We start from the raw sequence: 70930 nt of genomic DNA, 5'->3' as shown, positions 1-70930 counted from the left end.
TATGTCCTCCTCCCCTGGCTCCTCCGGTCCAACTCACTTCCTCCGCCGCCTATGCCTCCGCCTCTCCTCCTGCCTCGCCTACCTCACCCAACTCCTCCATCGGATCCTCCACACCTTTCGGGTCACCGTGAGCAGATAACGACGAGCCTCTTATGCCCTTGTATTGTGTGTGCGTAAATGTGGTTTGACAGAATAGTTTTGGCTTTTTCTAGGCTTTAAAAATTTACAGTGTTCGAATACTAGAAAAGGAGAGACGTGTATTACAAGAAGCAGAGCAAAAGAATGAAATGAATGAATTCTTCTGTATTTGTACAATTCTGATCAATGGTGTGGTTTTGGGGCGCGCCTCGACTTTAGGTTCCAGTGGGTTTCTGGGGAAGCGGGTGGGCCGTGGTCCGTGTCGTCCGGGTACCCGTACTCCGCTTGGTTGTAGAGGTGAGCGTGTGCGACCTCGGATTTTGGCGGCTCGGCCATGAAGTGGTTGATTAGGCTACCGGGAAATGGAGGGGCGCTCGGAGCCGGAGGCCACTTGTTGCTCTTGCCTGACTTACTATCTCGCTTCCTGGATGAACCGTGGAATGAGGGCGGCCCGCTTGGGGGCGGCGGCGGGGACGTGCCGGAATCGTGATTTGTTCTCTGCAAAGGTTGGTTTAGCTTGTGTTAATGTAAATCAAAATGCTGGTTTATTTTATTGAACAATTTTTCTTTTGTTGTACAAAATAGACCAAAACAACCTAAACAAGTTAATATTAATTAATGCCCATGTCCAACGGACGATGAGAGCTTCTTTGCTAACTTGTGACGTATGAACTTGGGCTGTGACAGAGCCCCTGCCCAAGCCAGCCTCCCTGATCAGGTGGGTTTGGACCGTCAAACTCTTACACCATTCACGGACTCAACGTGAAACTAATAAGTTAGAGTTGAGTGTCTAATTAAATGGGTCACGATAATATTTATATATATATACTCTTGCTCTTATATTAATGTTTTGATATGACTTAATTTGACACATAACACATGTTGTAAATCCAATACAAAATTATGAAGTACCGGGTGGAAATATCCGGAGGGGACAGGGTAAGATGAGAGAACCCACCTCATTTCCTGTCTTCTTAAACCTTCCAGTCTGAGCAGCAAATTTTTCCAGGACCTGGAGGAATGCTGTCTGCCCCAATTCTGTGCAGTTTTGCCAATAGAAAACGGCCAAATCCCAGGCTCTTGCTCTCCACTCCAGCAGCTTGTGGTCGATGTCCGGTTCGTGCTTCGCCACATATGGCCGCAACATACTATCGTACACATAGCCGGTCCCCTGCATTATGCAAAAGTTTTTTACATTCTCAGGCACAAACATGGTGCATTTGAAAGTATGAATTGGTTTGAATCTATAAAGATCTCGTTTACCTTGGTCTTTGGATACCATAAATAGATGAAAAAGGCCAGCTTCATCTCCCCATACATGGGCACCCTTCACAAAAAGATAAGCATAAGTTAATCACAAATTAATTGAAGTAAAGATGATTGAGAGTAATGTACAAAGTAGATGATCAGGAATACCATGAAATGAATATGTCCGCCACACTCTCAAGAACCGTAAGAATTGCCACAAGAATCCTGCACAATTGATGACAATGGCGAGATTCAATTTCATGTGTATTGATGAGTGATGACATGTGTAATCATTCATTCTTCAACAGCTTAAATGGTAGCCCATCAATCAAAATTTATCACATGATGCTGATGACCAACTAAATAACTTATTTCTCATAAATTCTACCCAACTCTTTCCGTGTCCTAATTTATAAGCCCATTTACAAGAGTGGATAACCAATAGCATTATTATTGAATAAACGAAAGAAACGTCAAGAAACATCTTGTCAAACACATTTCGAATTGCCGGATTCGGATCAGAGGCTGTCCGGCCTCCATCTGCTCGGACAGGTGTTCAACTGGGCCGGGTCCTACAACGAGGCTGCCCAATTGAATTGACCTATTGACAAATTATACTGTAATTTTCTGGCTTACGATGGATTGAACTCCCATCGACTCATCCAATGCCCTTTAATTTGAAATAACAAGTTAAAGAAAAAAAAAAAAAAAAAAAAAGCCTTTTCCTGGCAAAATTAAGCGAAAAGAAAAATGCTTGTTACCAATATTGACACCAAAAACGAAGTTCTTCGATGCCGACTCTGTTTTTCTCCACCGTTTTGTAACACTCAAGTGCAGGATATGCATAACCAAGAATCAGCCTGCCACCCAGAAATTAAACAAAAAAAGAATTAAAAATTCGGCTAAAATTCCAAAAACCAATTGAATAATCAATCGTAACAAGCTAGCAACAACGAAAATTGAATTTCAAGATCTGAGATGAACATCTATGAGAATATAAATCGGTGCGACATACACAAGAACTCTGGTTATGAGATCCCCCAACATTTTTATTCCGTGCACGTCAAGCACCCTCTGAAATCCTGCAATACATGCAAACCCAAGTCCCTTTATTTAGAAATTTTACTGTGCAGAGCCAAATTCATTGAAACGAGAATTCTCGAGGAACAAAAATACAAGACAGAGAAATTATTAACATCAAAGCTTGTTCAAGATTATCTGTTATTATCTAAACCAAAGGAACCGCACAAATGGACCTCTTATCCATGGCAGAAAGATTCAAAGACACCAAAGATGTCCATTTGACAGGTTCAAGGGGTCCGCTCCAATGGAAACTCTTTGTAACAGTTAAAAAACATTGTAGTAAAAACACATTAACAAGGTTTTTTAAGGATCAGATATTCCTTAGAAGGAATGGAAGTTCATACCTTTGCAAGAAGGATCTCTGATTCCTTGAAAGAAATGTGATCTTCTTGGCTTGAGAGAGAAGAAGGAGACAAACTGAAACGAAAGCTTGAATTAGCGGAAAAAGAAAGTTCCATATATATATATATATATGGTTATGCAGTTGTTAAAGGCACCGATGGTGATTTGGTTAAAGCGAAAAGATACAAATTATTGGGGAGGTTTCTTGGCTCGGACGCTTCTGCGTTATTTTACACGCAATTGCGTTGAAGGGATATTTCGGGATTCTTCAAAAACAGGTTTTTACTTGGCCCTTTTTGGCGGTTGGTTTCTGTTAACGGGTTTTGGTCATTTTACTGCAGCTTTAAGGGATACGGTGTGGGCGTCCTATTTTTAGGATGGTGTGAGCCTTGCTTTGACTTCTTCCACGTGTAAAATCTGATAGAGGCATGTGAGCTTTGCTTTGACTTCTTCCACGTGTAATACTGATATAGGCCAATAGGCGTGTCCACTTAACGTATGTGATTCTTATGAGGCGGCTGTTGACATAAACTCCACGTTGTTTTTAGCTTGATTCCATACAAATGGCTCGTAGTATTCAATAATTGGTTTTATCAAATTGATTAATCGACGTACCTCCTTACATCACTCCAACAAATCTTTTTAATCTCGGAGATTATCTTGATTTGTTGTATTAAAAAATTAATATTTATTAAATTTACACTTTCTTAGTGGCCAAGTTTTTTGAATAAGTAATTGTCTAATATATTATCAAAACCAATGTCCTGAATTTAAACCTATTTTAACACACAAGGATTTTTAGTAATTTTTTTCACTAAACACAAATCAAAATCATGGTTTTTCATAAGCGGTGTTTTTCAACTTTTGTTCAAATGATAAGGGGTAGATCAAGGATTGAAATCCACAACAATTAACTCTCGAGTCTTACCTATTCGAATAGGTAGTCAAGCAACTCAAAATTTATTTGTGCACGATATCGGCCTAAATAACTAATAATTTAGACAAACAATTACTATAAATCCTTATTTGTAGGTCAAGACTCAAACACCTATTAATTTCATGTTAAACCAAACCTATTAGTTTCATGTTTTACTTGTGTCATGGAACTTGGAGCATTTTCAGCAGAGCTTTTAAACTAACTTTTAAGTTAAATTTAGCAGTTTTGGTGCTCCAATAGACCTTCTAGAATAACAATGTTCTTAAAATTTGCTACAGTGAACTTTCATATTTGAAAATTAACTGTAACACCTTCTAAACATTTTTTATTCTTTCTTTCTCCTCTCTCCTCTTTCTATGATAAAAAATAATATTTAAATAAAGTAAATTGTAAAATAGATAGTATGCTGGAATTCATTGTGTAAAAAATAGTAGCTAAACTAAAAAAATTGATTTTAAATTATTAAAATAGTCATCAACTGCCGGAGATGCTCTAACCTCATAATTTTAACATAAAAAATAGCAATATTTTAGTATGACTTGCATAGTTGCATGCGTAAGAAGACCTCTGACTTCTTAGTTTATTTCCTCGAATCTTCCGAAATTTCAGTGATGTTAACCATCATAATTAGGTTTAAACTTAATATTTTAATGCGACTTGGTCACACACCCAGAAATTGACAAAATAAATAAATAAACGACTTGATCACACGATGAAAGACCTGGAGATGGGGTCAATGGTGAGAAATTGGGTATAGTAGAGACAACTTTGAGTTCTTTTTCTTTATGCTTTTCTGTGGGACCTTAAACAAATTTTATCAGCATGTAGAGGTGGACAGGGGTATTACTTGCCAATTAGCTTTTCGTTGACCCAGCTTTGCCTGAGCTCGCCATTGACCCAGACATACATGAACAAAATGGTGTGAACTCAAATCGATCAATTGCCACTTAACAAAAAAGAAAAATAAAATACAAATTAATAGATCAATTGCCAATAAAAGGTCCTTGCATAAGGAGAAAAAGTCTTTGCATAATTGTTGATAATGGCTCAAATTGTCAACAAGTGTGAAGATAATTGCTGAAAAATATCAATATTCAAGTTGGTGGACTCAAGTCATATTTATCTATAAGAGGATAAGGTTAGTTTTAAAAAGAGTCCAAGAACAACTTGGAATTTGATTTTTTGGAGAAAACGTGTGTGGATAAACATGTGGGTTGCAATGCTTATCTTTATCATGGAAAATACTTTGTATTCATGATAGTTTCGTTTTCCCAGTAGCAATTGGATTAAAATTGTTCTCCTATTTTTCGTGATTAGCCACTATAAAAGGACATGCAGTCCTTTGGTTAAGTGGGGATCCGAAAAAGTCAAATTGGTGAGAGTACTTTGTGACATTTACAAAGTGTAGAGAGTTTTTCTTTACTGGGTATTTGAGAGGGACAGTTGAGTGGGGTGTACAAGGGGTTAAGGGCTTGGGTTTGAGATATTAAACTTGAGCGGTTCAGGCTTGTATCATTGTACTCAATATTTCTCAATAGTAAAGAAGGAGACCGGATCACGCCCCGTGGACGTAGGCATATTGCCGAACCACGTAAACTATTTGTGTACGTGTGTGGTTGGTGTGTGTTCTCGTGTGTTTTTCTTTTCAAACTTGTCTTTCGCATAAAGGGCATGTTCCATACGAAATTATAAAGTTAAAATTTTATAATTAATTCAATTTATTAAATTGATATGTGTTCTTCTTATATTTCCTTTGGATTGAATGATGGATAAACTAAGGATAAATTAAGGATTGCATCATTTGCCTCACCCAAACAAAAGTGGCACCGATCATGCCTTCATGAACAAATTCTTAATTAATATATACTTTGTATAAACAATGAAGAGTATTGTTGGTTTATAGTTCTAAACATTTCAATTATTAAAATCGAAAGCTGAATTAATTACTAGGTAGAAGCCCGATATATGAAGGCATTAGTATTTAAGTGATATAAAAGTGAAAATAGTTTTGAAGTGTTTTGTTAATATGTTTAAGAAGTTTGAATCTCTGACTTAATTATGTTTGTTAAATTGCAATCCCAATTGAGATTATTTTATCATTATTCTTTTGTTTTTACGGCCTATTGGCATTTGTTTAAGACCATTTGCATATCGGGGTTAGCTAAAATAGATTGCTATGTAAAACTGAGATACAACTCCCCCAAAAAATTGTCCACATCCGGTTAACTATCTCCAATCTAAAACAAAGAAAAAAAAAAATTGGATAAAATATGTATAAAGTAATTTGAATGCTCTTAATTATGTGCCAAATGGGAGTGTCATGTTAGACCAACTTTAACCAACTAATAGCCCAATTGATGATTATATATATATATATATATATATATATATATTGATTGATTGGAGACAAGTTTATCCTCCTGTCCACACATTGCCAAGGTGTTGTGTGTGTCCAACAACCATATAGATTGGCATAATATTCAATCTGTCACTAAATGCAGGTGGCGTTTTAGTTGGGTTAGTTTAACTCTAGGCATGGCTAGGTCCCATCCACTTCATTGCTGTGCACCAATCTTGGCGTGAGTCATATGATATGAACCAATTAAGGTAACGAGGCATTTTCGTAGAACTTTCAAAGAGACCAACTACTTCTTTAATTGTCAGTCTTTCCAATTTCGTCGCATTCAAACTTCTAGAAGACTCTCTCCAGTCTTGCCTCTCATTTCGTGGTTACCACTTACCAAGCAAATCCCTTTAAGGAATCGAAAGCAAAAGGTGAGAAAAATCTATTTACTGAAAAGTTGGTCAAGTCACTTCTCAAAAAAAGCCCTCTACATACGGCTCTCTCGAAGTTTTGTGCTGAGGAACAAACACGGTAACATATTAATTTGACATGTCAAACAGTGTTCGGAGGGTTAGGTCAACCTTTAAACCAACCAAGTATATGGTCCATTATACTTTTCTTGTCTTCTTCATAACATCACAAAAAAAAAGTGACCTAATCCTTGATTTTATTTTGGTTGGGGCAGTTAGCTTCATGGATTTGGGTTTATCCAATATTTGATTAGTTAGTTCCTAGCCTTTTGCACCATCCACATATATTAGTCATATAATAATAATGTAATTATAATTAAAGTATAGTTATAAACCAATAATTGGACGGTCCGGGCAAATTCCATCAGCACTTACCTACGACAATTCCAAACATGCACAAATAAACCCACCATCCACACGTTCACACCTGTTTCCTTGATTTTCAATTTCCTTCAACATGCATTTTAGTATTACAGGCAGCATTATTGATTTTGATTCTTGAATAAGTATATGTCGCAAGTGGGGTGCGAAGTCTACGTTGTTGTTGATTCCCCCATAAGGCTACAAAACATAGGGGTCTTTCAATGAGCTATACAGATTGGGGGACCGATTGACCTGGCTAGTCCACACGACTCTAGCCCACAATGACAAAGTCTTATGATTTGCAATATATACAAAATTTGGTAATACATATTATACATCCACATCAATCCACACAATTATCTAATAGAAGGTTCGGCATATATTCCAACAAAAACAAAAATTCTGAAATTTTGATTCCCAAATTATTATTGGTCTCTGAATCTTAAAAAGCTCAACCTTTTGTCCCGCAACACAACAGAAAGTATCGCAAATTATTTTCAAGAAAAATATATAGGGGGTAATTACTTATCTCAAAGTCTTCGACACTTTCAATTTGTCCCTGTTATTAGCATTTTCTATTAACTTGGATAAAAACTCGACACATTACTAAAATGATCATGTGTGAGATAAAAAAGATTAAAAAAAAAAAAATAAATGTGTTTTTTTTTTTTGACATGTCTACACAAGGAAAGAGAGGGAGAGATTTGAACTAATGACTTCCGCTTCATGAGGCGTGGTCCACACCGGATTAAGCTATCCTTTGAAGACAAAAAAATAATAACAGATGTCCGTTGGAGGGAATAGGCTTAGTTTTTTCTAGAAAATAAATAAGGAAAGAAAACACGAGAAAGAAAAAAACAGAAAGTTACTGTTGGAGTTGATGGGCCCAGTGGATTGTGCAACTAGCAATCAAGCAGGCCCGCTCATTGAAGTGGTCTGCTCTTCGGCCCACTTAATTTATAATATCCTATTTCAGTTATAAAAAAAAAAAAAGGAAAAAGAAAAGAAAAAAAGAAGGGGGGAAGAGATAAAGAGAAATGCTACTTCGGCCCACTGCTCGACCCGTGTGTCTCTCTTCACTCTCCTTCCACGCCACGTAGTCTCTGTATTCTGTGTACTTCAAATTTTCATAAATCCAAAGCAAATTAGTAATGTTAGCCTGCTCCTTGCAAATTTCTCAGGTCGATGCGTATGTATAATTTGCTTAGCATATAATGCTTCAGGAGGAGCTATAGATCAAAGTGCGCAAGCAAAGATATGGCTCGAGACGAATTAGATTCTTCGAGAACAAAGAGGCGTGCTGGTTTTCGATTATGCACTGTGTCAAGGTACATATCAGCTTCCGTTGCTGTCTATGCAGGTTAATGGTAAAAAAAATTTAATGATGTTTTGCTTAGTCTTTTCTACTATCATTTTTGGTTAGTTACACGACTGAATTGCTGGAGATTCGTGCCGATGATCCTAAAATGAATGTTTTGTTCATCCCTGGAAATCCAGGCAAGTTTGGTTTCATTTTTGTGTGTTGTACGTATTTTCTTTGTGGTTGTTGTTGAATTAATTTTGAGAAGGATTTTTTAATGTAGGTGTTGTTACATTTTATAAGGATTTCGTGGAATCACTGTACGATTTTCTCGGAGGAAATGCATCTATAACAGGCAAGACATGGCTGCTTCTTGTTCATGTTAATTTTCTACCTTTGAGCTGTGATCTATGAGCTAATTGATTGCACATTTTTGTGATAATCACCAGCTATCGGGCACATATCACACACGAAAAAGGTACTTTACACTTGGCTAATATAAAATTAAGCAATTGGCAGTTTTGATTCTTTGCATAATTGTTATTGTTTCTGAACCCTTCATTGTGCTGTATTTAGAACTACACCATTCTGTTTATTGGATCCCAGCCTCGAGAAAGGAGGCTCATGTAGTGTAAACGTCCGTAATGAACACAAATTTTGAAAAGTGAAGCTTGACTAGTGCCTGAATATTTTGTAAAGGTCTTCCCTAATTCAACCAGCAATGTGCTCTTTGTTTGGTGTTGAGAAAACTGGTCATATATCATTTAGCAGGTACATTATGAATATGAATTACGAGATATGATGCTAATCTGTGTAACTGACCCCGAATATGCTAATTGAGCTAATTGTGGAATATTGGTGTTCAGCAGTATATGACTAATATTCGTTTGGTTCTATAATTGAGAAGACTGGAGGATATAGTTCATGCAGGGAAGTGGAAGCGTATTGTGCCATTCACTTGACTCTTAGCGGTGTTTGGTGCTCAACTTAATCTATCAACTTAATATTTAATAATAGATTCCACACCTTACTGCTTTTAGAAATTGTTACAATTAGAATGTTAAAATTCTTCATTTCTCCTATAAATATGCAAAATTTCGTATTCTTATGCTGATCTCCTTATGTCTTGCATTGTTCTGTCTTTCTTTTGTTGATGCGACTCATGGTTTCATTTATTTATTTTTAATTTTTTTTTTCTATTCTACTCATGGTTTTGTTAATACAGTGATACACTGTTCTCTAAAGATAGTAAAGAATACATCATTTATCACCATTCTTGATATCAGATATCATAGCGTAAGGGCTTAAAGCATACAGTAACGGGTGGTATCCATGGAGTTAGGAATTAAGTAATGTCTCAAGGTAGTGGTTAACCTTCTGAACTACAGTTTTTTGATAGCCATCCTGGAAGCTTGTGAGTGTAGAATTGATACCAGTCACATGATTGAGTAGAAATGCCTCTGTGCCTAGAAATAAGCACTCCTTTATCTCATGGAATGCATAGGAAGTATTGACATGATAATTAAAATTTCAAAGAATATATTATTCTTGAAATGAATTCTCTCTCTCTCTCTTTCTCTCTCTCACACACACACACATACAATAATATTAAGAAGTTGGTTTCTATGGTTATGTTTAGCTTTGTTCTGAATATTCTCTAGGAATCTAAAGCAATAGATGGCCTTTGGAGTTTGGGAGCTAAAACCAACTCAAGCTATCTTTGAACTTCTTGCTATGGGTGGCAAACATTGGAGTCAAGCTGTGGCCTAGCTTGTCTCCCTCACGATTTTGATTTGTTGAGACCATAGCCAACCACATATGTTTCTATATGCTTTTGAATGTAAAAGCCAATAAAGACTGTAGTACTAAATTCTCTTTAACATTAAGTTTCTTAGAAAGATTGAGCCAAAGGAACCAGTTAATCATGGAAGTTTCTTTCTTTGACTCCTACTTATATTATATGTGTGGTAAATGATGCTTGGAAATGGATGTCCTCCTTTCTGTGTGAGTATCTCTAAGTTCTTCCCCTTCTTTTCCTTTTTGCCTTCTTTTCCTTTGTTTTTACACACACACACACACTCACACACATATTCACTAACTCTTAGAATGGGCATGATTATGATATGAAATTCTCTTCTTGCTAGAACTGGGAGCGTGGAAGGTTATTCTCATTAGAAGAACAAATTGATCATAAGGTAACTTTCTTACTCACTTTGTTTGAGCATATTGTTCACCTGGAAACCGTGTTCTGTCAGGATTGTGAATTTACAAACAAAGTGAATTGGGTACCATACAGAAGTAATCAGATTGAAGTCATTGCTCTTATGAAATCCTTGGAAACTTGTTAATTGATCTGTGTGAGTTTTAACAATGCACTCTTTTGGTAAGATAATTTAGACATGTTCCAAGTTACTGAATTTTCTCCAGGAAATTTAATCAAGTCAAATGGGTCTCTTGTACTGCCAAGATTTTTTTTTTCTTATAGGACTCCAACTTTGACTTCCAGATTTGATCTTTATTTTCCCTTTATTAACTGGTAAGAAGTTTTTAGTTATTGCATCTAACTACAATTTGCTTACAATCTCATGCTTTTGCAGATGGATTTCATCAAGCAGGAACTAGAAAATACTGAAGTTCCTATATTACTGGTAATTTCATTTTATAGTTGCAATGTTTTATTCTTTCACTATGATGCTGGCCTTCTGGAAGTTCCTTGTTGTGGAAAAGGCATAAAAATGAAATTTTCATTCACTATCACGTTAAAATCATAGATTGAAGTGTTGGTTTTTATCAACTATGAATTCTAGTTTGAATGCTGATGACCAGTGCCATAGGATTAACTTCTTGGTTCTTAATAACCGGACAGAATTCTTACTTTAGCCCATCAGCTACAAAATTGGCATCCATGTTCTTGGTTCTTAATAACCAGACAGAATTCTTACTTTAGCCCATCAGGTACAAAATTGGCATCCATGTTCTCCTTTAGTAAGTGGTAGGGCACTAGGGGAAAAAAGAAGGAAAATTGAGTACAAAACACTTGGATGCTTATATCTGAAGCTGTTTCAGAAAACTGGAAGTTTGACACTTTTCGAAACTGTTGTCTAGCCTCTAGCCACAGTTGTGTATGCATGCCAGTCTGCCATTCAAATGGATTAGTGTATACTTGTCAATCTTCAATTCATATATAACTTTCTTTTGGGGTGCATAAGCACATCTGAGAATTGATATTTTGCTAATGTGGAAGTCAAAAAGCAATCAACTGTAAGGTGGTTTCAACAATATCTTCCCAGCCTCCTGTGCGGGAGATTTATCTCTAAAGTTTTCATAGGCTAGGAATTATTATTTCTTAATTGATTTAACATGTACTGTGTTTCCAAATTTTCAATGAGTTTCTCATTATTCTGTTCTTCATACTGCATTTCTCTTGTTAAAGAAGAGTTTTAGACATTGATAAAAAATGCTTTTAAATAACAATATTATTGCATGTCTTTGTTGGGTGATTGGGTAGTGGGAAATAGTCATAAATTCCAGTTTTGAACTATAGTTATTTGCTTAGATATGTTGCTTTGTGCCCATTGGTTGTTTTCAGTCAGTGCTCTCTTTTATTGCTGTAATCCTTTAATTAGCTCCTTTGGATTAGAGCAAAGTCATTAAATCGTTTGTACTATTTGCTGTGATCCCATGAAAGAACGTAATATAGTGGAAGTTGATTTCTGGTTTCTGCCCTGAAATTCTTAGTGGCTGACATTTAATTTCTCTGTGAAGGTTGGGCACTCTATTGGTTCATATATTGCTCTTGATATGTTTAGGAGGTCCTCAGAGAAGGTGATGACAACTTAAGTTTGAAACTTGATTTGTTTGGTATCATCATGCTACCTCCTCATGTTCTTCTCACTTTAAGGAGCCTTTTTGTTGACATTTTGACTGGTTTTATAGGTGGCATATTGCATTGGACTATACCCCTTTTTGGCACTAAACCCACAATCCAGGGAGCAGTCTATTATTGGGAAGATCATAGCGTAAAATTCTTTCTTTGTTATTAGTAACATCATTCCCCATCCCCTTACTTTACATTCTACGTGTGAGGACGCTAGGGGTGTTAATGGACTGGTGGCCAACCAGGCAGCCCAGTGCAGCCTGAAAGTATTTGGACTAGGGCCAAGGGTATATGATACATGTTTATCAGTTGGGTCATAAAAACACACTGCGTAATGACCTAATGAGTATGAATTTTGGCCTCTGCTTGTTTGTAATGCATATCAATTGGTTCTGTTAAACCTTTGACAGCCTAACATGAAAGCACTTTTATGGATTAATGATACTTGTTCTGGTTTCAGGTCACAAAGTTTAAGCGCTGCACTTAGTCTCATTGTGGCATCATTGGGATTTTTACCAATCAGGGCTTTGAGGTTTATTTTGACTAACTCTCTCGGGAAGTCATGGTCAACTGTGGCAGTTGAGGCTGCTTGCTCACACTTGGTGCAGGTGAATTTTTATACGTGATAGAAGCATGCCAGTTGGCTTCATAGTTTGCAAATGAAATTTCCAGAAAATATTAAAAACCAATTTGAGCGTTCAGTATTTCTTATGGTTGATCTATTTCAGTACTGATGGTGTCCTGTTAAGTGGACATTCTACTAGCATTTCTGGGAAATGACTTAGGCTCCTTTAGAAATAATAAGTTGTCTGGATATGTTTTTCATGTGTGCATCACAGTGGGTGACTCAATTAGTTGAGATTAAAGCTTAGGTTTTATTTGTCTGTGGGTGTGTATGCGACTTAAATCTCTTAATTAACTTCCAAGCTCTTTTATTTGCAGTATCATACTATGCGGAATGTACTCTTTATGGCAATGACAGAGTTCAAAAAGGTAACAGATTTTCTTTTCAAGAAAATATATATTGTGGAAATTTGTCATAATTCTTCTCAGAGGTCACAATTACAGCAGTCAAACATTTTAATGTAAGGAATTCATTTCTACTTTTCTTCCATTAAATTTGTCACCCTTTTCCCCAAAATCTGCGAATTCGCCTATTCTGGTAGTAATTATATAATAGCAGTTTTAACTTCTGTTTCAGGTATACTTCAAAATTTCGTTACCCCTGCAAAAACAGTATATACACTTTGAGAATTATGTTTCTCTATGTAGCAAGTGCACCCTTTAAGTAGTTAATAACCTCTTCCATACTTGGTTGCCCAATTTCAGAACATATATGTTTTAAGACTCGAAAGAAGGAAGAATATGAATTTCCTTTCCTATTACTTAAATTGGCTGTATTTGCATTTGAGTGTTTATGTTTCCCTGATGGTGGTGGACTATATTACCTGTGTTATAATTTTTGTAATTTGTTTCTTACAAGAAATTCAATTAATGAAGATGCATATATTGCTTCTTACTCCAATAAAAGACTTTGATTGCAGCATTCTTCATATGAGAGTACTAAACTATATTCACAAATTTGTGCTGACTAAATGCATTTTATGGTAGCTTACAGAAACACCGGATTGGGCATTTGTAAGAGAAAAGCAGGAGAAACTTGCATTTTTGTTTGGTGTTGATGATCACTGGGGTCCACTTCAAATGTTTGAAGAGGTGTGTGAAGGATGCTTATGTGTTTGTTTATGTGTATGCATGTTGTAGGGGTTTTTTCTTTTTCTGAAAACCTCAGAAGGGATATTTTGTTTAAGTATGTGCATTGTGTGCATGGGACAACCACATGTTTGAGTTTGTATCTTGGAATGTATGCTTAACCATGGCCCTCTATATGTGGCCTCCCGCCTCCCCATCTTTTCTTCCTCATACCCCTCAAGTTTGTATGAGTGTATATGATAATTAAACAAGTGGCGCATTCTAGTTTCTTAGAAACTCAAGGAATAAAGCTACTGTGTTCTTTGTTTGCTGTTTATTATTACCTCAATGACATAGATTCATGAGGTTAATGGTGATAAGCTGTACATGACAATAATTTCCATCTGAGAATAGCGATGGCTATTTGTGTCAGACAAATGAATGCTTGAGTAGTTATGCGATGGTGCTCTCAAGTAGACACAAAATATGATGGGAATCCTTAATAAAATAGGATGGTTGATTATGATTAATTGCAGCTGATATTACGCATCTGGAAAGAGTGAAATGATGTTAATGTAGAATTCCACAGCAATACTTGTGGTGATGATTATAACTGCTTTAGTGACAAGTATGATCATTGTCAATCTGTTTGATGATGTTTAGCTTGTTTAGAGATTATATATATATTCCTCTACTTTTTCCCCTTAGCTTTGGTATTCTTCAATTTGACTGTCTGTGGTTATCTTACTCCTATCTTTTGCACTCACAGATTTCCGAGCATGTCCCAGGCATTGCTCTATCAATTGAAAGGGTCCATAGTCATGCTTTCGCTTGCACCGAGGCTGGTTCATCATGTGTTGCGAAGCATATAGCAAGCTTGATCGACAATCGATTATTGAGTTCAAGGCAGTAAGGTCAGATTCCTTTCTTGCTTCCTTTTTATATTGTGGTTGTTCTGCTCATTATATAGGGAGGAGGATTGTACAATAAATGGTATTGACTATCCCATTATGTTTAAATAGCAATTGGTATGATTTAAAATTTATTTTTGTAGCATTGTAACAACTTTATTTATTTTCTTAACCATCTTTAAAAGATAACCTAAATTTACTTTTGAATAGTTGGTAAAGCAGTGACATTTACTACCATTTACTGAACACAAACAAAGTCTCCACAAGCATGCTTTCTGTAAAAATAGCTACATCTGTTTCATATGTCTAGCTAGCAAGGCAACATCTAAGGTCCAAGTACAGCCTTTTCATTTTCCTTTTGTTTCCCCTTTTTGGGCCAATCAGAACAAGGATCTTAGTGCCGTGGAATCAATTCAAAAACCGGACTGAAAGTTAAATTGTAACCATGAGTTTATTGTCATATTATGAAACTAAGAACTTTTCCAACGGACATAAATTTCTTATAAACTGGATTAGATGAATTCTTTTAATCCGGTCTCTAAAAGTATCCTGTGTTTGACAACATGCGAGAAGCAAATGTCATATGTTTTTTTTATTAATGCTTCCCAACCCACCCTAGCCCTAAACCCTGTTGACTTTAACAGGGTTTCCTAATTGTGATTGAATTAATGGATGTAAATGAGCTATTCATGCCCAGAAACATTTATTTCGTGTAGCTGAGCTGCTCATGGCAGAAACATTAATTTCACAGCCCGTAGAATAGAGAAATCATTGTCCGTCTGCAGCCATCTGTCATGTATGGTGAAACCCCATGCCCTCTGTTACGTGTATACTGCTGTTGGTACTGATGACGATCTTGTTTCGTATCTATGCAACTCTTTTTCAGTATATGCATTATGGAGTCATAGCTCATCATTTATCCTATTGCAGATAATGCCGTTTTATTTTTGGTCCATAAAACAGCTTTTTTCTTGGCCGGGTTTGAAAAGAGAAATAGATTGTTGAGTGTTGAGTGTTGAGTTCGTTGTACTGGTGGCAGACAATCATATCAGTGTATTTCTTTGTCAGTATTATTATTATTAATTGTTGTTTTTATTGATGAGATCAGCAATAATGTTGATGCCCTCATACAGAACCATTCTACTCATTGTATTATATACTTTAGACAGGAAAATCCAAAACTGCCTGCATACCTACGAGATCATCGACAGAAGATTGGCTTCCTTTGTTTGAATTGCCCCGTGACCAGCAATCTTAGTTAACGGCTCCATCTTATATTATACTAATATAACGTAAGTTTCCTGCTACAAGACCAACATCACGGACGACATAATGCCTAAATGGAATATTAAAGGCATGAACATTATCAATATGATATGTTTACTTGGAATGTGGGTGCTACTTTTTTCCTCATGTAACTTGCAGAGATGAACATTCACAATGGATTCTCAACATTTCTATCAAAAATAGTTAAGAAAAGCTATTTTATTCTATTTTAGTTAATGACTTTTCAAATGTATTCTACATCATAGAAAGAGAAAGATGGAGAGAAATGAATAAAGAAAGAAAGAGAGGGAGAGAGAAAATCATAAAAAAGTTTATGCATTCATATGGTTTGGAGAACCAGATGTAAATGTTTTTTAGAGGTTTAGTTAGTCATTTCACATAAAAATTAAAAATGCATAAAGCATTATGGATGCTCTAGTGTTAGATTCAGTTTTATCTTAATGCAAATTCCAAATTACTATTCAAACACGTTCAACTTTTTTAAAGAAAAAAAAAAGGGCTTGTTCTTTGCTCTCCAAGAAGAGGAGTTATACAAGTCATGGAAGCCTTGACCAATTAAGAAATGGGCACAGTAGCACCTAGCGGGCAAGATAAATAAATTATTAATAAGTTTTGTTTCATGCTTATTCCTTCCCCTTTTATTTTTGTTTGACTCCATAATTCACCGGTAAGGTTTTCTGCTAAATTAGGTTAGATCTTAGTTTATTAAGTTTACATTTGTCATCAGAACAAGTGACTTATTATATGCATTAATGGCAGATGTCATATACTTTATTAATTTTATTAAAAATGTAAAAAAAATGTGAGAATCAGATGCTCTAACTATAGAAGAATTTCTCCTCTCTCTTGTGCGGACATGTCAAAAAAAAAAAAAAAAACTGTAGAAGAATTCAGTTTGAAAATAAAGTTTGTTCATAATTTACAACTACAAAATGTGGTAACCAATGACAATAAAGGAATGATTAGGACCCTAACTTGTTCCATAGAAATAATTTGGTTGCGTAGAGCTCATCATAAGGTGACTGAATTTTCTATTCTTTGTGGGAATGATCAAACTCCACCACACTCCTTAGCCACCCGAATTAAGACTTAGAGCTTGTTTGAGAGTGCATTTGAGAAGCATAAAAATGCGTTTAATACTCAAAAAACATGTTTGAAGAAGTATTCGTTTGGTAAAAAAAATTAAAAGCGCTTTTAATTGTTCAAATAACTTAAAAATTGTCAAAACACACTTTTAGCAAAAGCTTAAAAATAAAACTTTTAACAAAAAAACATTTTTCGACTTAAAAGTTCTAATTCTCAAACGCAGTTCTAATCAGACTCTTAAGATAGAGAAGCTTACATTTTGCTGGCCTTAAATTTTGGGGAAAGGAGACATCAAGGATAAACTCATTTCATATAATATAAAGCCCATGGTCCACGTTGTGCACAAACTAAGATAGCAATTGTTGTCATAATGTCTTGTCGGTAGTTTTTGTTTGTAATTTCAAAACTTGCAATCGAAAAATACAATGTTTAAAAATGTAGTTAAATATTGGAAAAATTTCACTTTGACCCTCTAAACTTCTAATCAATTTTATAAATTTCCATGAACTTTCAAATATCTCATTTTGGACTCATGAACTTTTAATTACTCTCAATGTGGACTCTCCGTCAGATTTTAAACGTTATATGACGTTTATACGCCTAACTTTTGTATAAAATTTTAACTTCCAAAAGTTTTTTTATTTTAAAAAAAATAAAAATCAAGGACATTTTGGTCTTTTTTTGTATTTTTAACGGCTAAAATTAACATAAGGGTTCTAATTGAGAGTAATTGAAAGTTCAAGGGTCAAAAATGAAAGATTTGAAAGTTCATGGAATTGGTAAAATCGGGTGGAAGTTTAGGAGGCCAAAGTGAAGTTTCTCTTTAAATATTTGATAAAATTACAATTTAACCTTTAAAATGATGATTTATTATTTAAAATTATGTATTTTTAAAAATACACCTCTTCTTAGAATTTTAAAAATTTTAAAATTGTGTAGAATTCCGAGCTTCTGTTCATTCGGTACATCAAAGGTGTAATTGACAAAACATTTGCCAATGACTCAGATAGCTCCTCTCTTTGGATGATTTTCAAAGGGTTTTTATTTTTTATTTTTTATTTTTTTGAATAAGATTTCAAAGTTATTGAACTGCCCGCTAAAAAATAGTATTTCTTATTGAAGCAGTGATCTGGGACGTCCACCTATCATCTTCACCTAAAATGAGTCCTATCCACGCATGTCACAAGTACTTAAGCTAACCCTATGGTTATTCAAGCGGTAAACCAGAGTTGAATAAATAATAATAATAATAAAAAGAAAAGAAAAAAGCGGTAAGCGAGAGTTTTCTTTGTATAATGAACTTGAATATAGGCACATAGAATTTTCATATTATAAAAATAAAATAAAAAATGTTTGAACTACTACAATTTTTATTATTATCTTCTTAAAATTATAAGCAGCATACTTTTAATAATGAAAAAAAAATTAAAGAAAACTAGTTTGAATAATGAAGACTCTTAATACTTTTAATAATGTTCTCAAGAGGTAGCTCAATTAGCTGTGATCACGCCTAATGAAGTGAAAGTTACTAATTTGAATTTTTTTTCATCTCTTATACGGACATGTAAAAAAAAAAGATAATTAAATAACAAAATTTAAAAGATAAATTTAATTATTTAGTAATTAATGTTATAAGTTTCAAATAAATTTCTAAAATTATTTTTATATTTTTAAGAGTTATGTATGATGCAAGTCCATAGAAAAGGATCTAACCTTTTGGCATCAGATAAGTGTGGCTTTAATTATTATTATTATTATTTTTTTTAATTTTGGATCCCCAAATCATTCTTCTCACTGTCACGCCAGTTACCTAATTCTATAATCTATATTATTTCTTACGTCTTCTTAATCACATATGACAAACTTATGATTTAACTTAGAACCAAATACCGTAAGGTTTATTTAATTAGGAAAGACCACCACCACCACTCTGAATCTCACACTAACATATGACAGCCAATCAACCATATAACCTAAATACATTTCTGATGTACATCTGTGGTTGTGATCGCGCTGTCATTAGCAAAATCTAACAGCCCCGTTATCGAATCATTTTGGGGCCCTTCCGAGCTCACATGCAGACAATTTATAGAACCCCTTCCACTGCCTCATCCCACACACCCTGTGTAAAAACCTGTGTTTCTCTTTCTATCTCTCTGCAATGGCGACAAGCAGAAGAAAGATCATTCGAAGCGCAGTTTCAGTCGACATAGGCTGCAGCTGCAGAAAACCAAAGCTCTTCAACATATTCAATCCAAAAGCAAAGCTGAAAAGCCCCACAAGCCAAAGGCACAAACGCTCCCTCTCTTCTTCAAGCTTATGGGAGAAAGAGAACACCACCACCACCAGCACAAGCACCACCACCGCCAACACGTTCTCTCCATGCATTGAATATTCGGGATATTCAGACACCGAGAGCGATATGAAGGGGGGCTCGAGGGCTGTTGTGAGAGGCTTCGGGAGGATGGACGGAGAGAGTATTGCGGTGGAGAAAGATTCCGACGACCCCTATTTGGATTTCCGGCAGTCAATGCTCCAGATGATATTGGAGAATGAGATATACTCCAAGGACGATCTCCGGGAGCTTCTCAACTGTTTTCTGCAACTCAACTCACCCTACCACCATGGAATCATTGTCAGAGCTTTCACTGAGATATGGAACGGGGTGTTTTCTGTGAGGTCCAGCTCGCCTAAGCTAAATTTTGGGTTCAAGTCACGTGACTTCTAGCTCTAGGCTATATGCACGTGCTATTACAAGTCACGTGACTTCTATGGCTAATGGATGATGCAATCTCTTGTAATGTGGATGTATCATGTATTTGCAGAATGTATAAAAACCAGAAGGATGGTCATGGGAGTCTAATAAATGGCAGAAATTGCAGAACTTCTCCTTCTTCTTTTTTTTCTTTTTTTTCTTTTTTCTCTTCTGTTTAGTATTTTCTTTTTAAGTAGAATTTGCTTGTTGTCTTGATGTCTTTTTTGGGTGCTCCCCATTGCAAATTTTTTTGGTCATTGAACCAAATTGGCATTGCAGAGCATCCACTGTTATGGAGCCTAATTCTAACTTCAATGGGGTCTCTAAGAGGTGAGAGGAGAATCAAAACTCTTCACCAGGTTTCAAGAGGTGAGAGGAGAATCAGTGGTGGGAAAAGATAGGCATTGGGAATTGAAGTATAATAATTAGATTGATGTAAGTGGTGTGGGACAGTTGTTTAAACCAGAGAATAGAAGAAATTTTCTGTCTGACTTGTGCATTTTCCAATGCTCTCATTAACCCTTTGCTCCTCACTCTGCCATTACACCTTGCAAGTTGCTATTTCATAATTTTTTACAAAAATAATAATAAAGGATTTTGATTCATATAATAAAAAAAATAGGGGAAAATTCTTGTGATTATTGATTAATTTAAAATTTTGAATGAGGTCAACAAGGGTAGTCAATAGTCATATATATATATATATATGGAGCAGGGAAAACAAGAAGCAACCATTACTCTTGTAATAAACCATAGTGGAAAACAGAGGGGCCCTTCATCGAAAACAAGAAGCAACCATTACTCTTGTTATAAAGATTGTGACCGAATACAAGCCAGGCTGCAATTATGACCAACTCAGTCTCCTTTAATCCTTGCTTGGAAATACAACAAAATGTTTTTCATTTCTTTCAAAGGGCAACAAATAAATGCTTTTAACTTTACAGGTGATTGCAGAGATGTGTCCTCATGCCGGATATTTTTCAGATGTACCAGCAAGCAAGCCAATAGACTGTGTATCTTTGTCAACTTGTCAAATCAAAAATCTGAGTTTCACAAGTGAAACACACCAATGGCCATCTTTATCTACAACCTTGTTGCCTTTTCGACGGTAGTGGGAGACATCTTTCTTCTTTTTAGTAGGCCAGCAGAAAAGATAAATAACATGATCCTGTTGTCTTAAACTCAAAGTCTAAGTTGGTATTCAGGCTTATCACATAGACAGGGGCCTGCATAAAAGTGAAGTCTATAAAGGAGTTATCAAAATGAATAAGTATAGTCCAATCAGACGTGAGAGAAATTTAGTCGGTAAATATAAAAAAGTTGATATGAGATTCGAGAATTACTACATATTTTAAATTTTATTTTTAAATGTTGATTTTTAAATGATATGTTATCATTTTATGTGATTTATTATTTTGAAAAGTGTATTATCAACTGGAATGGTGACACATCATTTGAGAACCAACTTTTGAAAAGAAAATTTATAATGTTTAGCATTTTTCATGAGATTCCCAATAAATGGTGGTTTATTTGCCTTAATGTAGGGACGGATTTAGGGGGGACCAGTGGTGGCCCTGGTCCCCTCCCAAATTACAAGGAAAAAAACTGTTAAGGCAAAATAATAATAATAATAATAAATAATTTAGGGTAAAAAATAATAATTTAAGGTATTTTTTGTCAATTAGTCCCTCCCAAAAAAAATTTTGGTCATTGGTGCCCCCAAACTCAAAGCTGGCTCTGTCCTTGCCTACGTGTTCGGACAAATGGGTCTCAAAAAACTCTCAGATTTATTGGATATCCTAATCCAAATTCTTGCCCCACTTTCTATAAGATCAAACCCAATCATCCCTGGAGAGAAAACAAAAAGAAACCAGAGTGAAAGTGAAATGAAAATATGTTATTATTAAAGTATTAATTAAATGATTAAATTTATTATGTTTATATGCTTCAGTTTTTAGTATACGTGATGACTCAATACACTAAAGTCTTGAATTTGAACTTTGACTCCATAATTTATATAGAGTATCTTGAATTTGTGAAAGTATTATTAGGTAAGAAATGCTAGGTATTATATCACATTCTACTTTTATCGCATTGAGCTAATATGACCATACCCGTAACTTTTTTTTTAATTTTTCTTTTTCTATTTATAACAATGATGAATTTAAAAATTATTAGATACTGCCGCAGCAGCTCAATATTTCAATAGGATAAGACTCACTTGCTTTGACGAAGATGAGAAGATTCTAGATTCAAAATATCGAACTTTAAAGTGGTAAAATTCAGTGAATGGAAATTTCCAGATGCGAGGGGCCTGGAGTAATCTTTGTTTTCTTGCCCAATAAAGCAAAACATGTTGATTTGAAATAGCAAGTATGAGACTTTGAGAAGGAAAAAAAGAAAAGAAAGACAGTGACAATAACACATGAGGAGGGAAACAAAATACAAGCTAAAATCAGACAAGTCGTCTATCCACAATGAGGGCAAGAAATCCCATTGCTTCAATCTTGTCCCTCAATGACATGCCTCTGAAGCAGCCTCCCCATGAAAGATGTTTGCTTTTTGAAACATAGATAGGTGTTGAGAGCTTCTTTAACGAACGCTGGGTTCCAACACAGTGACTCTTGCAACCTAGGGACCCAGCAAAGCTTTCAGTTTAAGGCTTTAAACCCCAGGATATGGGTCCTCCAGGCTCAGACCAGGATTTTATTAGTTTAGCAGCCAGTGTAAGCTCTATAAATATAGCATTTTGTATTGTAAACAATATCAAGCAATAAGAGTATAATATAGACCTTTGGATTTTATCTGTGTAAACAATTTGATTATTCTTCTATAAGGCAAAACCCTACTTAGGTATATGACCGAATAATCCAAAATTTATTTAGGCGGATAAACCTCGTATTATTTCTCTTATATTTGCTGCTTGTCCAAATTACAGACAATCTAAAAGGCAATAATATTGTTGAGGATTTGTCCCAGTTTGACGTAGGTAAGATCTTTTAGAATTCCTAAGTTATTTTAACAAGTTAAATTCCTTAAATCCCAACTATATTTTTTAAATTAAATGGTTGCTAATTTGCAATATTACCATTTATTACTTTCAATTCAGTCAATTATTAATATTTAATTATCATCTCAATATTTACTTTTTTTTTTGGTATTTTAAAAGTAATAGATATTGAAACAGTACAAAACAATCATTTTATTCAAATGAGTAATGCCACTTTTCACACTCGTTAATCTTGTTGGCTAAGTTTTGAGTCGTAGCTAATGATCAAACTTCTTATAGTATTTTATTGTATATAAATGGTTCTTGATACACCTCGGTTTCAGCCATTGAGCTTGGACAAGAAGGCCGTCCCAAAAGATGACTAGCTTGGGCCTAGGTGAGCTTAGCTTATCAACCCATCTCAAATATCTCCCGCCAATTCACCCCGGCATGCCTCTAAAGTTTTTTTTTTTTTTTTTTCTTTTATCGGTGTTTGTAGGTACCTTTAGCGGCGGAAGTAGTTGTGCAAATTTTGGCTTAATTAGTTCTCGACAATTACAATACAAAATGTAATTATGGAAATAAAAAAGGTTTTACTTTCTAAACTTGAGATTAAAAAAAAAAAAAAAACATCATAATCATGTTCTCTTGATCTTCAAGACAATCTTGAATACACATCCCTTCCTTTTTTTTTTTTTTTTTTTTTTTAGGGGAAGATGGCATCCCTTCTTTGTTCTGCAGCAGTGTTTTAGGCTTGATGGGCTACATCCTCCTGACTGATTCAGCACCAGGCCCATGTCTAAAGTTACAAACTGATCTGGATAGGCTTTTAACCACCGCAGCTTCTTTTCAAGGAATAGTTCAATTGATTGTGAACCACGCCTAATAAAGTGGATGTCACTAGTTCAAATTATTTCTTTCCCTTCCCTTCCTTTGTGTGGACATGTAAAAAAAATAAAAATAAAACCTACCACAACTCCTTATTCAATTTAACGGCATATTTTTATATATGTCGTCAACCACAAAACGACATCATGTCTGATTCCTTTCTACCATTAAACCTCTCAATTTATCAAATAATTTATAATGTTGAAATTGATGCTCCCTCCACTGAGATAATTATCAATCTACGTAACATACCTAAAAAAAACAAATACAACTCTTATTTACAATTAATAGAATGGATTAAAAACTAAACTTTAAAAATGAAAAAGTTCTGTCCCGATGAGGTAGGTCAGTCAGCTGTGGATTATGCTTCATAAAGCGAAAGTCATTAGTTCGAATCCCTCCCTTCTCTTGTGTAGACAAGTTAAAAAAAAAATAAAAAAAAATAAAAAATAAAAAAAAATGAAAAAGTTCTGGAACTTGCCGCTTCAATTCAAAAGATCGAAGACAAAGTTTTCATGACATGCCATCTCGACTCGACCGTTGCATATTTATAGCAGCATTCAATGCATCAAGTTTTGGAGGGAGAATGTTGTCCTACTTTCTGTCTCTAATTCTGTAGTTTATTTCTTTCTTTCTTTTTTTTTCTTTTTTTATTTTTATTTTATTTTTATTTTATTTTATTTTTTAATAAATTAATGTAACAATAGGTAATTTTAGCGAATAATCCTATGAACCGGACAAGCATGCGCTTTTCATTCACTTAAAAGTTGACGTGGTGTGCCTAACCCAAAAAATGAATTTTCATTCACCAAATGTTATGATGGACCACGACACATCAATTTTGATAAACGAAAAGTAAATACTTGTCAAGTATATAATATTATTCAATTTTAACTTATGTTTTAGCCCAAACAGTGCACACGGTATTATATTATTTAAATGACCCGACATCATAAATACTATAAAATTTATAAAATTTTATCTTAACTTTGAACACCAGAGACTCGCAACGAAAGATTTGTATTCTCTATAAGCATTTATCCTAAGAAAATGTAAAAAAGTTCTTATAAAACTTATCCATCAAACAAGTGGGTGGCTGGCCAAAACTTCTTTGAAATAAAAACTCTGGAATTTGAACAAGAAGATCGGTAAAAATCTCTAAGGACAGATGGGTCGAAAAAACAAGAGTGTATTGGGGGATGGGCGCATACGTTTAGCCAATACAGAGGCATTTAATGCGGAGCCACACAAGGCTACAAGTTGCAATGGGACAACACCAACTTCTATACTGTTTGGCCATTACTTTCCTGGAAATTAATTTTCTAGGAAAATGTGGGTCTCATTGTTAAGTCATTATCTCACTAATTACCATGCTTACATTCAATGTCATCTATGAAATACGTACTCGTATTGGTTTCCTACAAACTTCATTTTGACAAGTAAACGCCTGCAGAGTGTTTGTTTGTTTGTCTGGAAATATAAAATGATCAGATGCGGCTCTTCCATTGAAATAGAGTGAACTAGAAAACACTGATTACAATATATGATATATCATAACCGTCAATCTTGTTGACTTCCACTTACCATGATAGCAGACAGTAGATCAATGACCATTTTTCTTCAGATCTTCAATTCCAATAAGTGTTTAGTAGGACTTTATGGTGAGTTTTGTTTGCAAGTTTTTCTTTTCTTTGCTTTCTATTTTTTATATTTATGAAATTTATTTCATTTTTTATTATATATGATGTCATTTTAACCCTCATCTACAGCGATTAAATTGGAACTAAAGCGATTAAATTGACAATTAATCTAAACTTGAAGGGCTAAAATGCAGTTTGGCCTTAAAAGTTTGTGTTTTTTTTTTGTTTTTTGGAAGCATAAATGGAGTTTTAATTCTACCATTTTTTAGGGTGATTATGTCGGATTGAGATTCTCTAGAATTTTCTTTAAATTTGGGATTCTCAAATTCATAAATCTCATCTCATTTAAGCGTTTAAAATAAGCTATATTTCAGCATTTAATGAGAAAATTTAATGACGAAGAATTTAATAAGACATGTTTCTTCATTAAATGCTAAAACATGGCTTATTTTAAACATTAGTTTAGATGAGATAAACGGCTGAGATTTATAAATTTAAGAATTTCAAATTTAAAAGAAATTTTAGAGGATTTCAATTCACTTGTATCACAATATAGTAAAAGTAACCAGAAGCATTGATGGTGATAATAAATAAATAAAAAATGACACCTCGAAATGGGAGTTCCATTAATTTGGTTGATAATCTATTCAACTAATCACATAAAAATAAGCAAAATCAATCCATTGGTTAATGTGAGGTGGAGTATAAAAAAATCTGTGGCACAAGGTTTAGAAGCTTCGCCGCTGGGAAGAATCTGGGCTCAGAGATTGAAGAGGCATCTATGCTGAAAACAAGTCTTGAACGTGGAGCTTTGACAATTACTTTGTTCTAAATTATATCATATTGTTTAAACAATTTGCTTCATGTTATGGTAATTGATGCAACCGTTCATCGTGAGAGGAGGTTGTTCAACTTCAAATTTTGAGCCTACTAATTAACCTATATTGACTTCTTAATATATTGATATTAATCCGATCAATCAATCCAGTAGAATAAGATTAATAGAAGATTAAGAATTTTATTATATATCTTACCTAGAAAATATAGAAAATCAGAATATGCATGTAAGACAATACCTTATTGATCATGCATAACTCAAATTACAATTAATTCTAATCCATTGGGCATCTAACAATTCAAATTTTGTTTTATTTCATCTAATGATATATATTGTGCATGCACATGGTGATATGTCATTTAAAATTTAAATAATGTAGCAATATATTCATCATGTGAGTATATACATTATTAAAACTGTAAAATTTTTTAAATAGTTTATTTTCATTTCAAATAAAATAGAAAGGACTTGATCCACACTATAAACACAGATCATATATGATGCATGTTATTGTTTCATGAAAAATATTATGGTTATTTCATTTCTTTTGTATACTTATTTGGAATTTAGTTAGTCAACAATTTATAGAAGTATATGAATAAATATTTTCTTAATCTTTGGATCCAAACATACTTTTATCTAATGAATTAAATTAAAATCACTAGATTTTTTTAAAGAGTATATGAAGGAATCCTAGAAAGATATTAAAATTCATTAAATGGAATTTAATTTGACAGTACTAAGTCTATCCAATAATGGATTTCAGTCAGTTTTAAATGGGATAAATTAAATAGAAGTACTAAAAGTCTTACTAGAATTGACAAGGGATTTAAATGCATGCATAAATCAGTAATTCAGTAATTTCACAAGGACTGGGAGGATCATTCTATTCTCTCTCTCTCTCTCTATATATATACACATATATTTTCGTAAGATTACATAATATGTTTAATTTATTGGAAGGACACATTAATTAGTATTTACTGAATTTTAAAAGGCATATAAACATGTTAATTTGGAGGCTTTTATGGGCCATGTGGCTTCCCCACTCTGTTTATCGAAGAGATACACATCTCTTTGAGTGTCTTTCACGGGGGAATTAACTTTTGTTTGGAGTCTCATCAATCGGGTAGGTGTTATATGGGAATAGCATCCTCATTATTTTAAGTAAAATGTAAAATGGAGATAAATTATTTCATTATTAAAACTTTATTTTATAAATCTAATTGTGTACACGATGCTGAATTAATGCTCACCCTTTTTGACTTTCTTTTTTCTCTTTTTTTTTTTAAAAAGAGAGATATTAAATAATAATAAAATAGTTGATATATATATATATATATAAGAGGTATATATGCAAGTAACATTTTCAAAAATTAATTAATTATTCTTTCCTTAATTTGTGTGTTTTAAGTAATTTTTCATTAAAAAAAAAAAAAAAAAAAAGTAACTAACACGCATATGCTTGAAGGCACTAAAAAACGCGACACATTAACTAATGTAAAATGAGTCTGATGAATTATCGATGCAAAGAGTAACGTTCGTTCTCTAATTTTATCACTTCTGCATAGTCAGCCCCTAAATAAAATAAACCTAGTACCCTATGATATATATTTTGTCATTTGACAAGTTTGAAACTGATCAAAATTGTCACTCTAAGGTGTGTCTAAATCTTACTAATTAATTAGTAGTCATCAAAGACATATGCAGTCACATCCATTTCAACCAAAGAAAGAAAGAAAAAAAAATGTACAAATTAATGATCATCAGGGGAAGATATTTTATATTGTGGCAGCAATCTGGTTGAAGGTCAAACATCATCAGTTTTGTCTTTCAACAATATTACATCCGCACCATCCACTAGATTTCTAGGTTGTGACATTCTCTCCTCACCTCACCCTCACCTCACCCACTCTAAGAATATATGTCCTAGATCCTCTTGTTGTTTTCTTTCTTGCATTGAGGTGATATAAGGTACCCTACGTGAAAAAAGAAAAAAAAAAAAGAAAAATGAAACTTTTAAATTGTTTTCTGTGAAAATCTTGTAGCCAATCAGAAATTAGCTGAATGATAGGTGAGGGTTTGCAATATTATTCCAGCTAAAACTTGCATCGATTTGACTGTCAAAAAAGCAAACGGATTTCTACTGCATGTTAATATTAATTGTTCATGTTATCGTTACGTAAATAGAGACAATATTTTTCAACGCGAAGATAAAAATATTTTTCTCAATTTCTGGGGGTGATAATGTTGCAGCCTGCCACATGCAGGCTGCAAGAATATGAGTGTTGGACCACGCCAAAAACTCTGCCCTGGAATTGTACCTATCATATGATAATGACTAACTTGTTTAAATTGAACGGCCCTGATTGATCCCAGTTACAATACAAATGCCGTGTGGAACATATCCAATATTTATAGATATTACTCCAACACAATTAAAATTCTATCTTCGTCTCTACTGGAACCCATGTACATGATGATGTTATTTATAACGGAAGGAATGCCGTTTAAGCAATCTCATTTTCAAATGTATTTTTATATCAAGAAATACTTATAATTTGTCTTATATATGCAATGATATGGATTACTTGCTCTGAAAAAGATTTCCCAAAATAGTAGTTGGAATTCCCATGTCTCATTACCTTTCTCTTTTACAGTTCTACGCAATCGCCCGTTGCCCTCATTATACACCACCTGCATTCTCTCCACACGTGTATACTTTGTACACAGAGATAATAATAATAATAATAATAATTGCTTCAATATGAAAAAAAAAAAAAAAAAAGCTCCACTATAATTTACCAAAACTACCGGCGTATACATATATTTCCATTAAATCAAACATTTTCTTCGATCTCCTCGTCACCTTCTGATAATGAAGATAAACAACGAGGATCGCCATCTTCCTCATCATCTTCTATTAAGGATATGCAAGGAGTAGAAGAAGAAAATGAACAAGTATACAAAGATAATGGAGAAGAAGGAGAATGAGAAGAAGAAGAAGAAGAAGAAGAAGAAGAAGCAAATGCAAGAGCAACTAACAAATCAACGAAAGCTCCAACAATATACCCATGATTGCTCTTTCCATTTACCCTCAAATACCAGCACAAAAGCTCTTCAAAAGCATCCCAGTCTTTCACTCCATGAGCCTCCACCATCTCCTCCATGGACTTGCGGAAATCCACGTAAGGGTCTTGGGACTCCATTGACAAAACCACGCTCTCCTTGAAAGGAAACCCACCTTCCTTCGCCTCTTCCAATATCGAGCTCGTCTCTCCCGGCTTGAAAAACAGCCTCTCTGTCTCCGACCGCAGCCCACGAATCAACGTCTCCACCGGATCCACGCGGGAGTATTCCGAGGTTGTCGAGAAGCTGGCCGACTCGGACGAGTTGGTGAAAAACGACTCGGTCGTCGTCTCCACCACGTGATCATTAACGGCGGGATCCAAGTAGATGGAGTTGATGGTCTTGTAAATGTCGCTGGGGGTCCGGAAGGAGAGGGTTCTGGGTTGCTTACAAGAAGGCCAAGGCCACGAAGAAGAGCTTGCCTCTGTGTTTTTGAAAATGAAGGGGAGTTTCATTTTCTTTCCCATCTCTGGTTTTTCTTGTCTGCGATGAGCTTTGGAGGTTTGAGATGTGAGATGTTTATGTGGCATTAATGGGAGAGTCAGAGAGGGTTGACAGAGAGAGAGAGATTGGCAACTCGCAAGTGGGGGGAGTTGGAATAAAGGAAAGGAAAAGGGGGAGGGGCTGGAGGGGTCTTTTTCTGTGTGTGTCTTAAATTATTAGCCGTGGAAGTAAATGGCCTCCATCAGCTCAGCTGACTGCTGAGCCCATTCAATAATATATAGACTTAAGAGTGCTTTGTTTTAAGTGTTTTTTTTTTTTTTTAATTAGTATGTTACCAATTAATATGATGTCCTTTCAAGAATCGGAAATTTTAGACAACATGTGATTCTGTTTTTATAAACATGATGTTCATGTTTATTTTTTAAAAAAAATTGGAAACGAAAAATAGTTTGAGAAAATATATTTCTTGATGTTCTCTTGAAAACATCAAAACAAACCGTTTTTAATTAAGGATAAGTGAGTACACTACACTATTTTTTTTATTTTTTATATATATATATTTAAAAACAGAACATTATTTTTAAAAATAAGAACCAAGGGCGGCTAGGACAAAACTTTTTTTTTTTTTTTGTCCAAACTCTTCAATCCAGATAAATTGACATTAGTTTAATTTTAGAACACAATGTTTATGTACATTTGTAAAAACATTTGCGAAAATCACTTGCCCTATTAATCATATGAAAAAATTGTATACGCTAAGAACATATATATCAATCTAATCGAGTTTGTAGGAAAATTATATAGTTTTTATTGTAAACGCTATTAGCAGAGCAATCAAAAAAATAAATTATATAGATAAAACTTCATAAGAGTTTTAAGCTAGCTAGCAATTTAAGAAGTACAAAGTTCTCTTTTAAATTAAGCGGTTGAAATTTCTTCTAATGCAATATATAAAATTGACATGTGTTGATCTGAGAAAGTAGGTACGTGTTTGTTTAGATGCTAGACCATCCATTTACTAGCCAGTCGTCCGTGGGTAATAATTTTCTAAATACATCTATCCAACTTAAGAAAATTTTATTTTAAATTTATAGAGAAGCTTGCAGATTTCCATCAAAATTGATTTATATTTTGATAGACATGTTAAGCAGTAAGTTAATAGGAAATGTCAACTTAAGGTGGGGGTACAATATACTTCCTGCTTAGTAGTATATCAGAATAATGAACAGCCGGTTTTAATTGTATTGCCATTAAGCCCAATTCAAATTGTATATATAATAAAATAGAAAGAAAAAAAATTGTATATATAATTGGATTATGATTTTGGTGGGGCCGGGCACAATTTGGGGTACGGGCATTAGATTGGATCAGTTTAACGTGTAACATGTTTAATGGCCTAACTTTCTGCATTTCATCGGCTCTAAAACTTTTGACGTGTTGATCTTCAAATTTAATGCTGTTCAACCATAATCTTTTATAGCTAAATAAAGGTAGAGACTGATGGCTCTTCTGGCAGTCAAAGCAAAATGAATTCACTTGATGAAGAGAGCAAATTTGGAGGGGGAAGAAGTGAAATTCAAAAAAAGATGATGATAAACATATGGCCAATGGGGGCACAGTGGGATGAAAATCTTATGGAAGTATCTTTATAAGACGTTAACTCTCTGTCACGTGCCTACCAATGCATGCCAGAGTGAAGATTGAGACACCTGTAAGACTCATTTATTTCATCTCCAATTCATGGGTTGGAGGGATATTCTGTAGCATGAGGAAGAGAGAGAACTCATCCTCACCTTCAATGGCTTGTTCCTTGTTTCCAAAACCTCCAATACTAGGTCACCCTAGCTCCATCAGTTCAATCTTGTCTTTTGAACACTGACCTCCAATGCAACTTTCAGTTAATCCTAGGGTTGTAATCAAATGATCATGTCATTCATTCAGGAATCAGGGAGGCCTATATGGATTATAATGAGACTCGTAACGGGATCTGTTGAGATTAGAATACGTGTTCCTTTTGTTTTGCTATGAAATGCATGTTTCAATCCCAACGGGTGGTTGGAACTTGATGCAAGCGAAATCTTAGTTTTTTATTTATTTTTATTGTTTAAGTACTTTCATTCATTCAAAAGAAATTACAACGAAAATTAAAAACAGAAAGCAAATAAAGGCTAAACTAAAAAACCAAATTAAAACAAATCACTAACACCTCAGTGAACTAGAAGGAGATCAGAAAGGTAAAAGTTACTAGCCAATGAAGGCCGCGTTGCTCTATGATGAATAAAACCATTTGAAGTAAGAATACCCCTATAAGCTTAAATCTAGACAAGTTTCCAAAGAAACAGCGAAGATTAAGAAAAAGAACAATAGAAAAAGTAAAATCTTAGCTAGTATATGACAAATTCGGATAGAGATTCTCAGCAATTTTGTTGTCAAGATTGTTAGCAATATGGGGAATATGCATATTGCTCGAAATTTGGCTCCAAAAAATTTAAGGGACCATATTGTTCATGATTTGTAGGTGGTCCCTTAGGCATATGACATACATACAAACTTGTAAGATAGAAATTTCAGCCTTATAACAAGATGAACTTCAACAATTTTAGGAAGAAGTTTCAGTTGCATTCACAACCAGAGGGCTACACAACAAAGCAGAGTAGGGTGTTTATGCCCCACCATTGCAAACAGTATAATTTGGTGGTGATGGCATTGTTTATGGATACCAATATCTGGTCAAAATACACAACCAGCACAAAAGGGACTAACAAGCTGAAAATTTATGAGCCAAGATTTCCATTTTTCTTTTCCTGGTCTCTTTCTTTATTTGAAGGGGTCCTGTGTAGGGCATCTTCTGTGGGGGTGTAAATTTTCTGTGGAGGTGGGCTACCCTATCCATTATTCGTGTTTTCTGGGGGACCATTTATTTTTAGATTGCCCTTGGAGGATTTAATTGCCATTTGAAACATTATTTGATTCCCTTACTGTTGTTATTTGTCTGGAAATGAATATGAATCTCTGGGGTTTGGACATTGAGAATCTATGAAACTCAACTATTAATTTGATTCGTGCCCTAGAACTACCAGCAAGAGATATTCATTTTGTCTTGTTTAGAATAAAGAGAGCTAAATTAATATAAATAATATATCTTTATCTTTGTTTTTTTTCATTGATTTTCACGAGTAGCTCATGGGGGATTAATTGCTCAACCAAATGATTAGATCTACTATATCAAAAAGAGTAGACACTCATGACTCAACACATAGTTTTTTAATTGAGTATTATTCATTATACGATTCCATGATGAGAAAAAATGTAGCATAATTAAGTGATACATCCACAAGTTGTTGGAATTGCTTAAACAACCCTTTATAGCTTCTCTTGGTCTCATGTAATATGTACAGCATGCGCAACGCTTTTCTTTGTTTCAGGTTTCTCGACCCTTCTCTACATCTTCTCTCTCCTTTGCCTTCCCATTAGCCTCTCCATAGATGGTGCCCCTTTCTGGAAATAGGAACTGTTAAATCCAAACCCAATGTCTCCTAAACGTCAATAGCATAGCATCTCTTCACTGAACGTGGAAGTGGAGCTCCTCTTAAGCAATTTCGGTCCAATTGATTTCAATGCAATCTTTTCTACTGTAGCTATTAAGTCGTCGCAATAATATCTTCAAGCAATCAATTTTCTAGACTATCTCAGAAGCTGCCGCTTTAAAAGCCTCTATTTTTTTGGCCTAATGCAAAGAAACCATTGAATCATACCATATATTTTACCCATTTCTATATATATATTTTTTCCTTTATGTTTTTTATTGTACTGTTTTGATTGTTCTGTGGTATTTGTTAGGGTCTGCACTCCCTCCATGTGTACCTTTCCGTTTTTACTAATGCTATGCAATCTTGCTTAAGGAAAAAAAAAAAAAAGGTTATCCATACCATATGTTAGAGGAAAGGTTATTTCATGTTGAGAAAAAAATCCCTTTTGTTACCTATTAGATTTGGGGAGACAGGAGGGGAATGGAGTAGTTAAATAGAATTACTCTTCAAGTATACTTATGATCTTGGGGATTTAAGCTTTGAAATCTTTAGGTAGTTTTTTTTGTTAGAATTTAAATTTCTTTTCAAGTATGTGGTCATTGCCAATTTGACATCTTTCCTTCTAATTTCATCAATTAAATCTTGATTTTTGGTTTGTGTGTTTTGATATGTCAAGAGTTAACAGGTTCCAGTGCTCTAAAGAGGTTAGTATGTGTGTGTTGAAAAGCAACAGGCTTCAGTGCTCTAAGGAATTTGACGTTAAAAGCAAACACATATCTCTCGAATATGGATTGTCATTAATTCGATCAAAGCCACAAATAAATAATTGCCTAAAAGAATTGGAAAAAGAAAAAAAAGAAAAAAAGAGGTCTATACATATTTTTAACTGCAAATTCAAAATCATGGGCATGAGCCTCTGATAACATAATCCACCAAATGATTGACAGCAGACACCAAACTTCTGCATAACGTAATCCACATAAAATGTGCAAGGAAGACTCTGAAACCACCATTTCTTCTTCTTTTTTAAAGAAAAAGAAAGGAAAGAAAAGGTCTCACACCCAGATTTGGTTGTTTCTTAAAATTTTGATTTCTGCCTTTTGCTTTCTGTACTAAGAACAACAACATTAACAAACAATTCAAAACATATAACACCCTAAAAACACACTTTGTCACATAAGACCATTATTTTAAACCAAAAACAAAATTAAAAAAAAATAAAATAAAAAATCCCAAAACACATCATAATTCTGCAGGCTCCAGTTTGCAGCCAAAACGAATGTAGAAAGGGCTGTTTGTTTCAGACAGCAAATATAAAACACAAGCATTAGAGCCAGTCACAAAACAGTGATTGGTAAAAGAATAAAAATATAGCCATCCGATGTGTAATTAGAATGACCTAAACCATGAAGATGGGCTGGGGAGTCCCATAATGTCTGCAAGATGAAATTTCCTCTTTTAGAAAGGAAAGCAGCCTAGTTATTTGCCAACCCAAGCACCCACAACAAGGTACCCCAATATCCAATGCAAAGGTTAGAATCTCACATAAACTAAAGCAGCATATAGAAATTTAACTTTGATTACACAGGTTAGAGACTCCAGCCCCTTCTACCCCATTTGGCCAAGCAACCAGAGACAAAGTCATCAATCACTCATAGATGTACAAAAAACTAGACCAAATGTATCCATGTCTATCATGTCCAATTCTACTTAACAACATAGAGGTTCAAGGCAGGTATTAAAGATCCTATATAAATGTTGACACACAGATGTGTAAACCAAAGCATGTCACACCCACTATACATTTGTCACTTATTTAAGTCAAGAAGAAAAGTTATAAATTTTCTTTTAATAAGTATGATCAGAGAGTATTCATCGTGATTAGGGAATCTTAGAGATTATTTATTATGACTAGAGAGTATTGTTTCAGCTACTTTCTGCTCACAAAAACAGCAGCTCTGAAGTAACTAATATTGTATGAAAAGAAATTACTCGTTATAAGGATTATCACATGTAAAGTTTCATCTCACTTCATCTACAATAGCACCATGTCATAACCAAAATCAAGGCCTATACTTTTCCAAAGCAACTTCTTAAAGTAGTTTCACATACAATAAGTTAAGAAGATGCGTCTGAACTAAAGAAAGTAAAGAACATGAATTTTTACTTTTTGGAGCCTTTGTTAGCTTCTTAACTTCATAAATGATCAAAGAACGTCACTGTTGATGACAAAAGTTTCCTGGAAATTGTGATATATTTTCAGTTGGATACACGTAACAACTCTTCTTTATAAACATAAAGGCATTTCATGTTTGACTTTAAATTTATACGCTTAACTATTGGCCGCCCATTTTATGTTACACATGGCAAAAGTTTCAAAATTTTTTACACCTAGTTAAATATATTTAAATTAATCTTGCAGATATTGCCTACTTTGGCACCATTAATATACTTAAAAATAGTGAATGGCGAAATCTACACGTGTTAATTAATGAAATAGGCTTACATATTTGCCTAAACACTGCAAACCCAAGCAAAATACTACTTGTGACCGAATCCCATACCTCTCCTTGAGTTAAACGAAAAAGAGGGTGCCTAACATATAAAAGCATTTCATGATTTCATGACACCATTAAAATAAGTACATATGAAAAATCTATTCTCGCAAATGACAGTCCAAAAGGATATTTAACCAAAATGACCAAGTCTCCAGTATAAGAACCTTTTTTTCTCTCTAAATAAAAATGGAGTATTGGAACAATTTTGCTACTTGTTTAAGGGCTGATTGCAGTTTCTTTTTCCTATTTCTTGATATCTTAGAGAAGGTAAATGCAGAGCTGCTATCGACAATTTTGTATTTTACAAAGAGAAATTCTATTTGACACACCCGTATCCCACTCCCTTTCTATTGAGCTGAAGTGGCAGTGTCTATTTTCAATTTTTTTTAAAAAAAAATGGCTGAAGTGGTAGGGAAAATTGACACTGCCACATAAGCTCAGTGGTATGGGGATATGACAAATAGCACAGCCCACCTACAAACTATGATCTTGACCGATAATAGACAAACATTGCGAAAAGTTTCTCAAGTGCTAACAAATTACAGTCCCCTAAATCCTTTCTCTGCCTAGGAATTTACAAGAACCATGATAAGATGAGAAACTCTTGACAAAACCAAAAGACAGTGAACTAAGGATACTTACAACACTAAAAAGTTAAGACTCTGATTTAGAGCAAATCTTGATTCAATCATGGTATCACAACAAGAACTAAAACAAAGTCAAGAATTTGTGCCAACTATCTAAGTTTATATGAATCCAAAATAATGTGAAGCACTTCAAAGTGATCTCTACAGCTAACTTGCCCCTACAATAAGTATTGGCATGTCACAAAACCATATAAGGAGCCAAATCAGCCAATGGACCTGCCTTCTATCTACATAAGCCATGCAAAACTACTGTTAATGCCAGTAAGTGATGAATACAATTATTAAAATATCTCCATATGAAATTTATAATCTTAGAATAAGTGTTACATAAATAATTGCTCAGTAAGTGATGGTTCCCTTTCTTCAGCAATATGTGTCGAAGACTCACAGGCTGCATATGCAAAAATATGACTTTTTTACCAGGCTGCATATGCAAAAATATGACTTTTTCTACCAGATGACAGCTATAAAAAAATGTTTAAGCTTCTCATACCATCGTAGAAAGCGTATTTGCCAGTTACCAGAGTTAAATGTTCATTACTTACCTGTCTAAAACCACCCACATGCCTTAGTAAGGCCAACTTGTCATACTGCCATCACCTGATTTTCCTGTATAGTAATAACCATTGTGGAGGCATCACCTGATTTTCCTGAAGCCAATCATCATGCAGTCTGTATGTGCTACATAGATCATGATAAACGGTTCACAGGTGGCAACTCGAGAATGGCCCTTATGTGCTCCATTTGAAGCAAAAGAAGAAAGCAACAGTTGCCTGAGCATAGATCCCGCAACTTGCATAAGGACCATCTCTTAGGAAAAACACCCAACTTGCATAGATCCCAGAGATGCCATAAGCCATGGAAATCAAATTATATAAATTATATTCTTTGTTCATCACAATAAGATTCCCATCTTTAAAAAAAATGTAAGGCACACAGTCATCCCTGAAGAGAAACGATAAAGTGGTTAATGCTAAACCACCCTTTTCAATAAGATCAACAACCATCAAGATATTATTCAAACCCACCACAGAAGGAAAACCTCTGTGACAGACTACAAGGACCCATGATAAAATCCAGCCTTCATCAGCTGCTGCTTCTTTATTTGGGGTTTTGGTGGGGAAGGGGGAAAGCTGTAGGGCTATAGCTACCCCCATTGTATCCTGCATTTATTTCCTTGGGACAAGACTTGCATTAGGATAAAGAATTGGTAAAAGAAAAAAAAAAAAAAAAAAATTGAAGTTTGAAGCTGGTCAAGTGAAGAGGCATTCATGCTGGGAATTCTTGCAAACGATACATCTAATGAACTTTCAACCATGAAAAGAGTTGATTCCTTGTGGTTTTCAATTGGATGCAATAAACTTTTTCTTCAGCCAAAATTTCAGATTAGCTACAAACTAAGCCCCTTAGGATTGATTTGCATATTTAGTTTTCTTACATATCAAATTCCGATGTCCCTTTTTGTCACTTTTATCTGATTCTTCCTTCTCTTCCAAAATACTAATGATTTCAGAATTTGAAAGGCTCACAATCAAATTACAATAGACTCTGAGAGGCATCTCCAAATTCAAATTTTCTTATGAGAGGAATTTGGCCAGTGAAATAATGTAGGGCCAAATGTTGGGACAATGTGCACTGTGGTAGAGTTCCTCTTGGCTTCGTCTTCCAGAATTTATACAAAATTGCGACACAAGAAGTGTTTCCAGATATCCACATAAGGTAGTGACTTACTTTAGTGTCCTTTCAGAAAAACCTCTGGGACATGGAAGTGGAATGCTCAAAAATCTATTTGATCGCTTTTATTATTACAGGCACACCACACTTATTATGGAAGGGTTCATTCCTGAACAAATTAGTCAGTAATCTCCCCTCCCCCTTTTTAAAAATGGCACTTGGCAGTAATTATTGAAACCATAAACTAAATATAATAGACAATAAGAACTTATCAATCCTAAACAATGAATATCTGCAAAGGGGAGCTTAATAACCTTTTCTCTTCATCTATTTAGACAAGAATCTTAATTATAGTTTGAATATTTTCAGTTTTGATCCACATAAGTTCTTCAATCCTTCCAAAAGGAATATTTCAAACAATCTGTGGTTAAAACTTACTTCATTAACCAAAGTTTCTAATCATAAAGCAACATCAACCCCAGAAAATGTAAACCATATTAATGCAAAGAGAAAATCAATCTAAAGATCTTATACACCCTTGAAATCCTCTGCCACAGTCAAATTATTATCCATGACAACTTATAAGAAATTCACAACCGCATTCCAGTTGACCCTTCCTTTCCAACAAGCCAGAAGATCCACTACATGTTTAGGCATAAGCTACTCTCCTCCAAACATCTTAAAGACCATATTCCACAAATCTCTCATGACAGTACAATGAAAGAGATGACCCAAAATTTCCGCACCCTTTTTACACATACAACACAAAGAGATTATCCAAAATGATAAGTTTACTAAGGAAGATGTCCAAGTGACAGGAAAAAAAACCATCCTCAAAAGGAGCCTTAATCCTCCAAATGCTCTTTCAAGGGAACATGGAGTCAACATTGGGAATGAGAACTTTGTAAAAAGTTTTTACCTCAAAAGATTGTCTTTTCGAATGAATCCAACATAACTTCTCCTCGCCTCCTGGACCCACCCTAATGGAATACAAAACATTAAAAGAAGAGGAAATAGAATCCACCTCTCAATCATGCACAAATCTGATAAAATTAAAGTCCCAATGTAGCAATCATAGTACAACCACCGGAGCATCCCTATTCCTTGCAAGGAAAAATACCTTTGGAAAAGTATCCTTCAAAAAATGATCTCCACACTAAACGTCATGCCAAAACCTGGTTCGAGAACCATCACCGTAACAAAACTAGAGAAGGCATCCCAACCCCTCCTAATATATTTCCAAAGACTCACCTCATAAGGCCCAACAACAACGTTCATACACCAACCCCCCGCCAAACTATCATACTTTTTATCCACTACTTGACAGGTTGACACCAAAAAGCCTCTTTGTCCACAGCAAACCTCCATATACACTTGCCCAATAGAGCTTGATTGAAAGTAACCAAACTCTTGATCCCCGACCCTCTAAGATGAAGAGAAGTGCAATCCTTCTTCCAATTAACTAGATGGGATTTAGACTCGTTATCCAAACAACCTTTTACAAGAAATTCTTCTACAAGAGGGCTAGAAAAGGGAGTAGGAGCCTAAACCTGGTCAACCAAATGTAGTAAACAGTACGTTCTTTCTTCTTCTTCTTCTCATCTTCAGTGATCTCCTTTCCTTCGGCTGGGCTGCACTGGATCAGAGAAGTGTGGGTGGGGCCTCCCCCCAGGTTGAAAAGCATGCTCTCAATCAATGTTACTCGACCACCCTTAATTGCCTCTACAATACTATTTGACACTGTCTTCGACTTTTGTTCAAATACCTTAACCATAATTGACCCCAACTCCACCTACCATCGGAAGCTGACCCACACATGCTAGAACTGATTTGGTGACACGTCAACGCTCGGAAACGGGGAATATTCCACAACCATAGAAAACAAAGTCTTTTGCAAGATTTCCATTTTCTCCGTAAAGAAAATGTTCCATAACTCAAGGTCTATAATTCCACATCCTCCCCATCTCCAGCTTCAAATTCCCCTCTTTAGGAAAATTCTTCAATATTTTCTCCAAGTTTCTTGAAGTCTTCACAATGTACAAACACTCAAGTCTCGATCCAAGCCATTTATTCGTCATTCTCAAACATCTCCCAAAAGCCCAACTCTTTTGACTTCCAAGCTTCGCATTCACAATATCCATATCCCAATTCTCTCAGCTTACAGATTATGATCTTCTAAATTTTTTGATAGATTCTTTAAATCCGAATTATTATTCTTAATTGAATAGTTCAGATTTTGTCAGCTCAACAATCAACTTACGATATCCTCTAAAAGTAAATTCTACCTTTGAAGCTTTGGACTTCTAAAATTTGAAATAACAGATTTTATGAATTTGTTCTTAGACTCCTAGTTATTATTTTTAATTGAATGATTCATATCTGATTATACTTCAATTATTGAAAAATGTTAAATGTTGAAACTGCAAAAGCTGAACCATTTAAAATCCAAACGATGTCTACAAGACTCAAGTCCTATTTTTCATTAACTTAAAATTTGAAAAAGAAAAAAGAAAAAAAATTAGATAGCCAAATAAAGAATATGGATTAAGAGAAATGTGCATAGATTTTACTTTTTATTTTCAACTAGAAATCTACAAGTAATAGATTCCATCAAATATCAGATACATCTAATCCATATAAAACGCCAGCGTACTTTTCAATTGGATTGCTCTTGCCAAAGTACTCCTTGCTGATCTTCTGGAACGCGTGCAGTGTTAGCAGGCTATCCGACCCCGCCTGGTGGCTCTTTCCGATGACCCGGACCACACTGAGCTCCTGGGAAACCCGGTCCAACCCACCATAGAGGCTCGCGCAGAACCGCATCAGGTGCTTCACGTCGAAAACCCTAGACCCGAAGAACACCCTCACAAGCTCCAGAAACTCGATCAAATCGTCCGGCAAGACCCGCTGAGTCAGTATCTTCACTAGGTAGCCGAAATCGTACGCGCTGTGGAACGTGACCCACGTCACCAAGTCGTTGCACACGAGCCCCGAAGACATCATAATCTCGGAGAACCGAACCGAGTCGATCCCGAACTCCCGGTGCTTCTCGAAGTCGATGCCCTGACGCCTCAGCAGCTCGACCGAGTCGTGCGCGTGGGGGTCACGCGCCACATCGAAGTCCCGGAAGTTGAACTCCCATATGTACAGGTTTTTGGTGCCAAGATCCGGGAGGTTTCCCTCCTCGTCCGAGAGAGTGAGCCCGATCTGGATCAGATTCAGGCGGTCCACATTGGCCTTGAGGACCAGATAATGCCGGTCAGGCTGTCGAAGCTGGATGCCAAAGTGGTCGGCGTTCGGTCGGACCACAACGCCGGGGAACTCCGTGTCCATTGAGATGCACGGGTACAAATCTATCACAGATTGGATCAACGCCAACTCATAGTCCAAGTTTTTCGACCATACCGATCGTATTACCACCTCTCGATGAGACGGATGCCCTGGTTCCGATTCACTGATTGTTTCGGATCCCATGATCAGATCGGATCGTCGTCTTTGCTAAAACTGAATCTCAAACCCAAGACGAAGAAGAATAATAAGAAGAAGGAAGAGTTTTCTTGGATTAATTGTAGTTCTCACGACGCTGCGTCTAGGGTTTGATGGAGGACAAAAAATAGGAACAATTAGTACTTTTATAGGGGAAAGAAAACGCAGAGAAAGATTCCATATTTGCTTCAAAGACGGTTCGTTAAAAAAATATAATTGCTTGACATTTTAATAAAGTAATTATTGTCTCAATAATTAATTAAAAGTTTCCTGTTGGAGGGTGTTTTCCATGTAAATTATGTAAATAAATTTTGGACCGATCCAAATCCAAAAAGGGCAACAATTTTGGGTCGGCGAGTTATGACTTTTGACCTTCCTGCTATTCACACAAATACAAGGAAGGCAATGAAAGCAAGATGAGTCGGCAACAACGTGAAGACCGTGTGAATTGAGTTAAATGGGCAATGTCATTGTGAGCTGTTAATGACTCATTGATTTTGGTGCAACGAATAAGGGGAGAGGGGGGACGTGCAAAATCCGCCCCAAGCAACGACGCAAGTTCGGTCACTCACGCTTGTCTTTTAGCCTGTCGCTTTCAAGTTCATTCCTCTTTGTTTTTTTTTTTTTTTTTTACAAGTTCCATGTTTGGATTATTAGTAATTTACTGTTTACAAACTAACAATTGTGATGGTAAATGCGATAGAGCTTTTATAACTCCGAACCCACCGGCCCAAATAAGTATATAAACGGTTCAAAACCTATTCAAACATATAAATTTTATAAAAATTCTCACATATTTGCTGTCAAAATTGTTGAAAGTCTCTATCAAGTTTGTCTGTTGTTAGGAAGTTAGGAACCCATGTTTTGAATTTCTAGGGTAATGATATAAAAAGAAGATTAAATTACTCGAATTTATGATATGTATCGTATTCGATCAACTACAGAGTCAACAACCTGCCATTCGTTCATGTGGCTGTCGCTACTCGCCATTTAATCCTATAACAATTGAACCACGCACGGCACCGCAATTGGGTGGATATAAAACTCTCTCTCTCTCTCTCTCAGCTTCACGTCATTTTTTGGTTAAAAGCAGATTTAATTCGAATATGATTAACGTAAGCCCAAGCAACAACTTCTCTGTTGGTTTGTAATAACCTGAGCTCGATTAATTAGGGGACCCCGGATGCTTTAGGATCCAGCGTTAAAAGCATCTCATGCCATTCGAGTGTAGAATTTGCAGCATAAGTTGAGTGATTTTCACGGTATTTTCATGTAATGTGATTTTCACTCGCCTTTCCTTGCAACTGAGAAAAGCAAAAACAGTGCAGTGATGAAATAAGATGACAAGTTCAGAACAATAATGAGGCTGGAAGGAACTGAGATAACACTTGAGGAGGGGGGGCTTTTGATACTTGACACACATATAAATCCCATTAACAAACAGCATCTTTAAACAGAGTTAAAGAAAATAAGATGACAAAACAACAATGAGGCCCTGCAGACTATAGGAGAAACTTTCCAGGGCATTCTCACTTCAAAAGGATCAACAAAGCATTACACACTATATATTGCATATCGCATATTGCATATGCAATATGATCCATGATATCTATAACATCTTCAAAGCTAGAAGTAGGTGCCTTCTGGAGGCTGGACAAGCTTCCTATTGAGTGGGGCCGCCATCTCCTTTTTCAGCTGAGTCAGTATATCCTCCATGGTGTACTCTCGCTGCCAATTCGCAAGAAGTCCAAACTTCTTTGGTTCCACCTGTCCCAGTTCAACTATCTTATCATAAAACTGCATAAAGACTAGTTTTCTTTGTAGAAATAGAATGGTGATTGAATGACAGAACATGTGACCAAGAACCAATTATACTAACATAGGAAAAATATACCTACTTGACTCTCACCATTTATTCTACCATATATAGATCTATCTTCACTTCTCAACCAATGAAAAGTGGAAACAAAAATGCTAAGAGCTGAAAATCATACATTGCAGTCATGCCAATAGTCTTCAGACCAAATGGCCTTTTCTGTCCCCATAAATGAGGGTAAGGTCATGAATTCAATCCTGTGGGTTGGTGAGTAGTGTTTACATAGCTCCCAAGGAAAGGAAATAACTAATTGCAGCAGATATAGAACGCACAGCAGCATAGGAAGATCAGTTAAAGCATGTAATGAAATTATAACGTACCACTCCAGTTTCATGGTTCACACAAGTCATATTGATCCGTGAATGAAACCGAACACTTGGGGGCTTCTCTGGGTAATCCTTGTCACAAAACAACTTCAACTGATAGATGCGACCTTCATGCACGGTCTGGCCAATAAAGAGAGAGGTTATTGCACAAGCAAGAAACCCATATCAGGGGAAAACACTAAAAACAAACACAAAATTTTAGTACGTCTTAAAATATTAAGATTGACCATATGTCCACCATGCATGGGTATGTAAATCTAGTAGAGGCATCAATATTAAAGAAAGAACAATTTTTGAGTTCTAACCAAAACATCTTCACTGAGAAGCTTCCTTTCAGCATAAGTATAGCTATTTATGATATCCAAGTCACTTTAGACGTGCTGCAGCATGTGTGTGTATTCACGTCCACCTCAAAGACCTAACCCTATAGCTAGGCTTTGACATGCCACCTAATCAGCCAAAAGAAGCTAAAAACTCAAATCTCTAGACTCCACAAAGATAAAGGCAGCAGGATACCACCAAAGCAATTGCTTCAGAAAGCATTTCAAGTTGCAAGGAAACAGATAAGATTTTATTAGTCAAGGTCTCTTATCCAGCCCTGCTCTTATAGGTCAAAACCAAGGACTAATTTATGCGCATCAAGCGTAAGGTTCCATCTCCATATAATTCAGATAATGTTCTTGTGTTCATGTTCAAACAACTGTAAATGTTTCATCTGCTGGAATAGTTTAGGCACAGATACAGACACAGAGACACACATATATAACATCAAAGGGGAGAGGAAACAAACGGCAATTACATTGTGAGGCCCAATTATGGTTCCGGTCCAAGAGCGCATGTAGATGTCGTCTCCATCATCCATTCCATAGCTGACGGTTCCATCTCCAATGCCTTTTTCTCCACGTTCAAGTTCCTCCAACAATCTGAAGTTCCGAGGGACTGCACGGAAACTCATACAATCAAAAGCCAAAACAGTTGTAAAGTTGACATTAGTAAATTAGGAATACCCGAACATGACTATATATCAAAAGGCCTACAACCGCAACTTCAGATAATTAGTGGCCTACAAACTCAACTTTGGAGAATTAGTGGTTTAAATACAGATTTCAGAGTATTGAACTCTTCAATGGTTTTTCTTATGACAATGAAAATGTCTCCTAAACTCAGACTGCAATGTCAAACTAATTACAGCTTCTTTGAACATATTTATTTTTCTATAGGGTAACTTTACATATTTCTTTTTAAATTTGTATTGGATTCTGGCATATTGCAGTCTGAGCCAAAACCATGCCCATTTTTAAAAACACACATCCAAGCATTATGTATAAGATTGCTTCCCACGCTTCTGTAGATTTGAATTCATAGGTATGAGCAAACTTCAAACTTTTGTTTTCAATGTTCTCAGAGTATTCTGAATTGGTTCATCTCTATCTTTCAACTAAACCATCCCCAGCATGTCTTCTATACGTACAAATGTACTTGCAGTGTTCATATATTGGACAGAAAAACCTTGGATTTCAAATTTTATACCATAAAGGACTTCTTAGCTACTGATTTGTTTAATGAACAATGTATCTGATTGACTACGTGCTTGCAATTCCATTAATCACCAAACTGCAGATACTGATAATAATGGTACATGTAAAATATTTTTATGTTAAAAATGACTTTGGTCAAATAAACCATCTTTAAGAGAAATGATCGTGCACTCAGTATCCAATAGGAAAAGGGAAGATTCAAAGAGACAGAGACAGAGACCGACTCCACCAAGCACAGGTAATTTTCACAACTGACTCCACCAAGCACAGGTAATTTGTAATTGTCCCATCAAGGAGGAACAATTACAAATTCTTGTCTTGTGAAAGACGAACAAAATTCATCCAGTGGCTATTTCAGTTAAGTATGCTTACCCTCATGGTAGCTGCTCAAACTCCAAAACAGACAGCCTAGGGAACGTTTAATATTTAAGCCTCTAATTATTTTACTAGCGATGATAAAAAGCTCAATATAGCATTAACATATAAACAACAAGCTACCATACATCTTCATCTTGAGATTAGATCATTGCTAAGCAATTCACAGAAATTTTCATTTGCTTCCCAACCAAATTCAAGAAAAAGAAAAAACAAGATATATGAAAGAACCACAGAGTTAATGTCAGGGACAAAGAAACCTTCATGTTCATGCAATAGGTGCAACATCCAACGGGGTAAAAATGATAATGCCATGAGTTTTGCATGCATAAACAACTTTGATCATATGGTTTTAGTAACCTTTGAACTGCTCATCAAACATAAAAAAAGGAAAAACATACTAGGAAAAATCCCAGTAGACCCTTGCATGATTGGTAATAGACACTTCAAAGTTATTATTGAGTCCATAGGAGACAAAACAATAAAGGAGCAAACACGAATAAAGCCCATAACGTAGTTTCATTATGTTAGAACTTCAGCTCACTTCCCATAACTCCACTCGTGCAAAGCACATCAAAACAAGCACCGTTCCTAAACCAAATAGATGCCACAACAAATTAGCCAAAACCAAACCTACATCAGAACATGAAATCAAGAAATAAAGTTGCAATTACACAATAATTCAGAACTAGCTCGGAATTAATCACAAATACAATAACACGGCACAAGAAATCTAGACAAACTTGAACATAAATAAACCAACCCAAAAACAGATTGACGCAAAAATCAATATCTATCCAAACAAAAGAACAACAAAGAGACATTAAAGTAGCAATTCCTCGAAAAAAAAAAAACCATCATGCAAGGGAGACGAGTCAAACATAAAAAGCAACCCACAAAGCCATGTGACTAATCTAAGCAAATCCATCAAAAATTATCTAGCAGAAAATGCATAAGCAACAAAAATCCATCAAACCCAGGAGCGGATTTGTAGATATATGGAAAAAAATAACAGGATCAAAGAAGACTATGGATGAAAAGGTAAAGGGCCAGGGGCTCACCCACGACACTGGATCCTCCTGAGCCAAGCGTCATGGATGACTTGCTGATGGATAATCTCCGGTTGGTGTGCTGGGATCTGATCGAAGTAGAGGGGTTTATAGAGAGGGAGGGAGAGGGGGAGGAGTCAGAGGGAGAGAGAGAATCTGAAGAAAAGGGCAGGTGACTGGGGCAAAGGTGGGGGAATAAAGAGGCCAAAAATTGAGACTAATGACTTATGGGGATAGATAGGTTATAGGGAGAGTTGGGTGATGGGTAGGATTTTTTGGGAATAAAGTGGAATGTGTTTTATTTGCCATTGCTGAAAAACTTATCCACTGCTATAGTGTGTGGGTGGGTTGATTGGCCCATTGTTTTACTTGGCCCATGGTAATTTTAACAGCTTTTGAAAAATAAAAATAAAATAAAAGTGAAAATGGAAAATGGAAAATGGGCTTCTTTTATTATTAATATGTTTTGGAATATATTTTTTATTTTTTATTTAAAAACAAAATGCTTTGTTTGAAAGGGCTTAATAGGATAGTGGAGCATCCTCAAGTAAGCCTCGACCACCCTCTATGTGACAAATGAGAGTGGTTGACTATCTCCTAAACTAATCTATTGGATCATCCCCAATATAAACATTTGAGTGTGACTATACTACCCTTGTGAACTATAGACTGGTTTGGCTACTTCTATTAGTTGATTTTAGGAATGGTCGAACCACTTTTAATGGCTTAACCACCCATATAAATTGGCCTCAAAAATTGGTAAATCAATCCCAAATGCCTTTAGGATGGTCAACCCCCTACCAAAAGGGGTAATTGGCCAACCCCCAATGACCTATGTTGGTGTTTCCCTCCCAATTTTTATTTATTATTATTATTATTATCTTTTTAGGGTAAAATTGTGACTTCATAAGGGCTCTAAGGGAAAAATAATCAAAATTTGTACGGAATTATTATTTTTGTTATTGAGGCATACCGCATATATTTATAAGGATATATTTGTTACAATATCAAACCACATTGACCAGTTTAGCAATTTCCCCCACTAAGAAACAAAATTTCCCATTTTAGTCCATAAATACCCAAATGTACAACAAAAGGATATGAATGCATAATGATAAAACAGATTGCAAAGGGGTAACATTTAGGGAAAATAGTATAGATCAGGTAAGTTTACAAAGATTTTAAATATAAGGCCTCTTATCATTTTCTCACATAACTTGGAGGAAGAGTCGTATAAAAGGCCATCGAGTTCAAACAAATTATCTATAGAGGGAAAGCAATTAATGAATGAAAGATAAATTTGGATTGAGATGAACGAAAATTGTAGAGGAAATTGTCCTATGTATACTAAAAATGTGACTGTTGGAGAATATAGCCGATGAAAAATATGACACTCGGAGAAGAAAGAACATGACCACTAGGCAAGTAACCGCTTTAAAAATATGGGTTCCGTTTGGTAAACTACTATAAAAGTCTTATTTACTTCTCAAACTGAAAACTCTTATCAAAACTAGCTAACTAAACTAATTTTCAACGTGACCCCATTTCTAACATATATTTCAAAACAAAACTACAAAATTATTCTCAAAACCTAAAGCACGTCTAGCATATTTACATTTTAGAAAATAATGATAAACAAAAATCCCCAATGGTGGCTACTAGCCAGATCTAGTGGCCCATGGTAGCCTTCGCTAAGCTCCGGCAGCCTATCGGCCACTATTAAGGCCATTAGAGTGGTGGCGACACAACCATTGTTGTGCTACAATTTTTGTTATATTTTGTTAAATTTATAAAAATATTTATCAATTTTTAATTTTAATAAAACACTTTCAAAATTTTGTGAAAGTGATTTTTATCTTTTCTCAAAAGTGTCATTAACTTTTACTTTTTTTTTTTTAAGACTCTTTTAAACTCAAAATCCAAAACCCTTCTATTGAAAGAACCAAAAACTTTTTTATTGATTAAAGTTCACGTTTCATCCTGACTTTAGAATCTTGCTTTAACTTGAATGAAACATCTTAAAAATTCAAAAAGTTATATTCTCAAAACTAAACAAAATAGGAAACGGAACTCATACAAACCCTAGAGAAACTTCATAAAAGATATTCAAAGAAGTGTTATTTGAGATACTCCAACAGCAACGATCCAAGTCTTTTTGTTAATTGGAACACTGAAATTATTATTTCTGATATACAGTTTGCAGTTGCTCTCCTTTTTAGATCGAAAAGCTTTGAAATATTCTAGATGTGTTAATGTCTGTGCACAACTTGTAGCTAGATGAGCCGATTCCTACATTGTATTTGGAAGCATTCTCACATCTTCTTCTTTTATTTTCTCTTTCATTTTTAGGAGCGGCAAAGATCCTCCTTTACACTTTTCCTTTCTCCCATTTCCATGTTTGAATTAAAAATAAAAAATAAAAACAAACAAAATTCATTTCTAGCTAAATTCTACCACTCGAAACTCGAACATTTTTTTCCTTCCAAAAAAACTAATTTTAACGTTATAAAAAAATCAATAAGGTTATTAAAAATTATTGACATTTTCAAACTTTGTTTTGTTTTTTTTTTTTTTTTTTTTGGCTAAAGATTGTGTTTCAAACCATATACGTGAAATGCGTTCCGACACATATTCTTATATTTGTAATGAATTATTGGGACACGAACTTTTGTTGCATATTTCAGTAATATTGTAATTGTAGTTTCTCGTCAGCCATGTCTATTTGTGATATATATATATATTTTTTTTTTCATATGACAAAAATATTATCAAGCAACGCAAAATATTAATAAAAACAAATTCTACATTGTTTTTAACAAATTTCAAATCTTATTGATAAAAATTAATGATCAATGACCAACAAAAGTGAGAACTTGCTTTCTGATTACAATATCATAAATACAGTGTAAACCAAGAACAATTGTGCTTGCATCCATTCTTACATGAACAATGTTGGGAAGAAAATATTTACTAGTGACCCCATTTTATTTTACACTTATTAACAAACATGCCACCATCTACTCACATAATGATACATGTATACATCTCACTTTTAAATAAAAAAAGTAAGGAGAAGAGTCTCTCTCCCTCACACGTGCTCTCTCTCTCTCCCGAGGCTCTACCCTTCCTCAACACAAGACCTCTCCACCAAAAAACTCTACAGAGAACCACGTCTCTCTCCCACCTATTTCCTGCATATTTCACTCAACACACACTGATTTATGGATAATTAGAAGCTAATTTTTATTATATTTTCTTATCCACAAATAAAAATGTTAATTTAAGCATCGGAAAATCTTTAGCCTTAACCGAAGATCCTCTGACCTTGTTTTTATTTTGCAGGAACCTCATTGAAAATCACTGAATATCAAATTCTTGGACCTGAAAAACGCACCAACAAACAATTAATACTCAAGACAAATTTTACAATTTATATTACTTAAACTCCCAACACACATTAATAAACATACTATATGTTTTTTATATAGAAAAAAAAAAAGAAAAAAAAGACAAAGACAAAGACAAAGACAAATAGATATCACTATATTTTTTAAATTAAAAAAAGAATACCAAAGTTAGACAATGATGTAATGCTTTAGAATCTTGTGAAGGGGCATCCACTATATTTTCTTGTTTTTCCTTTAAAAGTTGGAGCACCGTAAGCGATGGTGACCAATTGGGTAAAGCTTCAGTATATCCTCCGCAGGTCGTTTCCACTATCCAAGCCAGTCAAGCCAGCCAGCGTCTGCCACGTCCCAAACTAGCTTCACCACTAAGATTACTTCATGATGTAAAATCAGGTGCGCTCAGGCCCAGAGTCAGGGAAAAATGATACGGCGATCTCGGCCAAAATCAACGCAAGACTGTGTTTCTATTTGTTGATACCTGTGGTCCGAACACCACTGGATCATCTCTCCGCTCTTCAATCTTCATGACCAACGCTTACGGGTCGAGTCAAGGAGGAAAGCCGGAGGGTCCAGAAAGAAGTGAGTAAAGAAGCGCACCGGGGTGAGACCTCAGAAGCTTGAGAACAAATCTTTTGCAGAGCTCTATAACTCGGTATTATTGCATTTCTCAAGAACCCTAATATAAATTCCATGTTTTTGTGTTCCATTAGGGTTTTAGGTTAGAGCAACGAAGCTAAAGTCAGTGCACAGTTTGTGTCCGTTCGGTGATTGTTCTGGTTATTACTTTTTGCACGCAAGGTGTTTGACGGAATTCATCTGTGTGCAGGACATTTTAAATCTGTTTCGTTGCTTAGAAATCCAAGGAAACGGTGAGAATAGAAAATGGGTTTTTAATTCTTTTGCTCTAATGTTTGTTGCTTAGTGACTGTGATGACAGCTCAGTGTTTTTATTGTTTCTGTATTGTTTTGTGCACCTTGCTCCCCCAATCTTGAATGCCTTGATTTGATTGTGCTCGGGAATCAGGTTTCGTCTTGTGTGAATTGTATGTACGTGAAGCTTTCTGGACCACTATGCCAATACAACACAGCTTTATTGGTTTGCATACCCATAGAAATAAGCAACCGATTAATGTGCTTTGGTGTTTATTGCAAACTAAGTTTTATTTGAGGTTATGGGTTCACGTTTCTTGGCAGAAAATAAAATCAACCAATAGGCTATACTAGTGTTTGGTTGAGGATGTATTATGATTGATGTTCGTGTGTTGTATGATTAAAGTTTGAGAGTAATATGAAATGAATGTAGGTGAATAGCTAACATGTTATATATACTTGAAACTGGCTTCTAAGAAAAGAAAAATGAAGAAGGCCACCTCCTCCTTTTGGAGGAATGTGGAATTTGTCAGCAATCAACTATCAAGTTTATTGTGCCATGAAGAAGTTCTATCCTTATACCAAAAACATTGTTTTTTCTTTTTTTTTTTTTTAAAAAAAAGTTATTAATGGGTGAGCATGATTGGTTTCTCTTTCCTGTGGAAAAGTGACATTTTCTTTTTGGCCAGATGTCTTTGTATATTGGTAATCTATCAGCTCGAACTCGAAGAGATGAACTTGAATATTTTTTCAGAAGGTTTGGGCACTGTAATGTACAGCTTAAAAAAGATGGATATGGGTTCGTAGTATTTGACTACCCTCAGGATGCAGAGAAAGCTTTGAGAGCACTACAGGGCAGGAACATCTGTGGAGAGCCATTGACTCTTACATGGTCTAATAAACAGCCCCAACCTTTTCGAAAATTTGCAAGAGGTGCTAGATCCTATGAGCCGCTGCATGGAAGGAATGCTGTGAGAGGAGGAGATTATGCTAGTAGAAAAATGGGTTCAAATGGTTGGAGGGATTACGGAATGGGTATTAAACAACCAGATAGTGATGGTAGAAGGCCTAATTCTGCTGACATGCTTGATGATGAGCCAGGCTACCATCAAGACAACCTAAAAGATAATGTTGAGGAAGAACTTCAAGGTTTGCATGATGAAGGTCGCAGTGTTGTAGCCAACTTGGACAACGATAGATGGGTTGGGCAAGTTCTTGAGCGCTCATATGATAAGGGGGTTGAAAATGGAATAGAATTTGACCGTTATGAACCTTACAAGAGTTACGATGAAAAAGGTGAAAATGAAAACCAAAGGATGGGCTATACAGGTCGTTCTCCTGCCACAAGTTCTCAAGAGAATCTAGGGAGAGAGCAGATTGACGCTGCAGCTCTGAACTGTTCTAATGATTCTAAACCTCTGCAAACTTGCTTCAGTTGCGGGGCTTCTGGCCACAAAAACCGTAATTGTCCCAGAAAACATGCTTCGCAGAGAACATCCACTAAGTTTGATCTTAGGCAGGACTATGATATTGATAAAAATGGTAGAGGCAAAGGAGAGGTCAGTAGATTTGGATCCAAATCCTGGGGAAAACTGCGGTCACACAGGGATACTATGTCTGTAAGGCAACACAGAGATGATAGGTGGGCATCTGGTTCTAGAAACCATCGGAGGGTGATAAATAGTATAACACAGGAAACTGATAGGGACAGGAGAAAGGACTATGGAGGAAAGAAGAGGCGGGAAATAGGAAGTCCTACACGCAGTACCACAAAGAAAGCGAGGAAGTCAACTGCATCGCCAGACCATTCTGATAATGCTGCATGCAGGTCACGCCCTACTTTCCAATCCTCAAAGACTCTGCCAAAGTCCAGTAGATCGAGATCCCCATTTTCCAGAGCACATTCCTTGTCTTCTAATTTAAGGTCCAGTTCAAAATCACACTATTCTGGGTCCAGAAGTTATAAGTCTAGGTCAAGGTTGAGCTCACCCGCGTCTTTGTCTGTGTCTGTATCACTTGGTCGGCCTTTACCATCCTCTCCAAATAAGGTGCAGTTGAATCTAAAAGGCTCCTTGTATAATGCTACTGCTCCTGAATCCAAGGACATTCTAGTTGAACAGGTAGAGCCAGTAGACAGTGATAAAAGGTTGGAGAAGGCTAAACTTGAAAATACAATGATGGTTGTCAATAATGAATATGTACTGTCATCCTCTAAAGTTGAAGATGACATGGAAAAGGACCAGCCTCCGGTGAGGGAGGACAATGGCAACCATATTGCATCTGGGTCATTATATGAAGTAGAAAATCCAAGCACACTCCTGTCAGAGAAAGGCACTCTTACTGCTGGGAATTCATCTTCTGAGATGTTCGGAGAGATGATGGAATTTCAAAATTCTGGCACATTGGAGATCGAACATATGCAGGCATCAATCAAGAAGCCAGATTCAGAGGCACTTGCCAATTCCCAGACTGGCCATTCAACAAGCATGTCCTTAGAAGAGATGTACAGGGTTCTGAAGCATTATGGCCTTGAACTCTCAGAAGAAAATGAAAGACATCTATCTGTTGAGGCATACTTTGGTTCTGCTCGCTTATGGCCTTGGGAGATCATCTACTACAGGAGGCAGAAAAAGGGCCCTATTTCCCTTGAGAACTATGACAGGCGGGTTGTTCAGAATGAAGAGTTTGGTATGGTCGATAAGTATATCAGGAGCAGTAGTGGATGGGGAGAAATGGATAAAGAAAACTCTTGAAAGGTTTTGTCTGTAGATGTGCTGACATATTTTTTGTCCTCATAGACCCCGAGATCTATCTTCATTTTAATACTAGTATTTTCGGTTTCACATGCAATATTTCTAGCAGATATCTCAAGTAGAAGTTTTAAAGAGGTAAATTTGCAGAACATGTTCCATATGATTATAGTTGTAGCGTCCTATATTGATGTTCGAAATCATATTAATTTGATGTAGTTTTCTTCTTCAAATGATGTGTATCATGCTGGTTGTATGTTGGATTTTGAGTAGTTGTACAAAATTGTGGAGTGACAAAAAATTGGGAAATTTTTTAGTCCTGATTTTTTGAGGCTTTGAGCAAAGCTTCATAGCAGTTCATGTAAATGTTATTATGCACTCTTGTTCTTTTACCGCATACATACAATATGCATGTATTAGCAGTACTTTCAGTCTTGTTAATGTCGTTTATGCATTTGATATTTTTTCCAAAAATAAAAAAGTTCCAAGATATGCCTGCATTTTGGTGTAAACAACCCCAAACCCCACCCCCCCACCCCCCCCCCCCCAAATAAAAAGAAAGACGTGTTTGGTGGTTGGATCTCATTGCATATTATTTGTTTGCTGTGAGTAATTTGGCTGCAAGAACATGTACCTTAGTGGTTGATAGCATTTTTCATAGATTAAAACTGTTGACTTTGAACCTATTTATGCTTTGTGGAACTTCTTGGTGAAACAATATATTTATGGATAAAGGTCTTGCAGTTGCATCCATTTCTGATATAGTATGTCATGATGTGCTTCTGAGGTGTCATGCTGCATTTGTGTGTCATACATTTAACAATATTTGCATGTTTCTCTGCTATTGTGATTGATGAATTTGTCTCAACATTTACAAATTTGTAGGAAATGCTGGTTTTCCTCCGTTTATAGTAAGCAAGACTTGATTTTCTGTTTCTATGACTGTTAGAAATTATGAGTGATTGGCATTACCCTTTAGCTTTCCCCGTTGCTCTTTGTATAGAATTAAAAATCTTGCCTACTCTAATGCAAGAATGGCATGAGATCCTTAGGAGTGACACTCCTGTCATACAAATGTATTTGTGCCAATCAGCATGTTATAACATCTATTATCTCATTCGATGTATGTGTGTGTACAAGAATGCTCTGGTGTGGAATTTTTGTTTACTGAAGCATGAAACTCATTAGGGGTATATACATCCAAAAACGTAATTCTAGTAATTTATTGTGGGCTTGAAGTCAATATCTTTCTATTGTGAGAAAGAGAGAGAGGAGAAAGAGAGGGACAAAGAGGGACCTTTGTCACAATTGATTGGTGAATGCACTAATTATGTATCCAAAGACAACTTGGAGTTATCATGTACTTTGGTTTGGAGATTGATCGTACATGACAACTCAATATTTGGCATAAGCTATTTCAAGTATAGCATGTAATAGAATAGCAATTACATCACAATTAATCGGTGCATGACACGCAGTGGGGATTGGGTTTGGAGACCTCAATTTTTTCGTCAATGATGAAGCTAATCCATCATAGATGTCTATTTTTTCTTTATTATTATATTTATTTTCATCTAGATAGTAGGGTCTAGTTCTGGAACATAGATTAAAGGCTTGCATATGCTTGCCTTATACTTTCTCTCTTTTGGTAGTGATTAACCTGATTGTTGTCTTCAACACGGACATATGGTGTCAGACACTGCAACTCCCAAAATCTAGATTTGGGTGACGTGATTGTATGTGTCTTGGAAATCTATTAGATTTGGGTGACGTGATTGACAAGACTGTTGTCTTTCAACATGGACATGTGGTGCCAGATGCTGTGGCTCGAAAGGGATTTGTCACATCCCAAAGTCATCGTATGTAACATTTATGTTGTTTATATTTGCATCAACGGTGACAGTTGGCATTACTTTAGCATCCCTTAGGATATATTCTATTGAGTTTTTACATTTCCTAGTAAGCGTGTCGTGCGCAAATGATGCCCTTAAATATTGTTTATTAAATTTGTGGAAGAGATGCTGTGATTCTCGTTATTCTGTGAGTTGGATAATTTTCATTGGATGCAAATGCTACGCAACTAGTACTTTTACTTTTAGATTTAATTTTTCCTGCGTTGCATCTTTTGCTATTTGAATCCAAATATGCATGGTAAACATGGGCATCTGCTATGCAACTAGATGCACATTGGACTTGAGTCTCTAACTTTCCACTTGGGCTGTTCTTAGGATCTGTGCTCATCATCTTCGAAAGAAGAGAGTTGATCATGTGGTCAGTGGCCTCTCATATCTGATAATTCTGGTTGGAACCCAGAGACAGAATCTTGAGCAGAAACAGTTGTAGTCTGGTCAAATAAGTAGTTTTATACTTGGAAGCAAAATTATGAGCTGCACTTGGATTACTTCAACTCAACCTTTCAGCCTCAATTTAGGGGCGCTTTACACTTTCAATGAGATTGGTTTATTACTTTCAGTCTCAATCTACATCTTCAAATCTGAAAAAAAGATAACTAAGCACAAATAAAGGGCAATAAGAACCCTGGTCCAGTGGATTGAATAGTCAATCAACTGACACATGCACACACAGACATAGGCCATGTTTGTTTTGCATTTTTGTATTATGTCTTTTATTTTTTGTTCTCAAAACAAATACATTAACAAACAACTCAAAACACAAAACACTTTTATAATATGTCATCTTCTCTTCTTGTTGGAATATTTTGGCAAAACAAGTGCATAACTTTTGTAGAGTTAAGAGTTAACTTATTATATAAAATATTTTTTAAATATTTAAAAAAATAGAGGAGGGGTGACTGTGTGGCCACTCGGCTGACATTTTTTTTTTCCAAGTAGGGCACTACATCTGTTTCGGTTTTTCAAAATAAACATTTTTCTCAAATGTTGACCCACTACCTATAGTTTTGCCAGCTTCACATGGTCTGTGTGCCTTGGTTTTGTATAATCTTAAGATGAGCATGGATCAATTTCAATTGTACTTGTTTTGTTATAGTATATTGGTTGAAGTATGTGAACTGTTCTGTGACTGAAGGGATGGAATTTTGTAAAACCCTTTTAGTAATAACAGGTAGTATTTGTAAACCACTTCCTTCCTGAATCCCCAAAACAAGGAAGGAAGAAAAAAAAAAAAAAAAAAAAAAAAACTTGAGTGTTATTATTCTATATTAATCTTTAGGTCTCCTTTATTTTGAAGAATGAATTCTTAATCTCTTCTTAGAGCTTTCCAATTAGGACTGTTGCATCCGCAGCAAGCAAGTTTTGTGAGAAAGTTGAGAAACATTTTTTGTTTGAATATTTGCAGCCTTAAGATTGGAAAAATGATCAAAAGGGTTTCTTTTGTTTGGCTGTTTGTGTCGGATTCTTTCACAATAATGAAGGTTTAGAAGTTCTATCATTGTTCGATAGTTTAGTATTTAGCATAACATGGATGCCGAAAATTGGGGTGCAAAATCACTGACAGTAAATTTGCTTACAAAATCTTCCTCTTTTTTCTCCCTTCCCCCATGGTTTTTTTTTTTTTTTGGTATAAATCAACCTGAGTGAAATATTGATCCCTAGAGTAGGTGCTTGGAGTCAAAACGGGAGTTGTCATGTACTGTTCATGTCATCACATGCAGGATTTATGTCATTTAACCCTATGCAATTAATGGAGAAGCTCCCTTATAATGCAAGTCTTTGAAATTTCGGCTGTTCATTTGTTGATATGTCTTTTGTTGTGATATCCTCAAGCAGCAAATGATGTTTGTTTTTGTCTTCTTGCTATCTGTTCATTTACTCAAATTAATGAGAATAAGGTGAGACTTGTTTCCAGTTGCACCCTTGCAGGTATGCTGAAGGATGATTTCTCATTATTTATTAATTTTATTTTTATGTAATGAGAATGCTAACAACCACCTGATAAGATTTTTATTCTCAACCCTCAAAACTTCCATTGATCTATAGTTACAGGTCATTTTCTTGTTGGTGTTGCTGTTGCACCGTAGTTGTTTAAGTTTCCATGCTTCTGTTGGTCAGTTAAGCATTCAACTTAAAGGTCAGTTCAAGGTTTCATATAAGGTATGCCTTCTGCTCATTGCTTTAGAAGAACGTAATATTAGTTTCCAATACCTTATCCTTCAGCACTTATATCCTAACATCATGGACTGTATGTAAGAACCTATAATGAAAAGTTCATTGGCCACCTGACTTTTAGCCTCAAAAACTGAAAGTTGCTCCCCAAGTTTTTTACTGCAGATGAGGACTATCATTAATTATACGAGAAGTGGCCAATGGTGGTTCTCAGTAAATGTGAGAAAGTTCATATGAGGCTTACTTATCTAACCAGTTTGGTTTGTTGCCAAAGACTTGTTTAGGTAAGTGGCCTTATAAGAGCTCTCTCACATTTATTGTCCAAATTGCTAGTAATTTAAACAACAAAATTATTAGGGATCTCTATTAGTTAGCTCGTTCTATTGTTTGATCACTCTGCTTAACTCAAAGCCCGAAACATCTGTCTCTCACTATTATTTTCCTTGATATTTGTTAAGCATGTTTCAGTGATAGACGAAAGCATTTATAGAACAGTCTAATAAGCTATACCAAAAAAAAAAAAAAAAAAACATATAGAGTTGGCTAAGGCCACCGTTTAGATTTCCTAGGCTTTTTAATGTGAACAAATATATTAATTGCATACAGCTGAGAGAGAGAGAGAGGTGCATGTGTTTGGGTTAAGGGAAGGGGCGTTGGAAAAACAGAAAGTACTAAAGAGTGAAGCTGTATTGAATGGGGAGAACATGGAAGAGAGTAAGAGGATGCTCAACAGAAAATATAGCATTTAGTGTAAAGGAAGGCAGCCAAGGAATGAAGGAAGAGATGATCAAAAAGAGGGGAGGAAGGTGGAATTAAATTTGTATTTATCATCTGACGTTGTATCCTCATTATTCTCAACCGACTCAATTACTCATGCATTTATGTGTTTTTAATGGTCTTTCAATCTAATATAGAACCCTCCCTCCCCCCCTCTCCCTTTTTTTTCAATGCTCGAACTACCCCAACCCAACTCTCTCTCCCCTTTTAACTTAATTTACCTACTTGCCCTTCTCTTCTTCCTTCATAAGTTGCTTTCACCAATCTACAACATTCACTTTTTTGACCCACATATTTATGTTTTTAATGTTTTCATGTTTATATGTAGAAGTTTATTAGCTGCCGAGACCGTTGAGTTTGGGCAAAATTTTGCCTGCATCTTTGATTTGACCAACCAACAAAATAAGAACTACGACTTACGAAACGGACGTCACTAGTTTGAATTCTCTTTCCCTTTCCCCCTTTCCTTGTGTAGACATGTCAAAAACAAAAAACAAAATAAGAAAGCAGTTTTAAGCAAGACTTTGTCTTTCTGAGGAAGACCAAATCATGTCAATAACAATCTAACAAAATCCTCTTTATATCAAATCGCTGTTGATATGTGCCGTTGGATCTTCGCTTGGGCCGATAATTGGGTAATTTGATTGGGCCAACAGATGACCCCAGGGGGCAACTGCCCTAAGTATCTGGGTTGGAGCCAATCACGACTCGGTGGGCCCCAAAGTCATGGTTGTAACTACTTTGAACCTTTGAGGTGCCAGGAAATCTACTGCGTGGCACAGAGTTTAATTACCCGTCTGTTTCTCAGGCAGACTTGAAGATCTTTCACTTTCACTTTCACTTTCACTTTAACTTTAACTGGCCAGCAAGTTTTTATGTAGCATTTTGTCGATTGTGTGACAAAAAAACATAGCACAAAGGTATATAATATAGGGTGGGGGAGAAATGGGGAAATGAAAAAGGCAAAAGAAAATATTACCTACTATTTTGATAAAGAAAAATTTGGGCAGTTACAGTTAAACCCAGAGAGAAAAAGACACAACCCTATCATGATTCATGCCCCTACTACTATGCCCAGATTGCCCATTATCCTATTTATCTATGACTAGCAAAAAAAGGTAGTGCTATTGGCGCTCCACTTTTGAGCCAGAGCTCTCCATGTCCATGTCCATGTCCATGTCCATCTCCCCACCCTATTTTTTTATTTTTTTTATTTTTTGGGTGCTAAAAATGGACCGAAAATAACGCTGCCTGCCCTGCCCCGAAAGAAAAAAGAGAAACAAGAAGGATAAAAATAGAAAGGCTAAAAGTCCTAGTCACCAGCACAGCAGCAGAAGTTTATAAAAAGGGCATACTCTAACTCTTCCTTGTCTTGGTGGCGGGAGTAGCGGTGTCATGAAGAAAGTCAAGCAAAACAGTGCTCTTGCATTTGGGGCATTTGGGGTCGTCCTCTGAGAGCATGACGTACATGAGGCAGCGCGGACACCCCACAAGCACCATGGACGTCGCCTCAGGGCTGTTGGGGTATCGGAGAGGATCGTCCTGGTTGATCTCCGATGACACGCACGAGCTTTGTGGGGATGTTGGCGACACCGTGGCCGAGCGGCTTGGCGACTCCACTCGCGGGTTTGCCCTCGGCGGCGAAAGGTTCAACTTCAATTCCAGCTTTGGGCCGCTTCCACTCCGGCGACTCATCTTTGCCGTTTACTTTTTGCACCCTGCCAAAAGAAACATCATGAGAAAAAAACAAAAAACTGAATTCTATGTAATTGAATTCTACAAGGTGTTGATGTTACAAAAGGAGGCCACATAGCATACCTTAAGAAACAAACTAAGGGCTCTGCCAATTTCAGTGAAGGGAGTCAGAGGATAGATTGATATATAGAGAAAGAGAGAGAGAGGAATAAGAGTGACCGGAGAGCGGCTAGATATGAAACAGAGCTAGCTCCGGCACCATGAACATGGTCTGTGTAGGTGGTATGGAGCTCCAGGGGTCCTTATATATAAGGGAAATGAAGGGGGAGAGCGATGGGTTATCTTTAAAGCTTAATTTAATTGTGGGAGAGAGGTGGAGGGTATAGGTAGAGAGAGAGGAGAGAGAATGAGAGTGATGGAATTGAATTGAAGTGTTGGGTAGAAGAAGAGTGTAAATTTAGGCCAGGAAATGTATTAATGGCTGGAAAAAATCCCAAGAAGCATGCAGGAAGAGGGAAATTGCAGTAAATATTGCAATTACAAAATGCAGCAAAGCTTTCCTTCATTCATTGCTTAGGGTAGTCGGTGTTTTAAGACTTGTGTGAGAGAGAGAGAGAGAGCAATGGTTATGGCGCACAGGTAATAACCAATGGCTTTTAAAGCTAAACCCTTATTTAAAATCCCAACCCCACCTACAAATTCAATGGACGATTACAAAATACCAAAACGCCATGGAAATTGAATTCTATCTGCTAAATAAATATATCCCACCTCATCAACAAAATTCTATATCCACCAAAATTCAATGGAAAATGAAGTCCATCAGCTACTTCTAATTAATCCAATTTTTCTAGGTTTTATTTAATTTATTTAGTGAATACCCTGAAATTACATAGAAAAACCCAACAAAACAAATTAAATATTTTAATTTCCAGAGGGAGAAATAGAATTGCCAGATAGATCGAGTTTCTTTCTTTTTGTTTTTCTGGCCGAGGGAATATTATCCTTAAAACAACATATATGGCTTAATGATTCTTTGGAGGGAAAGAGCCTCTGTCTTTAAACTAATATTATTTTCGGATCCGGGTTGTTCTTTATATATTATTCACCTCCCCCACTGTTGTCAGAATTTATTATTTTCATTGTGAATAATAAATCATTCCTATATATTTATTAATTTGCTTTCAAATTTTTGACCTAACACATATTGTATATATATATATTCCATTTATTTATTTATTTATTTTTCTGAGCCATTTACTGATTTATTGGTTTACTTTAATGGTGATATCCATCGTACAATATGTGTTAGGATATATCAAATTTATTCACCCCCTTGTACTTCAAACAACTCAACCGTTAAAACTTAAAACTCGAACCTCTTCGTTTCTGGTCGGATTAGGACCTGTAGGCTTTGGGTTTCTTTCATATTATATGAGAATGAATGGCTTCTTGTACCTTGCAACCAAAATGGTTTTATTATTTTAGCCTTTTAGGTACTTCTAACAATTAACCTCCCTTCCCACATTTAATTTCATACTTTTTTTAGATGGCTTTTAATTTATTATTGGATTAAAATTTAATAATATCGTTTTTTTTTTTTTAAAGAACAAATATTAATTTAATATATTAAATTAAAAGAATTTATTTCTACCCCCATTTGAATTAATTAAAGCTTTGTTAGGTTGAAATGAGAGACTATAAATCAAGTCACCTGACCTCCCCATCTGGCTTTTGAATTGTGAACAGAGAGCCAAGTAATGGACGCATTAATTTATGATAAAAGCAAAAGTAAAATAGGTTGCGTCCAATCAAAACTTCTCCACATTATATTTAAATCCTATTTATTTGCATGTAAAATTAACCATATATATATATAATGGTAGCCACCTAAACTGGTTCTAGTTGGGCAATAAATAGATAAAAAAATAATTCAGTCTATTAAAATATGTGATTTTTGTTTAGAGTTTTTAATAAGATTAACACCTCATTTGTTCTTAGAAAAAAAAAAAAAAAAGTCAGTTCATTATTTTGAAAAATGATCGAAATTAATAATATGTATTTTATGATTTGAATTTTAAAAAAAAGTTAATATTAATTTTATATATATCATTAAATACACTAAATTTAAATCCTAACTAATTTTATAAATTTAATTATTTTATTTAAAATTGAGATGATTTTATTGGGTTGGGTTGAGGGGAGAAGCGGTCAACCCTTGAATTCTACGATCGAGTTTGGTATAATCCCATTTGCAGGGTCGTTTTCTGGTTATGATGCTTTTATACGCAAATGAAATTAATTCAGTCATTGTTGAACACTTGACTTATTAATTCCTACGTGTCGTCTGTGCTAACTGCGACTGTTCATGATACGGCATACGAGTTTTCTGAATATTACAAGAACAGATAACAAGTACGTACGTTAAAGTTGAGAATAAAATTGCTAATTAACTTTTTGTTTGTTTTTTTTTTTTTTTCTTCTCAACTTAGTTTACCCTAGTAAAATTTCTCTTTCCAAATAGCATATCCAAATAATAATAATAATAATCATAAATGCTTTACAAAAATTTGAAAGATATGCGTTTTGTGTTATTTTCTTATATATTTTTTGTTTTGTTTTTTTTTTTAAAAAAATTCATTGTTAAATTTGTGAGACCTATATATAAGATGACGAAATCAAACATTTTTCAAAAAATTAAACATCAAAATTTGACAAATTAATTTAATTTTTTAGATATTACATAAATTACCATGTCAATTTATAAAAACTTATAGTAAAAATGTAATATTCCTGTAGCATAACGGTGGGTCTATTTTTCTTAGACAAATCAAACAACTCAACAGGCCATAAATATTGCAAGTATTTGAGTTCACCTTGTTCAATGGTCTTGACTTGAACTATTTGAACGTGTGTATGAGTGAAAGGTCAAACCTAACTTTGATTTGTATTTAAGTTTACGGTCATGTAAAATACTATTAACCTTATTTAAGTTGTGTCGTGATATTGATATAAGATTATATAGGATAACAACTCAACTCATTTAATTAAACGAATCAAACTATTCAACTTTAACCTGTTAATTATTTTACAAATACCCATTATTTTATGTTGAATTTGTTTCAAGTTTACGAGTCGTGTAAAAAATTGTCCCTCCCCCCTTCTATCCCGTTCTTTTTATTTTTGAAAGTCAAGGAAAAAAAAAACTAGCTAGTGCAAGCTCGGCTGTCCTTTTCAATTTTGTTCTAACTTTATGATCATCCCCGTTGGCCGTTGGCTTGGATAATTGGTTTGGAATTTGGTATTTATGGAAACCAAATCTAGTCTAACACTCCTTGGATATCCTAATCAAAATATTTCAATTAGTAGATTCATCTGGAAGCCCTTTGGTAATGAAATAATATTTTTGTCCAGATAAATACTAGATCTTCTTCTAGTGTTCTCTTGGTGTTCTCTCAACTGTAATGTGACTTTTTAAATTATCGTTGAATTTGAGATTATCATTATTGATTTTTTATCTATTAGTAATTTTAAAAGCCACATCATAATTGGGAGAACACCAGAAAAACATTAGAAGAACACATAACATTTCCATTTTGTCAAATGCAGCATTTCTTTTTCTTTCTTTTCTTTTCTTCTTGTTTATGCAACCATGCATTAACCTCTAATTATCATATAAAGATTTGTAGGTTAATTAGTCTGGTAAAATCACTTTGAAACAAGCATTATGAGCAAAACGTCTGGTGCCACTTAAAGATAGATTTGAATTAATGAAGAACAGGTCATTTGGTTATTATAATAAATAGTAAGCTGCTTTTAGTTAATGGGTATTAAACTTGGGGCTTTTATGAGCGCCACCAGAGGAGAAAATTAGGCAGAGCCCCTTCATTATTTTACTTCTTATTTTAGTCAGGCTTGGATAACTACGTATTTATATCACCCATCTCTATTCCATAACAATATGTGACGACTTTCATTCAAATTATATATTGAGATTATTGAACTTAAAAAAAAAAAAAAAAAAAAAACCAATACAATAATTAAAAAAAAAGGGATAAAAAATGAGGGATGAGGATTCCTTACAATTTCTTTAAAATTGTAGATTCTCAAATTACGTAATTTAAGCCGTTTTCAAGCATCGAAACGCTTGAAAAAAAAAAAAAAAAGTGGCATGTCATCAAGGTAACCAAAAAGAGTTTTCCTACCAAAAGGCTTCCTCTTCATTTTTGTAGAGACGGTTTTTTTTCTTTTTTTTCCTTCATAAAATCAAAAGACAATTTTTTGTTGAAAGCTTTTTTACAACATAAAGAGTAAGAATGTAATGAAAATATACTCAACTTTCAACTGAAACATACCATATTTTAAATATGTGGCATTTTTTAAACATTTCAATGTCTAAAACCGACCAAAATTACTTAATTTAAGAATCTACTATTACTTTAAAATCCTAAAAAATGCTAATAAAAGATTGCAGGTTTTCTTGTGGCGCAATGTTTGAACATTGAATTTGAAGGTAGGCAGGAAAGGTGGAGGCCGTACGTGCACGTATATACACAATAAGAGGCCTCTTGGTCAGAGGCTGGTGAGAAAAAATAACGTGTATTCAATTCAAATTATGGTCTTAAATTTTGGCTTCAAAATTGCAACTAATTTGGATGTACTTGGAGACGGAAACTATTAATTGGATTCAAGTCCCCTCCTCACTCCTCCTTTTTCTTTTTTCTTTTTTTAATTTGATTTTTAATTTTTTAACCTACTTACAATATGTTGGAGATCTATGGAGAGAGAGTTTTTTTTTTTTTAATAGTCTGTTTGAGAAATAGAGCTTTTAAGTCAAAAAGAGTTTTTTGGCAAAAGTTTCCTTTTGCTTGAACTGTGTTTTGGCAATTTTTAGACTTTTCGGACCCTTAAAAGCGCTTTTAATTTTTTTACCAAACGAATATTTTTTTCTTAAAACGGGTTTTTTGAGTGTTAAAAGCACTTTTAGGTCCCTCAAACGCAATCTAAAACAAGCTCTCAGAATAGAAAAAATTTATATAACATGATTGTTGGAAGATTAAGCGGTTATGGAGTTTTTTTACCAAGAGCACATTAATATACAAAGTTGAACATAACTCTAGCCCAAAAGCCTAAGCTAATAGGCTAAGGTCCACTTAGGTATATTAAGCATTCTTTTATTTTATATTTTCTTAATGTGTGACACAATACCCACAAGTGCACTCACAACAATCACCTCCTCGCTTGTGAGTCTCTTCACATTGACCCAACTCCCCCCTCGCTTGTGAGTCTTTTTACATTTCTAAGAGTGTTTCACGTCAAGAGTTGCGGGTGGAGACACAACTCTAAACCTGACGCGTTCAGACATCCGTCTTAAGAAGGTAACCATGGCTTTGATACCATTTGTTGAGAGATTAAGCGGTTATAGAGTTTTTTTTACCAAGAGCACATTAATATACATAGTTGAACACAACTCTAGCTAAAAAGCCTAAGTTAATAGGCTAAGGTCTACTTAGATATATTAAGCACTCTTTTCTTTTATATTTTCTTAATGTGTGACACAACACTCACAAGTGCACTCACAATATGTGTCTATTAAATTGACATGTATTTTTTTTTTAAAGAACACATATCAATTTAATAAACTAGCTTAAAAAAACTTAATTCAACCAACTTTGAAAGAAAAATATAGTTCCATAGTGTTAGGACTGTGGGTTTAAGATAGGTTGAGAGCTCAAATTAACCAAGAACAAGGATAGAATATGTTGGTAGGTAGCAACCTTTCTTGCTTTTTTTTTTTTTTTTTAATAATAAATCGGCTAGCAACCTTTGTAAGTAGAGAGACACGAGTTTGAGTCTCTTTGTAATTGCGTGAAGGAGCTTTTTATTTTTAGTATATAAAACTGTTCAAACAAAAAGCTAGTATGATAAATAAATTAAAAAAAAAAAAAAAACTGTAAAAGTAATTTTGTGACTTTTTTACTCTAAAAATTTGTCAAACACTACTTTTGAAAAAAAAAAAAAAAAAAAAAAACTTAAAATGAATCATCTTTTTTGTAAGTTATTTTTAGTTTTAAAAATACAATTTTTTAACGCAATCACAAACCTGTTCTTAGTAATTTAATAGTGCAAAAGCCGTACTTTTCAACTCTTGTAGGGTATTCCAACTGGTTGCTTTGCAAAGAAAATGCTAAAACTAATTTATTGAACATCTTTTCTTTTTGGTATCTCCAACATTTAATCCTTTAATTTTAGAGAAATGATTCGTTTCCTTTTGATATTCTAAAAAAAGAAAAGAAAGAAAGAATATCATCGTAAAATCAAGAGAACTCATGTTTTTCTGGATCTTACTAGGGGAAAACATTTCTCAAACTTTCTTATACAATGTGAATGAGATTGAGATTTTCTTATATAATGTAAATAAGATTTAGATTTCTAACAATTTCGCTGTCGGATTATAATCAATTCAAACAATAAATGTTAAAAACTTGCTTGACCAGATCTCAAAAGTTCATAAATCTCTCTCGTATTTTCCGTCAGAAAATTTGACAATGTAAATAGCAAATCGTTGAAAAATCAGAAGAAAGGAGAACATCAATTACTCAATCGCCTGCGTGTGGGGAGCATCCAATTACTCTGGACCGCAATTGTAGAGGCATCGATTATTGCGTCACTCTTAGGTCAGCAATGTCATGTGTTTTACAAGTCAAAATCAGGTTTATGACTTTATAGGCGGGTCCTTTCTCTAGGTGCTGGTCGGTCCGTTTGAGTGTCGGATTTCCTTTATTCGTACACATCATGTTCCTGGAAATTGAGGACGAGGCACAAATGACATATATATATATATATATGCTAGGTACATTTTTAATCATGACATTAAAAGTTATTATTGGATTCAAAATATTGGAGAGTGGTTGCCTCCGTGATACTTATAATTGTACTATGTTTGGGCTCAACCTAAACGCGTCGCTAAACCTTAAAAGTTCATGGCGGAGAATTTAAGATTAGAATCTTTTTACAATTGTATGTTCATTGCTTTTGGATGGAGCCACTCATAGTTACAGGAGATTTATTGTAATTCAAGCAGAGGAGGGGTTATATTACCTAGAACTTAAGGATAAACTTTCAAATTGACGGAAATAGGAAAGTCAAGCAGAGGGGATATATTATAATTTTGAGAAAGCCAAACCTTAAACTTGGGGATTGAAAAATTTTCATCATCCATCATCATTCCTAGCAAGTAGCAACTCGTAGGTGTTGTTGGTAAACAACAACCCAACCTCTAAATACTATTCATTTCATTTCTCAAAAAAATTAACATAAAAACATTATCACTTTTATATCATATCATTTACTTTTTACGACTATACAAATAAAAAAATTACTGCAAAATAAAATATTTTCACTTTTCAAAAAAAAAAAAAATATATTTCACTTTTTCTATACCAATTATTATTTTATTTTTATTTTTTTTAAAAAAGTGAACGTTGTGTGGGGATGTTTGTGTTGTTTAACAAACACCTCCTTAGTATAGGAACAAGATCCTCTCTAATCTATTTATATCCAGTTAATGGTCAGGATCTTTCTAGAGAGAGATTCTAAGGCCATAAATGAGACACATGTCTAGTAATACAAAAAATATATATATATATATATATATATATATATATATATATATATATATATATATATATATATATTTTAAAAATAATTAAAAAAGAAAAAAAAATCCTAAGGGGTGGCCGGCCACCCCAGTTGGGGCTGGGGGTGGCTTCGACCACCCCAGACTGCCAGTCTGGCCCTTGGGGAGGCCGAAGCCACCCCATTACCCTTGGAGTTGGTCTGGCCACCCTTAGAGGCCAAATTAAATAATAATAATAATAATAATTAATTTAACACATGGGGTGGCCGATCCAATTAATTTTACATTTATAACACAACTAGGTGTATAGATGATAGATCACATGCCAGAGGAGTTTGGTGGTTTTTGAATGGGAAAATTAAAAAGATTCTTTTGTGTCTTCAAATCAATGCAGTAAGACATGTGGAAAGCCTAAAGTTAACCTAAAAGAAATTGTTGGATCGCAATTTTTTAATTTTTTTTTTTAATTTAATAAGAAAAAGGGTTCTTAATTTGAATGAAAGAATAAAATAAGAGACTAATCAAAAATCTTCAAAACACAAGGTTAGATCACATATCACTTGTAAAGGTTTATCATTCATGGCTTTTTAATAAGGGATAATGCAGACGAACAGTTCTTGTAAGTGCATATATTTTGCAATTAGCTATTTGTAGTATAAAAATTTCCTGAGAACTCTTTGTAGTAAATAAAAAATAAAAATGGGTTCATGCATTCAACTTCTATTCATATGTATTTTTTTTTTTTTTTTAGAAACCATCAAATGCTACATCAACACTAATTATATTGCAAAATGTGTCGCCCACAATTAAAAAAATAGGGAAAAATTCATAAAATTTCTCTGAACTTTTACGCATTTTAAAATTATTCCTCAAAATTCAAAAAATCTCAATTAAAAGTATCGAACTTTTAATTTCTTTCAATTATCCCATTTCGTTAGGATTTTTCGTTAAATTTTGTCAAAATTTTCAAAATAGCCATTTTTTATTATAAAAAATAAAATAAAAATTATAAATCTTCATGCGTTTTTTTTAAAAATATTTGCAATTTTTTTTATAAAAAAGAGGGGTATGTTGAGAATTTTAACAAGATTTAACGGAAAATCCGAACGAAATGGGGACGTAAATAAAAGAAATTCAAAGTTCGATGCATTTAATTGGGAGTTTTTAAATTTTGGGGGATAATGTCAAAACAAGTGGAAGTTCCCTAAAAATAAAAACAAAAACTTCTAAGCCTTGTGAAATTCTAAGCCCCCCTCCAGAGCGTCGCCGCCTCAGGGGAGGAGGGATGCCCGTTACCTGCATCCCTCCTCCCTTCTTTGCTTCTCGGTTTTTGTTTTAGGCTTGTTTCTGTCTTTGGTGTTTTCTATTATGTTGTGCTTGTATTCTCTCTCGGTGGATACTGTTTTTGGGGGTTTTCACTCAAACTCTCCCCCTCCCTGTTTGTTTGTGTGTGCCGCCGATCTCCTCCGCGCCCGCTTCGCTGCTCACCGCTCGCTGTCGGATCTTTTCACGCGCCCCTCCCGCTCCAAGCTTTTTGTGCCACCTTCCACGGCGGTTTCCAGCCAGCTCGCGATCGGCCTCCTTTGGCTGCCGTGACCCGCTTTGAGTGTTTTTCGCGTTTATTTCCCTGTATTGTTGTTTTTCTGTTTTGTATTTCCTTTGAGTTCCCCTGTATTTGATTTACTTTGCTGTAATTTCTTTTCTTGCATTAATTTTATTGTTCCTTTTATTTTCCTGTATGAGTTTATTTATGCTTGTAATAAGGCTCTCTCCTCTTGCTTTGTTGCGTCCGGTTGCTGCCCGTTATTACTGGCCCAAACCCTTGGGTTGTGGATGTGAACTTTATCCTGGCTTTCGAGTCGAGGAAGATGAGTATCGGCTTGGGAGTTTTGCTCTCAAGGCCGAGGAATAAGCGCAACCTATGCATTAGATGGTGTCTGTTTGATGCAGATCTGAGTTTTAAACCTGATATTTAGTCATAGGTTAGCGGATGCTGTGTTTTGGTTGATTTGGTCTGTTGTTGATGACTGTATCTTTAGTTTCGGCTATGATTTACTTCAGAGCTTTTTGCTCTGTTTGTAAAAGCTTTAGGCTCGCAAATTTTATCAATGAATAAGTATGGTATATTAAAAAAAAAAAAAAAAAAAAAAAAAACCAAAAACTTGAAGGGAGTGGTAGAGCCAGCGACCTCCAAATAACCAAATGGGGCTGACTAGAACCACTCCCCATTAGGGGCTGATTGAACCAACTTCAATAGCCATACCGATAATTTTCAAACCAAGGGTGGCTTCATCACTCCCTCAGTATCTTCTTTGCTTTTCAATTGACTGTTTTTATTAAAAAACAAAAAGAGAAATGAATAGAAGTTAAGTGCAGAAAAGTATTTGTGTATTTTGCTCTTCACGTTGAGCTGTAAGCCTCAGCCAATTTTTGTAACACGGAATTAATTACAAATATGTACAACCAAAGGACTCTGATTTTACATTTATACGCACTTTAACCATGCATAAATGCAGCACGAGTACAAAATAAATTTCGTCATTTAAATAAATTTACAATAAGAATATAAACAAATTTACAAAAAAAAAAAAAAAATTACAAATTGATGTGGCACAATATAATTGGGTTTCTCAAAATTTAAATTTATCTCAAAATTTTATACTAGCATAAATAATAATAAATCCTGTATTTTAAAAAAAGATGATAATAATCCCTATTCCTACTTCATCTTCTAGTGATAAGGCTAATTAAGTAAATCTCTTGCTATTGGAAAACGTTACCATTCTCTCATGCAAACCAACTAATAACAAAACATAGGAAATGATAAATCAACTACTTCAAGAGATTTTCAAGTTGATATACAACTTTTTACTATAATATATAATTA

General features: G+C 35.0%; 8 protein-coding genes across 17 annotated transcripts in view; 4 read left to right on the top strand and 4 right to left on the bottom strand.

Moving 5' to 3' along the window:
* Positions 1-147, top strand: part of LOC132192192 (uncharacterized) — a 716-nt gene extending 569 nt beyond the window's left edge. Inside the window, exon 1 of the mRNA XM_059607454.1 lies at positions 1-147. This exon is cut by the window's left edge and continues 569 nt beyond it. Within this exon, the coding sequence (XP_059463437.1) occupies positions 1-139 (139 nt within the window). The 3' untranslated portion in view covers positions 140-147.
* Positions 148-320: 173 nt separating this feature from the next.
* On the bottom strand, positions 321-2892 carry LOC132192191 (putative HVA22-like protein g). The gene is made up of 7 exons (XM_059607453.1): positions 2814-2892; positions 2402-2468; positions 2148-2246; positions 1555-1611; positions 1402-1465; positions 1097-1309; positions 321-636 (listed from the first exon to the last, which is right to left on the bottom strand). The coding sequence occupies exons 2-7, from the start codon at positions 2431-2433 to the stop codon at positions 322-324; spliced, it is 780 nt and encodes a 259-aa protein (XP_059463436.1). The 5' UTR covers positions 2434-2468; positions 2814-2892; the 3' UTR covers position 321.
* Positions 2893-7963: 5071 nt separating this feature from the next.
* On the top strand, positions 7964-16203 carry LOC132191540 (uncharacterized). 8 transcript variants are annotated; one of them, XM_059606615.1, is made up of 14 exons: positions 7964-8021; positions 8149-8253; positions 8349-8422; positions 8509-8580; positions 8675-8703; positions 10370-10420; positions 10823-10873; positions 11991-12050; positions 12162-12244; positions 12563-12710; positions 13045-13095; positions 13714-13818; positions 14564-14708; positions 15350-16203. In XM_059606615.1, the coding sequence occupies exons 2-13, from the start codon at positions 8183-8185 to the stop codon at positions 14705-14707; spliced, it is 939 nt and encodes a 312-aa protein (XP_059462598.1). In that variant the 5' UTR covers positions 7964-8021; positions 8149-8182; the 3' UTR covers position 14708; positions 15350-16203. The 8 variants fall into 8 exon arrangements, 7 of the variants coding, with proteins under 7 accessions (XP_059462598.1, XP_059462599.1, XP_059462604.1 ...); XM_059606616.1 differs by having other exon boundaries at positions 7976-8039; XM_059606621.1 differs by lacking the exon at positions 7964-8021 and having other exon boundaries at positions 8049-8253; positions 15875-16203.
* Positions 16204-19142: 2939 nt separating this feature from the next.
* LOC132161751 (transcription repressor OFP6-like) lies at positions 19143-20321 on the top strand. Its single transcript, XM_059571933.1, has one exon. The coding sequence runs from the start codon at positions 19240-19242 to the stop codon at positions 19804-19806; it is 567 nt and encodes a 188-aa protein (XP_059427916.1). The 5' UTR covers positions 19143-19239; the 3' UTR covers positions 19807-20321.
* An 8609-nt stretch (positions 20322-28930) lies between these two features.
* Positions 28931-29954, bottom strand: LOC132161613 (transcription repressor OFP13-like). Its single transcript, XM_059571772.1, has one exon. The coding sequence runs from the start codon at positions 29845-29847 to the stop codon at positions 29029-29031; it is 819 nt and encodes a 272-aa protein (XP_059427755.1). The 5' UTR covers positions 29848-29954; the 3' UTR covers positions 28931-29028.
* Positions 29955-40707: 10753 nt separating this feature from the next.
* On the bottom strand, positions 40708-41992 carry LOC132191811 (probable CCR4-associated factor 1 homolog 11). Its single transcript, XM_059606914.1, has one exon. The coding sequence runs from the start codon at positions 41642-41644 to the stop codon at positions 40781-40783; it is 864 nt and encodes a 287-aa protein (XP_059462897.1). The 5' UTR covers positions 41645-41992; the 3' UTR covers positions 40708-40780.
* Positions 41993-43033: 1041 nt separating this feature from the next.
* Positions 43034-47049, bottom strand: LOC132191927 (ubiquitin-conjugating enzyme E2 variant 1D). Its single transcript, XM_059607061.1, has 4 exons — positions 46833-47049; positions 44658-44797; positions 43853-43978; positions 43034-43423 (listed from the first exon to the last, which is right to left on the bottom strand). The coding sequence occupies exons 1-4, from the start codon at positions 46864-46866 to the stop codon at positions 43283-43285; spliced, it is 441 nt and encodes a 146-aa protein (XP_059463044.1). The 5' UTR covers positions 46867-47049; the 3' UTR covers positions 43034-43282.
* Positions 47050-50567: 3518 nt separating this feature from the next.
* Positions 50568-54244, top strand: LOC132161880 (uncharacterized). 3 transcript variants are annotated; one of them, XM_059572094.1, is made up of 3 exons: positions 50568-50828; positions 50938-51096; positions 51787-54244. In XM_059572094.1, the coding sequence occupies exon 3, from the start codon at positions 51787-51789 to the stop codon at positions 53848-53850; it is 2064 nt and encodes a 687-aa protein (XP_059428077.1). In that variant the 5' UTR covers positions 50568-50828; positions 50938-51096; the 3' UTR covers positions 53851-54244. The 3 variants fall into 3 exon arrangements, with proteins under 3 accessions (XP_059428077.1, XP_059428078.1, XP_059428076.1); XM_059572095.1 differs by having other exon boundaries at positions 50568-50879; positions 51054-51096; XM_059572093.1 differs by lacking the exon at positions 50938-51096 and having other exon boundaries at positions 50568-50879.
* Positions 54245-70930: the final 16686 nt, after the last annotated feature.

Source organism: Corylus avellana, chromosome ca9 (assembly GCF_901000735.1).
Source record: "Corylus avellana chromosome ca9, CavTom2PMs-1.0".
In the NCBI taxonomy this organism is placed as follows: Eukaryota; Viridiplantae; Streptophyta; class Magnoliopsida; order Fagales; family Betulaceae; genus Corylus; species Corylus avellana.
The sequence above is the reverse complement of the archived record's forward strand: the minus strand, read 5'-3'. Positions and strand labels throughout refer to the sequence as shown.

Bases quoted from the DNA above. Each gene is read 5' to 3' on its own strand.
- LOC132192191 (XM_059607453.1), bottom strand. From the start codon at position 2,433: ATGTTGGGGGATCTCATAACCAGAGTTCTTGT. The intron at 1,612-2,147 runs GTAACAAGCATT...TCAATTGTGCAG, and splicing joins CGTTTTTGGTGTCAATATTG to GATTCTTGTGGCAATTCTTA. The intron at 1,310-1,401 runs GTAAACGAGATC...TGCATAATGCAG, and splicing joins TATGGTATCCAAAGACCAAG to GGGACCGGCTATGTGTACGA.
- LOC132191540 (XM_059606615.1), top strand. From the start codon at position 8,183: ATGGCTCGAGACGAATTAGATTCTTCGAGAACAAAGAGGCGTGCTGGT. The intron at 8,254-8,348 runs GTACATATCAGC...ATTTTTGGTTAG, and splicing joins CGATTATGCACTGTGTCAAG to TTACACGACTGAATTGCTGG. The intron at 8,704-10,369 runs GTACTTTACACT...TCTTCTTGCTAG, and splicing joins ACATATCACACACGAAAAAG to AACTGGGAGCGTGGAAGGTT.
- LOC132161751 (XM_059571933.1), top strand. From the start codon at position 19,240: ATGGCGACAAGCAGAAGAAAGATCATTCGAAGCGCAGTTTCAGTCGAC.
- LOC132161613 (XM_059571772.1), bottom strand. From the start codon at position 29,847: ATGCCACATAAACATCTCACATCTCAAACCTCCAAAGCTCATCGCAGA.
- LOC132191811 (XM_059606914.1), bottom strand. From the start codon at position 41,644: ATGGGATCCGAAACAATCAGTGAATCGGAACCAGGGCATCCGTCTCAT.
- LOC132191927 (XM_059607061.1), bottom strand. From the start codon at position 46,866: ATGACGCTTGGCTCAGGAGGATCCAGTGTCGTGG. The intron at 44,798-46,832 runs GTGAGCCCCTGG...GTTTCCGTGCAG, and splicing joins AGGAGGATCCAGTGTCGTGG to TCCCTCGGAACTTCAGATTG. The intron at 43,979-44,657 runs GTAATTGCCGTT...TTTATTGGCCAG, and splicing joins CCATAATTGGGCCTCACAAT to ACCGTGCATGAAGGTCGCAT.
- LOC132161880 (XM_059572094.1), top strand. From the start codon at position 51,787: ATGTCTTTGTATATTGGTAATCTATCAGCTCGAACTCGAAGAGATGAA.